Source organism: Corvus hawaiiensis, chromosome 21 (genome assembly GCF_020740725.1).
Source record: "Corvus hawaiiensis isolate bCorHaw1 chromosome 21, bCorHaw1.pri.cur, whole genome shotgun sequence".
NCBI lineage: Eukaryota > Metazoa > Chordata > Aves > Passeriformes > Corvidae > Corvus > Corvus hawaiiensis.
The window spans coordinates 4987414-5055263 of NC_063233.1; the positions used below are offsets into that span (position 1 = coordinate 4987414).

At 58.7% G+C, this 67850-nt stretch overlaps 3 protein-coding genes across 7 annotated transcripts in view; all 3 read right to left on the reverse strand.

The window, feature by feature from the left end:
* Nucleotides 1-5325: 5325 nt before the first annotated feature.
* On the reverse strand, nt 5326-31735 carry ASS1 (argininosuccinate synthase 1). 5 transcript variants are annotated; one of them, XM_048325844.1, is made up of 15 exons: nt 31676-31735; nt 29097-29208; nt 28574-28642; nt 28135-28323; nt 26177-26233; nt 25659-25733; nt 22647-22717; nt 22226-22256; nt 18553-18643; nt 16661-16745; nt 15587-15651; nt 11546-11677; nt 7734-7890; nt 6158-6223; nt 5326-5633 (listed from the first exon to the last, which is right to left on the reverse strand). In XM_048325844.1, the coding sequence occupies exons 2-15, from the start codon at nt 29202-29204 to the stop codon at nt 5579-5581; spliced, it is 1251 nt and encodes a 416-aa protein (XP_048181801.1). In that variant the 5' UTR covers nt 29205-29208; nt 31676-31735; the 3' UTR covers nt 5326-5578. The 5 variants fall into 5 exon arrangements, with proteins under 5 accessions (XP_048181801.1, XP_048181799.1, XP_048181800.1 ...); XM_048325842.1 differs by having other exon boundaries at nt 31672-31725; XM_048325843.1 differs by lacking the exon at nt 31676-31735 and adding an exon at nt 29826-30001.
* A 1008-nt stretch (nt 31736-32743) lies between these two features.
* On the reverse strand, nt 32744-65774 carry HMCN2 (hemicentin 2). Its single transcript, XM_048325888.1, has 79 exons — nt 65372-65774; nt 64394-64464; nt 63348-63506; nt 63010-63132; nt 62753-62924; nt 62332-62438; nt 62003-62123; nt 61636-61908; nt 61349-61493; nt 60947-61068; nt 60585-60857; nt 60340-60481; nt 59663-59790; nt 59389-59502; nt 59109-59258; nt 58267-58461; nt 57967-58062; nt 57490-57614; nt 57067-57211; nt 56829-56941; nt 56417-56573; nt 56081-56243; nt 54675-54802; nt 54441-54549; nt 53984-54153; nt 53331-53426; nt 53071-53247; nt 51908-52027; nt 51578-51739; nt 51088-51369; nt 50359-50526; nt 50083-50196; nt 49813-49899; nt 49121-49306; nt 48560-48727; nt 48065-48178; nt 47731-47873; nt 47427-47577; nt 47014-47232; nt 46658-46771; nt 46401-46588; nt 46131-46227; nt 45708-45869; nt 45215-45328; nt 44974-45105; nt 44342-44485; nt 44082-44241; nt 43630-43754; nt 43361-43544; nt 43100-43197; nt 42525-42797; nt 42236-42426; nt 42080-42161; nt 41693-41829; nt 41444-41576; nt 41092-41239; nt 40743-40870; nt 40473-40629; nt 40246-40367; nt 39847-40011; nt 39652-39759; nt 39440-39574; nt 39012-39146; nt 38710-38894; nt 38198-38411; nt 37901-38035; nt 37640-37830; nt 37471-37552; nt 37054-37323; nt 36141-36290; nt 35799-35936; nt 35538-35659; nt 35204-35441; nt 35018-35080; nt 34796-34924; nt 34377-34697; nt 34011-34130; nt 33646-33772; nt 32744-33526 (listed from the first exon to the last, which is right to left on the reverse strand). Exons 1-79 carry the CDS (start codon nt 65598-65600, stop codon nt 33184-33186), a joined length of 12177 nt encoding a protein of 4058 aa, XP_048181845.1. The 5' UTR covers nt 65601-65774; the 3' UTR covers nt 32744-33183.
* A 2055-nt stretch (nt 65775-67829) lies between these two features.
* Nucleotides 67830-67850, reverse strand: part of NCS1 (neuronal calcium sensor 1) — a 21832-nt gene continuing 21811 nt past the window's right edge. Inside the window, exon 8 of the mRNA XM_048325394.1 lies at nt 67830-67850. This exon is cut by the window's right edge and continues 4273 nt beyond it. The gene's annotated coding sequence lies outside the window, so the exon portion shown is untranslated.

Consider the following 67850-nt stretch of genomic DNA (forward strand, 5'->3'; position numbering starts at 1 on the left):
CGCTGCCCACAGGGTCCGGCTTTGCAGGACCAGGATGGGCAAGGGGGAACTGAGGGCCTTGGGAAGCTCCTTATGCCATGGAAGGGGCCAGGGCCAAAGTGCTTTAGCCAAGGGGAGGTAAAACAAATCGATGAGGGGCCACCGTGACACGCTGACCCTGGCGCTGAGCCGCGGTTTTAACGCGTGACAGTAAATCTGGGCGGGGGGCTCGGAGGCAGATGGCTGGAGGGGGAGGTGAGAGAGGGCTCTTACTGGTGGGACAAGGGAAGGGCAAGAGCTCCCAAACCGAGCAGAGGCCGGCAAAACCCCCAGGGGAGGAAGGGGAGAGGGGAGCTTGGACACTGACATGGGGATGGGCAACGCCTCTGCCATGACCAGGATGCCCCTCATAGCCGAGGATCACTCTCAGTGGTCCCTTCCTGCTGCTGCACCTGCCTGGTTCAGACTGGAGGGCTGTGGGGGTGCTGGCGCAGAGACACCTCGAGGTTTCCTCCAAACCCATTTCCATCCAGATGAGGGGAAGCATCCTTGCTGAATGGTGGTCTCAGTTTCCAGCCCTCTGCTCCTCACTCCCACCTCCCATCTCTCACCCCCCTGCCAAAGTCAAAGCAGAGGGCAGGAAGGCACCAACGGCTGCGGATCCTGTTACCTGCGGCCAACAAAACCTACCTGTCCCTTCCCAGCCACTCCCCCTGCCCCCTCTCTGGGGGCACAGAGCAGAAGGACCCCCCTGGCCCTCCCTGAGCATCGCTGGGTCGCTGCCTGCCATGATCGAGTGACCAGATGGACGGTGGGCTCACACCGCAGCCTCCTCTGTGGGTCCCTTGTCCCTCCCTGAGCCGGCTGAGCTTTGACGCTCTGTCCCCCCGGGGCAGCCTTTGTCAGGGGCGTGCAGAAGGGCCCCTGTGTCCCTCTGATCCCCGCCGGCCCCACGGCAGAGCGTCCCCGGCCGGAGCATAAAGCTGGCTTTCAGGGACCCGGCGTTGGGAAACTCCCGGGGAAGAAGCAAGGGAGCTTCTTGTTAAATGGGGAGACAAAGCCACCTTGTTAAGGGGTTTACAAAGGCGACCATCTCCCCCGTGCCTGGGAAGATCACGACCGGCAACTCCCAATCTCACCAGGGGGATGGCTTTCCCTTGGAAAGATGGGAACATTTAACAACTGTGCTGTGCTGCAGCCCTGTGACCTGTGCGCCGAGCCCAGAGAGCCTTCTGTGCTCCCATGAACCACTCAAAGCCACGTCTCCAAAGGAAAATGGGAACCAACTGCTCCTCATGGGGAATCCTGGGGTTTTCCCGAGAGTGCACCGTTGATACCAGTGTCCCTGCTGAGGGGATGTCATCCAGGGCTAGGGAACACCATCTGCACAAAATGACGTGATACTGGGTAGCACAAGAGGATTTTCTGTCCCTCCTTTGGGAGAAGTGGTCCAGGATCCCCTCCTGCACACCCCACAGATGGGAGATGGAGCCCCAGGAAGGGATGTGATATGGACACAATCCCACAGGGAATAACCACACAAGATCCCCCTGCTTCCCTCCTGCAAAACATCATGTTTTTTCCTTGCTTGGGCTCAGTGATCCATTTCTTTGCCCAACAAAATAAACTTTAAGCAAAAACCCAGCAGCCCCACAGCTGCTCTATCGCTGTGAGAATTTTCTCTTAAAACCCATCTATCCTTACCATCTTCTACAGGAAAAATCCCTGCCCCCAACAAGGTTAGCACAACCTTTGGCATGACTTTTGTGGAATCTGATGGTCACTCAGCCTCTGATGGGCCCCCACCAAGCCCTTGGGCTCCTCATTTTACAGCCCACATCGGGGGCTCCCCACACCATGGCCATGTCTGAGCCTCCAGGATATGCTGCCCACACCTGTGCATTGTTCTGAGCTGTTCTTGGCAATTCATGCTAAAATCCACATGCATATTAAACCTTAAACCTGGTAATTACCTCTGCCTCCAGAGAAAAACGGGAAAATGGATTATGCCATCGGGATGCAGCAGGATGTGGTAGCCAGGGCTGGCTGGTCAGCTTAAAAAAACAGGACCCCCTGGGCCCAGAGCCCATCTGGGTGTGACACAATGGGAAGGGGAGGGAAGACCCGGCTCTGCAGCAATCCTGAGGAATGGGCAAAACAGGACAAGCTCCAGGTGGGAAGTCCAAGCAAGCAGCAAGTGTGATGCCAGAGAAGCCAAATTAACAGCAAGAAGCTGCCACCCTTGCTTTTCCCTGCCTCTCTCCCATCTGTGCAGGTGGCATTTTGGGAATCCACAACCCTCCTGGCACCATCCCCACATCCTTCTCTTCCTCTCCTGGGGGAAATGCCACCTCTGCAGAACACATCAGCTTCTCTTCTTTTACCCAGCAAGTGTGAGCTACTGTGGCCGTGGTGACACACACGCAGCTGCTGTGCTGTGTGGTGACACCAGGATGCCAGTCCTTCACTGGGAAGCCCCAGACACGGCTCTGTGTCCCATGGGAGGCAGCTCTCCCTCCCCAGGACAGCAGTAAATTGGAGTGCTACAGCTTTAAAGAAGTGTGTCTGCTCCTTGGCAGAGCTGGTGGCAGCAGGGAGAGCCAGAGGACACCTGCGGAGATCCTGTACAGCTGGGGAAGATTAGCCTTTTCCACTAGACAAGGCCCATTACCATGTTCCAATATACCATCACTTCCGCTAGGAGAGCCTGCAGATGAGATATCGATTGCAGTGACCCTGGACAAGCCCTTCACGGGAGCCTGGGAGGGCGGCAGACCAGCCCCATGGCAGAACCTATGGTGCAAAGAGGGGGTGCAGTTTCCCAAAGGCATCCCCAGGGACCTGAGGGTGACAAGGGGCTGCCTCAGAGCTGGCTGAGCTGGAGTGATGTGTGATGCCGTGGGGGGATGCACAGAAGAGCTTCAAAGCCCAGCAGTGACCCAGGTCCCTTCCCAGGGTCCCTCTGGGCTCTTCCCAGTCCGGCTCTGCCCTGGGAATGGGGAGTCCCCAGCCCGTGTTCACTGCCCTCACATCCAGGTGGGTGTTTTGGAAACAAGCCTGCCACCTTGAAAGGCCAAAATAGTCCCCCCCAAAATGTCTCTGCTGGGGAGTTCCAGGTGGTTCAGGAGGTGCTCAGAGTGCTGCTCGCCCACTGCTTTTCTCTCCTGGCAGTCCCAGCCCCTGAAATATCTCCCTGAGACACAATGAGGTGGAAGGACACTGAGGAAACTGAAAAACCACCAGATCTTGGGAACTGGAAGGGCTGATGGCAATTAAGGTCACAAAGTGATTAAACATGTGGTGTCTGGCTCGCAGCACCCTATCACTGCAACGCCAAGGGGAAGCGCAGGCACTTCGGTGGGTCTCCTCTATCCTTTGATCCCATGATTTTTGAGAGGATTTTTCCTTCTCCAGGACTCCCACTGGGTTTGACTTGGCTTTTTGAATACACTGAGCTCTGCCTTACCAACACAATCCACTTGCAGCCCAGCTGGAAGCAGCAGCTGGAAGCTGACACACGATGCTCCTCCAAGGCTGATCTGTCATGTCCATCACCGCCTCTGAGAGCATTCCTGTGCTTCCTGGGGAGCTGGAGCTGCCATGGTAGAGCATCCTCTACCCTGAGCCAAAAACCTCACTGGACACTGCAGTGGGTGCAGAGAGACAGGGGCAGCCAGGACCCCCTGGGATCTGGGCTCCAAGGGCTGTGGTGTGAGTGCTGGAGGATATTCCGGGACAGGGAGTTAAATGGCCTTTTCCAGGTGATGATTTAAGCACCCAGCTGACCCAATGAGCCCTCACGGAGCTTTTCCAGCATTTCTCAAGCTTTGAGGCACACAAGAAGCTTCTGCTGAGACACTTTGTTTAGTTGTTGTTTTGTTTGGGTTTCCTCCCCAAATAAAAGACGTCAGCTCCTCATTGCACCAAGTTCTTTCAAATTCCACTTTTCCAATGGAGACATCTACCATAGTCAAGGATGGGCATGGGAGGGAACTCTCACAGCTTCCAGGGCTACTCGTTGTCCCGTGGGCCAGCACAGCATCCGTCCCTGGTGTGCGGGAGGGAAGCAGCTCTGTTCCCACTGTTTTGTGGATGATTCCCCAGGAGATGGCTCCTGATGAGGTTCCAAGCCCTTCCCCCCACCTGAGAATGGGCTGCTGTGGGATGAATAGGGCTGGCTCAACACTGGGCACCCATGCCAGAGTGGCTGGTCAGCACAACCTGCTGACCACTAGCCCCACTGCAGGGTTCCGTGTGCAGCTGCATTTGTACCATGGATTTGCTGCTGAAAGCAATGGGATGAAGGGAATGGGGTGGCCCTGCAGAGCATCCCCCCCTCCCCATAGCCCACAGGGGTTGGACAGGCTCCACCAGCCCAGAAGACCATTTCTCTCCCCTCTCCTGACAGCACTCCGCTGCTTTCTCCTCCCAAGATGGTCGCTGCCAGTAACAGCAGGGAAAGTCACATCCAAGCTGGGAAAATAACATGTTATTTTCCCAGCTGTGATGTCAGAGCTTGTCACACTTGCTGGCTTGGCAGCAGGGTGGGCAGGGCACGCCTGGACGTCCCCAAATGGCCACTTGGCCCGGCTGTCCCCTAAGGACTACTAAAATGCACCCCTTTTAGGTGGCAGCTCTGCTTTCGCTCCCCAAATGCGTGAGAAAGCAGAACATTCCTGCTGCTGGGATGGGGCTGCCCAGCTCCCTGCTGTCACTCTGGGTACCACAGGAAGCAGCGTGGTGGGTGCTCCCCAACTCCAGGGAGCATCTCTGGGGACACCCAATGTGGGGACATCCCAAACCATGTCCTTTCCCAGTCTCAGCAGTGCTGAGCACCAGCACATCCCGAGTGTTTGCACGGTTAGGAAATCCAGTCCTTTCCTCTCCTCTTTCCTTTCCCTCTGCTTCCACCACAGCTCCGGGTTTCCCTCGCTGAGCCACCCCTGCCTCCCAGCCAGGTGTGCAGCCTGAGCATCGGGAACAGAGGGTCCTGCACCCCTCCAGGCACGGTGGGAGACGGACGCGCTGCCCAGCCCGGAGTGAGCACTCCTCTCCTCCTGCAACACCACCAGGGAATATTTCCTGCATTTTTGTCTTTCCCGAGTCTCTCTCTTTTTTGTCTTTTTCGCTCTCTAAAACTCACCAGAACACCGCAGAGAGGATCAAACCCCATTAACCCCTAACCACCCAGCTCACCCCTGCAGCCCGGCGCCGACGTCCCTCGCTCCCCACCTTCCCCACAAGGTACCACCAACCCCCCACGTCCTTCGCAGCCACTTAATCCATTACCAACTTCACAAAGCCGGGCTGGGGGAAGCGCTGGGCCAGAGGAGCAAACAAACGAGGTAGGAATAAAGCCCGGCTCTCAATGCCGGACCCCGCGCGTGGCTGGGGGTTTATTTCTTTCCCCACTTCTCCGATGGACAAACCTTTTTCTTTCCCCTGATTGCATTTCACTTGCAGCCCCGTAACAAAGCCGTCACCTCCGCCGCCACTCCGCTCCAGGGAGACGAGTTACAACTGCAAATTGCCACCACAATTAGTGCTACTTCTTAGAGAAATTAGAAAAGGGAGCGGGAGGCTCGCGTGCGATTGATTGCTATTCATCCTGCTTTACGGTGACCTTGCTCTGGAGACGATGATATTCCTTCAGCCTGGAAACCGGGATTTAAAAAAAAAAAAATTAATTGTAAATTAACAGTAATAACACACATTTCCTTTCAATTAATTTAAGCAGAATGAGGGGGCGTGAAGAGCAGGCGTTTGTTAAGGCCTGTACAGTTTAATTATTTTTTTTTTTCCCCCACAAGATAATGTAATTAATTTATCTTAGAGGAGTCGGGGGGACATGGAAGATCGGGGAGAACAAAGCAGTTAACAGGCAATGGAAAAATTAAGAGCCCATTATGTAAATGCAGCGTGTTTTACAGCCCTGGAGTTGGGGAGGGGGGGGGGAAGGGGTCTGAGAAATAAGTAAAATAACGAGGCTGGCTGTGCTGGGGAAGGCTGCAATTAAGCAGGGCTGGTACTGGGGGGGCTGGTGGCACCCCACCGTTCAGGGGGAGCTTGTGCAGGGGGCTTGGTTCACCCCCAGAGCCCGAGTGAGGAAGGGGAAGAGCCCTGGGGTGCTGAGGGCTTTTGCCCCCCATCGGGGAGGGTCCCGCTCGACCGCACAGACCTCAGCGAGTTGATGTTGATGAAGCCAGTGGCATCGGCAGGCTCGTAGTCCCCTTGCACGTTCATGCTGCAGAGAGAAAGGCACTGTCACTGCGATGGGATTCCCGGGAGGAATTGGGGCTGCCCTTTGGGAAGGGAGAAGATGTGGGGGATCCCAGACCTGGCTGCTCTCAGCTGCTGCTGCCCCCTCATCCACTGGTGGCTGCAGGGGGCTCAGGTCAGGGTCCCTGCCAGCCCCCAGGGAAGGGCACATGGCTCAGGAGCAGCTGTCCCCAGGCTCCACAGGCCCTGCCAGAGACACAGCCCGAAATTTCCCTCCTTGGTCCCTCATGTGCATCAGCACCCTTCCTCCCCGTGCTCTGGCACCACATAGGGATGTTCACCCTGTTCCAGAGCAATCCTACAGGTATGGCTGTCCCAGAGCAGGCTCTAGAAAAGGGATGGGATCCTGGGCAGGAAACACTGCCCCAGGCATGAGCAGGACTCCAGGCAGGGACAGCCCCACACTGGTGTGGGGGTTTATGGACCTGGCAGCTGATTCCTCGGTGCAACACTGAGCACATTCCCTTCCCCAAGGCAGCAGCCACCCACTGAATCCCAACTCTGACAGTTTCCTACATCCCCAAAACACACGGCTCATTTCCCAGAAACCACAAACCTTAAAGGAGGAAGTGGAGGGAAATAAAGAAGAAAAGAAGAAAAAAAAAAAGAGTTTACAATGATTTTACCTCCCCTGACGAGCTACAGAAAAACCTCTGTGCTTTTATTTTTGCTCATTCGAGTGGTTCTGACCTGCTCTATAATTACGTTACTTTCTACCTACTGTGCAGAGGCATTTCCACACAGCTCTGCCTCTCACAGCTTTCTCTCGGGTTCCTGTGACGCCGTCACTCAAAGGCTTTCAAACCAGCGATGTAGAAATCAAAAAGAAAAGGAAAATGGTTGGAGATGCAGGGAGAATAAGTGCCCCTGTTTTTCTCTCCCTCTCTCTTTTTCCTCCGTCCCACCCCCCTCCCATCCTCCTTTTTTTTCTTCCCTCTTTTTTTTTTTTTTTTTTTTAATACTTTATTCATTTAATCTCTCCAAGTGAGAGTGCGAAGCATAATGAAGGGTTGGGACGGATTATTAGGAGCTGTTGATTTTGAGGGGGAGGGAAGGGAGGAAAAAAAGCCAGAGAAGAGAAAGAGAGAAGATAATTTGACATTTACTCTGACTGATCTAAACTCATTCGGGTGTATTTATGGCTTATAAAGTGTTTAGAGAGATTGAAAGGGGTTGAGGGAGGGCTGAGAGGGGAGCGAGCAAGCGAGAAAACAACACGAAAAAAAAGGGAAAAGCAAGAGGGGAAAAAACCAATATTGACTTGAAAACATGGCTCGTGCTTCGGCTGGGCCCGTGGTGTCACCTGTGCCACTGGGAACGGGATGGGATGGAGTGGGATGCAGTGCCACTGGGAATGGGATGGGATGGAGTGGGATGCAATGGGATGCAACAAGGTGGGATGGGATACTGCAGGGTGGGATGGGAGGCTCGCTGTCGCCCCTCCTGTCCACGCTGACCTCCCAAGCTGCACTCACCTCACTAGCTCCTCGTTGTAGAGTGACCGTGGGGACTCCCTGCCCAGGATGTAGACCTGGCCCTTGAAGACAGAGAGGCGGACGGTGCCCACCACCGACTCCTGCGAGCGTCCGATGCACTCCTGGAGGAACTCACACTCAGGGCTGTGCCAGAAGCCTGAGGACAGGAGATGGGGTCAGCAGGGGCTTGGGGAAGGCCAGAGGGGCCTGGGATCCCAGGTGGTACCCCGGGGCATCCTAGGGTGGTCCCCAGGCTAAGTCTTGCAAGGGTAATTTTCAAGGGAAGGGATACAGTTGCAGGACTGGGAGAGGAAATGAGATGCTCAGACACACAGGTTCAGCCATGAGGGATGGAGACCTCATGTGTTTCCCTTCTCCTTGGTGGCCCTCAGGATCTCACTGGGAGAAGAGGATGGAACAAACTAGAAATGGGCCGTGAGGCCATCGTTGTTCCAGCTCTGCTGGGCAGGGCTGATCATGGAAATGAAAAGATTCGTTAAGGAGGTATGAAATTACCCCTCAAAACTCACCACTTTGGGAAGGCCAGGTGGAGACAGACAGATGGACACAGAAATGGGGGGGGATCAGCTCCCAGCCCCCCAAGAAGGGGATGAGCCATTCTCCCCTGGGATGGACAGAGAAGGGATCTGTCCCAAAGGGCCAACCCCAGCCCATGGACTCTGCTCAGGGGGATGCAGCTCCACAGCAGTGCTTCACCCCCCAGCAGCTTTGGGGAGGGAAACCCACTCAGCAATGGGGGTCCCAGTGGGGCAGTCACCCCAGTGGTTCCCATTCCCTATCCCAGAGGGATGCAGAGCAGAGTGCTCCCCCCAGATCACACAGCCTGGGCTGACATGGGGGCCGCATCGGGCTGTGCTTTGGGGCACAGGTGTCTCGGCAGCCCCAAGTGGGCTCCCCACCTTCCCAGCCCCCCCAAAGTCAGTGAGGCTCAGCTTGTCCCTGCTGCTGCTTGTGGGGAAGTTTGACTTGTTCCCACTCTGGTCCCAGCATGAGGAGCTGGTGGGACACAGGGAACCAGTGCTGGCACCCCTGGAAAACACCATCTAACCCTGCTCCAGTGGGGATGGCAGCCCCTGGCAGCCCAAATCCCCTGAGCTGAAGCCCAGGCTGGGTGTTGGGGTGATGTGCAGTCATACCACGGCTCCCCAAAACACATCCTGGGGGAGCAGCTGTTGGTATTGCAGGTGCATGGCGGGGCTGTGGTCCTGCCTGCCGCCCCCATGCCCCCTCCAGTCCCTAAGCAGGGTTATTAGCCAGGGAGTCCTCGGAGACCGGGAATAAAGCCTGGGAGATGAAGAAGGAGATAGAGGTGGAGAAAGAAAGAGCCCATTCACTGCCCTCCGGTCATCCCCAGGTTTTATCTCTCCCATCTCGCACCGGTGCCCTCTCACCTTTCCCTTCCCAGCTGGGCTCTGGGGCCAAAGCCATTAAAGAAACAAACAATTTCTTTTGTTGTTTGGCCTCGCCAGCCCCTGAGCAGGGCCGTATCCTGCAGCCTTGTCCCCGGGGTCTATGTGGCCCTGCTCCAAGGCACAGCACCACAGCCCTGCAGCCCCTCACCACCAAATCCACCTCCCTGAACTGACCCCCCCCAGCTGCTCCACCATACTATGGCCGGGGGATTGGGGACCTCTTCCCAGGGGGTTCAGGGACCCCTGTCCTGAAATCAGCACTGCCATGCCAGTAGGAACCCCGGCTCCAGGCAAATACACTCCTTTTTTTGGTAACCACCCTCCAGGTACAACTCTTCAAATATCAGGATGGATGTAAAAATCCCTGTAAAAATAAACCCCAGACACATTAAAATAATAACCAGCTGCTTGAGTCCTGACTCTGACAGCTCCAGGTGGGAGAAAGCATCCCCCCCCCCCCGTCCCGACCCCCCACTGCAGACACTGGAAGCGATCCCCCCTTAATGACCTTCCCACCATCCTGCCCTAATCACGGCGCAGGCAGGGGGACAATGGCATTTCCGCACCTGGGAAGGACGGGAGCTGGCTTCAAAGCCACCCCTCCACAATGGGATCAATAGGAACAGGGGGAAGATAAACACTAATTCTCCTAAAAACTGGACGAGCTGCAATAATGAGGTGTTAAAGGAAGGTGAGCTTGAAAGCCTGGCCTCCGGCACGGGGGACCCAGGGGACCCCCGGGGTGCTTAGCGTTGGGGTTGTTCCTTGGATTCAGGATGGGCTGGCAGGGAAGTCTAGGACCAAGCTGGAAATCCCTGGGGATTCAACATGTGGAGCCAGGGAAACAGCAGCCTTTGCCTGGCAGAGGTGGGGAGGGAGAATTTAAACCATGCTTCCCTGAGTAGCTCTTTAACCTGGTGGCTGCACAACAAGTGAGTGGTTAGGAATAAACAAACAAACAAACAGGTTTATGCCTGAACAACAACAAAAAAAAATAGTCAAAATAAAGGCAGCCCAGGTCAAAGTCTAATAAAAATGGCCAGAGGCAAGAATGGTACCAGAGAATGAATGAGGGCAGGGGCTGTGATCCAAGAGGAAGGTGACAAAGACCTCTGTGGCCCCTGTCAGGCCCTAAAATGTGATTTAAGCAGCAAAGGGGCTCAGGCATTAAATGCCAGGTGCTCAGTCATTAAATGCCAGGTGCTGAGAAAGATACAAGAGGGAATGTCCTTGGAGGGGAAGGTGACAAGCACTGGCACCAGAAACTGCAGCGGAGAAAATAGCCTGACCTGGTCCTACTGGATCTGCTGCTGCCCAAAGCCTGAGCTCCCACAGTCAGGTTATTTCCAGGGTATCTTCCCATGGAAGATCCCATAGGAATCACGCCAGCCCTTGTGGTTAGAAACATCTGAAAGGTGATGGGAGGAGGAGCTGGGAGGCTGAGAAATCAGGGCCTGTAGACAACAAACGTTTGGCCATGAGGCAGGAATCTCCCTGGTGTGGGGCCTCCAGGATGACAGCTCTGAACCAAGGACCCAGCTGAGGGCAACAGGGTTTTGAGACCACTTAGGGCATTTTGGGCTAATCCTACTTCCTTCAATTTAGCACCAGGGACTGGGGTCAGGGTGGATCCATGGAGCAAACACTGAGCTGCGACCTCTCAAACTCAAGCCATGATCTGGAGCTGCAGCTGCTCCACAGGAGGAAGGACACAGGGCTTCACTGCTGTCCTTCACTGCCGGGGTGAGCCGGTATCCTCTCATCCCTTACAGCTCCCAGCCCTCTCCAGGCAGCGCTGTCCTGTCCCAGACCGGGAGCCCCAACCCGCAGTGCCCCTGTGTGGGCTGTGCACCACATAGCAGAGCCGGGACCCTCCGTCCCCCGGCACCTCGAGAGTCCCCTGTGCCACACTGCCAGGGCACAGGGACAGCTCTCCAGCTTCAAATCCTGTGGCAGGGTTTGAAGTTTAAAGTTTGGGTGCCCCATATCGCAGTGTGCACGAGGCAAAGGCAGAGGTGGAAGGGATTGGAGGGGAGAGCTGGGGAAAGGTGACACGAGAGGGGGCAAAAGAATGGTGAATTACATCTGAATGTGCTTGTTGGGATGAAGTGGTGGCATGGGGCTGGGAGAGATGCCATGAGCAAGCCCTCATGGAAGATGGCATTGCCTCCCAAAAGCAGGCATGGCACTCCCTTGGCAGGAAAGCATGCAGAGCGTGGGGTTTTGCTCAGCCCAAACACATCTTTCTCCCCAGGAGCAGCCTCAAAATCCACACCTGGACCTGAGTTTTACAACCAGTGGCACCTGCAACCTCCAGCAGCAACGAGGGAGGAGGAAGGCTGGGAGGCTGTTGCGGTGGCAGGACTGGACTGTACGTACCATTGTACACCAGCTCCGAGAATTTCAAGGAGAGCCCCTGCTTGATTTTCCGCACTTCCCGATCCATGGTGAAGGCCTCGATATCTAAATGCGCATGGTATAGGATCGTTCCTGCTGGGGTCTCATAGATACCTAGCCATTTTTCCAGGCAGGGGGAAAAGCAGAAAAAGAGAGAGAAACGAATGAGACCAAAACTGTCAGCAAATGACAAAAAATAATGACTTGGCTGACAGAAGGAGCCGTGGTCGAGCGCATTCAGTCTCAGCTCGCTGTAAAATGCATCTGTCATTATATTCATGCTGGGGCCAAGACAGTCCACTCCGCACCTTGCGGAGAAAATTTCTAGATTCCCCTCTTTGAAGAGGCACTCTGACGAGGCTAAATGACAGGGTTTGGGAACCGATCCCCCCACCCATCCGTGCCCAACGGTCTGCAGCTGAAAACCTGTAATTAACAGAACGAGCGGGGCACAGGCATGGGGAGCGCAGGGCCTGAAATACCCTCCTCTCCCCTCGGCTGGCGAGAAAGGGCCCCGCGCATCCGCTGGGAAGCAATGAGGCTACCTGGGGGCTGGGAGGGCAACCTCCTTTGGGGTTGGCAGGGGCCCCCCCCCAGTCCCTTTCTGCTGCCCCCCCCCATTGCACAAGGCCTGGGGATGGAAGATGCTTAATTATTTCAGCAAGCTGCTCCTTTGTTCCAGCCGTTCAGGGCTTGTTTTGTGCATGATGTGGTTGTTTGGTGTTTAAATACAAGTATGGACATCCAGTGCTCCCATCCGTGTTGGATGCAGGTGGAAATGCTGAGCTGGTTTGGCAGTGAATATGTGATGGGAAAAGCTGTAACCTGTCCACAGGCAGGGCTGCTCCACCAGCATATCCCCGTCCCCTGCCTGCCTACAGGGATGGTCCCTTCCCAGTGCTGGGCATCTGCTATGACACACTCATGGGAATGGCAAAGGGCACAAAGGAACCCTGTAGGAAATTGTACTCTCTGAAAGAGATGTGCCCCCAAACAGCCCCAGCCCCAAGAGAGGCTGAGGGGAGCCCACAGGGCTCAGCACTTCACCAGGCTCTGCTCTCTCAGTGCCCTGGAGAGTGGCACAGGCTCAGCATGTCCTGTCCCAGTGTGGCCACAGTCCCACGGACACAACGGGAGCCACAAGCGCAGCCGCCCAAGCCTCTTCCATCAGACCTCATCCCAAGCAGCGTCCATGATTTCAGTATCCTGCAGGCACATAACAGGATCCGACCGTCCCAAAGGAGAGCCAACCCCTCCTCCCCAGCCACCCCAGTGATGCTGCAGCCCAGTCCCTGGGGCAGCTCAGGTGCTCACCAAACATCCATTCCCTCAGGGCTGTGGGAGCAGACAGCCGAGTTAACACCAAACGCCAGCTGTCCCCATGGGCACGGCAGGGGCACAGAGAGCTGCTCTTTGTCCCCTCCAGCCCCTGACTGTGGAGCTGAGCCCACCACTAACACAACTAATATTCCCTCTCCTTCCCCTTAGGAGATGTTAAAGCCATTTTAGACTGAAGATTTGGGTACATGCCTTGACCCCCACCTCCTGCCCATCTGCGGGTGCTGGAGGACAGGACCAGAGAGTGTCAGCTGGGGCAGAGGGGAGGGCAGCTGACAGCCACTCTGCAGCCTCGCTGCTGCCGAGGAGACAAGAGACACCTTCAAAGTGACACTCGCAGCATCTCCAAGTGTCTATTTTCATCTCCCCATGTTTACAGGAAAAAGACAGAGGTGTCAGCACTGCAGCCCAACGATGCTTCAATCACCCCATAATTACTGCTGGGGAAGGGGGGACCGGAGCAGGGGGGATGTGGAGGGGGGCAGCCAAGGAGACAGCTGCCGCTACTTAAAATTTTCTAATTTGTAACCTCGGCTGTCACTTCACCTCCATCCGAGCAATTTTGCTGCGCTGAGTGCAGGCTGTCACTCCCGACGTCATCGTGGGACAGGAAGGGATGTGGTGCCTTCCCGAGGGCAGTGCTGTGCCCATGGGAAAATGCTGCCCAAATGTCTACCCCTGGTCCAGGTCCGGGGCTGAGCCTGGAGGCCGAGTTTGGCCTGGTGTGTGTTCATTGCAGGGAAGGGGTTTTCCACTTTCCTCCTCCATCAGCTCAGCGCATCCAGAGGAGGAAAAGGAGAAAGGAGGAGAAAGCCAAGGGGAGGAAAAGCCCCAGCCGACGGCAGCGCTCAGCTTTTGGCAGCGGCCGCCACCCCTCCTTCCCTCTTCCTCCCCACTGATTTCATTTACTCCACTTAATTAGCCCCCCTTCGGAGTTAAAAAGATAATTTGATAATGAGGATGTGAAAGGGAGGGAGAGGCAGGGCCGTGCTCCTGCAGCCCAGAGCCCCCGGCCCAGCCGTGCCCCCGGACCGGCTGGAGCGCCGCTCCTGGCACCCTGTAATTAGCCACCCTCCTCCCACTAAAACAAATATGGCAAAACCGAGTTAATGGGGCTTAAAAGGCTGGTGCGGGTGCGTTCCATGCGCCCCTCGCCCATTAGGCCTTAACGAAGTTCAATTAGGAGCTTAGTAAAAATCAATGCAAATGAATTTTTCTCTTCTCTGACTTCCTGGGACTGGAGGATGAGGGAGAGAAGGCACCTTCGCTGCCACCTCCATGACAGGGAAGGCTCTGGCCACGCTGCTGCCTGCCTGTGCCTCAGTTTCCCCTGCAGAACCCCAAATCTGTGGGGCCACTGCACACTGCTGGGATTTAAGGGATTGCCTCCTCCAAGCCCAGCTCCCATCTCCTGCACCATTGATCCTAAACCCATTTTGGGTCCAAAATGCTCCAGGCAGGGGTAGGGTCACCGGGGAGATGGTGCAAGTACCCACAGCACCCTCCTGTTCCGGCCTGCTCCCATCCCAGCTCTCCATCTCTCCCACAGAGCAGATTTCTGGGAGGTTTCTCTTAATCCCAAGAAGCCAACCAGGGGCAGGATCCTGCTCAAAGCAAGGGGGGAGACTACCCCAAGGTCTCATCCCCACGGGGAGCCCACCCCAAGGTCTCATCCCCGCAGTGCTGTCCCCAGAACCCCTGCTCCTCCCGCGTCCGCACAAACATGGCAGCGATCGCTCGGCGATGTCACGCAGGAGACAGACGTGACAGTTAAATGGGGTTTAGAGAAATTATTAAATGCTGGAAGGGTCACTAGAGCCTGTCAGTGGCTCTTAAAAAAATAAAATAGATTTTGACAAATTACTCAGCATCCTGCATGCAAATGCACAGGCTGGCGCGTGCAAGTTGGGGTTGGGGTTTTTCCTGCCTTCTTTTGGTGGTAATTTGATTATTCAAACCAAATCAAATGATTTGGGGATTTGTTTCTTGCCTTTTGCAGTGGATGCCGGTGCCCTGTGGTGGGGAGGAAGACCGCAGGCTTAGTCTTACCAAGATATTTGCTGTTGACCTGCGCAGAGGGCAAGTTTAAAGAAAGGAAGCATCTAATTAGGTATTAATGAGATTTAAGACAAAAGATTTGGAGTAAGGAGTTGGGAAATGATGCTGAGCCACCTCCTTAGTTTTGCACAGGGCAGCTCTCTGCCTCCAGAGGTTTCCAGTGAAACTGATCCCAATGGAAGATCAATATTAGGAGTCATGGCCTCAAAAATGTGTAGATAAATCAAATATTCGCTTTTTTACAAAAAACCAAACAGTAGCTTGCATCAGCTTCCTGTGGTTTGTACAGGTATTAGAGAGTCTGGCACCATCCAGGACCTTCCATGAGCATCTCTCCACACCAGCCCACAGCCTGGTGCGTTTCCCACTGGGGTCAGGTCTCACTGGAGGCACTGGGACCCAGGGCTGGTGCCAGCAGTGGCAGCGAGTGGGCAGCTACTGTCATTAGAGAACAACAGGAAGTCCCTGTCACAGGGAAATCTCTGCCAAAAACTGATGGGGAGGGAAAGGTTGAGGGCTGCTGGTGTGACCTGAACCAAAGCACCCCAGGATTACTGAGCACCCACCATATCCCACCAAAAAGTGGTTTTCCCATTTTTTTATCTTTTTAGGGCAGGGTGGACTCACCTCTGGACTTCATCCCAACGAAGCGATTCTCCACGATGTCGATGCGCCCGACCCCATGCTTGCCCCTGTGAGGAGAAGGGAGGTTGCAGCAGTCCCAGAGTGGGACACAGGTGGCTGTGAAAAGTGGGTCAGAAGGGTGGGCAATGGGGAAAAAACCCCAAATGACAGCGGGCCAGCCCCTGAGCAGCACTGCAGACCATCATTAGAGACCTCAGATAAGGCACGTGACAAGGAAATTGATTTTTCTCTCCACCAGTGCCACAGGCAGCTGTGGCACTCAGGCCACTGGAAAATAAACTGGGCAAGGAGACAGGACATGCCACAGCTATATTCCCAAAGTAATTTTAAAACCACTTAATAACCATTTAAAAAGTGAGCTACATGGAAAAGTTCATTCCCATTCACCACCAGGAGGATGAAGGCAGAGAGACAGAGGAGGCTGGCCAGGCACTGGGTGGTACTTAGGAGGAGTGGGTGCCCTCATGGGTGCTGCTGTATTTTTGGGAAAACTCCTGAGGATGGCTCTGTGCCAGCAGCAGCAGAAGCCAGGCATGGGGTGGCACAGGAAAGAAAACCCCAAAGAAGCTGCTGCTGTGGAGACAGGAGTAGAAAAGGGCAATGAACCTGGCCGGCAGGTCTCCATGGCCCAAAAAAGTCAACTCTCCACAAAAAAGGGACACTGAGCCCTCTCAGGGAGGCAGGGTGAGGCAAGATGTGAGAGCAGGGGGTCCAGGACTGAGCTGGGACAAGAAGTAAAGGGTGCCCTGCAGTGGGCAGGGCAACTGGGGCACACAGGCAGCCCAGAAAGTTTTCAGAGGGCTTCTTAATCCTCTTCATGCACACTGAGCAAAACCCTGGGGTATTTATACCCTCGTGCTCCTGGCCGTGGTGCCCAGCTCTGCTTCCTGGCATTTATGGTACAACTGGGACACAACTGGGACCATCCCATTGCTGACCACCATCCCTGGGCTCATCAGGACGTATCTTCTGCTAGCACCCTGCTTCCACCCCACCCTGGGTACCCTGGGGATGCTGCCCTTGTCCCCTCTGCCAGCCGGACAGGCTGGCACTCACGCGATGTCGTTCAGGTACACAAAGAGCTCCAGGGCTGAGGAACGAGTGGCTCCATCCCCAGTGTTGGTGACCTTCACTGGGACACCTGCAGAGGCAGGGAGAGAGGACGGGCAGGATCAGCCGGTGTCAGGATCCCCCCGGAACATCATTCCATGGGCGTTAAATAGATGTGACAGATATGAACTCTAAATAACTTCTTAAAAAAGCATATCCAAGCTGGTGCGAGGGGGAGGCGAGGGGAGGGGGACCCACCTCGGGAGAGGAGTGAAATAAATAAATAAGAAAGGCCATAAAAACGTCACCCCCCCTTTTCCTCTCTCTTCTCCCTCTCTTTTTTTTTAGGGCCTGTGAAATTGCAACCAGGCCCTTAACTAATTGAATTTCACGCTCCGCAATTGTCTTACAGCGCAGCACCTTCTGTCCCACCAGCCCTTGCCGGGGAGGGGGGACAGAGTGACAAATGTGTGCTCCCCCTCCTTCCCTCGCCAGCATGGGGGGTGTCTGGGGGGGACCCCCACACCGGGGCACGGCTGCTCGCACACGCACGCACACGCACCCCGCGGCGGGGTGCTCCCCGCCATGAATTAATTATTGCACCTTTTCTTTTCCCCCCCCCCCTTAAATTTTTTTTTAAGGGCGCCGGGCAGGAGCAAAGCAGAGCGGGGTGGTGGGGGGGATGCTGAATAGAAAGAGGCATTTTTCTTTAGCGGTGTGAAATGAGCAATAAATGTATTAGGAAGCTGACAAGGGGGCTGCGGGGCCCACAAAGAAAAGCGGTGCGGAGTTGGAGGCTAATCCCCCCTCCATCTGCCCTCCTCATTACCATTTAACGAACTATCAGTTGCCAATCAGCCTCAATGCCTCCCTTTCTAGTCTTTATTATATAGGCGCCTGCAAGAGCCCTGTCTAGTGATGGGGGCTGTCAGCTCCCCCCCACTGCCTCCCCCTTAAACCCCCTATTTTCCAGGGGTTTATAAACTCAGTTGTAAATTGCTATTAAATGTAAACTCGCGGCAATAATGAACCTTAAGCTGCTTCTCGGCGCAGGCCCCCCCACCCCGCGCCCTCCCCTCGCCCCAGCTCTTTCTCTCCGCATCCTCCACCGGGATATTGGCCGGGGTCCGCTCGGCGAAGAGCCGACGTTGTCGGGGCTGTTGTTGCTGAAAGCTGCTTAGCCTTTGAAATAGTTAATAATTAGATTAAAACTTCAAATAAATTAACTAGGGGCTGAATGGGCTGCCGGGAGGGGGGCTGCTCCTTGCAGGGGGATCATTATAATGGAGCAGGAAGGCTGGCAATGGGGAGGGGGTATCCCCTCCCAGCGGGGTCTCCCCCCAGCCTGTGCTAGGCTCGACACTGCTGCCAGGATGGATGGTGGCACGGGAATGGCCGTGGCTGGCAGAGGTGGAGATGCTGCTCAGTGTCCCCTCTTCAGTGATGGCTCCGGGGCTGTGCCCTGCCGTGTGTCCCCAGGGATGTAATGGGGCATCCCTGTCTCCTTTATGATAGCATCACTCCTGCTGGAGTGTCTCCCCAGCTGTTACACTGGCCAGCATCACCTGCATGTCCCCAGAGCCACCTGTGTGCCATCTGCAGGAGAGGGGACCCTGTGCCCACTGCACCTTGATGGTGGGTGAGGGGGCTCAGACCCCTTTCCGCTCTCAGGGGGGTCCCAGAAAGCCCCTGAGATCTAACCAGACCCTCTGCACACCTCAAAGAGCCCTGGTGTGCTGCAAGCACCATCCTCAGCCCCGATGTCACGAGTCAGGGCTCACCCATCTGCCCCCACCCTGGGGATGCTCCCAGCTGCCAGGGAACCCCAGTTCTGGCTGGGAAGTGGGGCTTGTCTTGGGGGCCCAGGGACGAGGGTCTGGCAGCAAGGAGGCTCTTACCCCGCTCAAACTTGATCTCCAGCACGTCTGGGGTGTCGGGGGAGTTGGCCGGATCACAGGTCTTCGTGTAGAGCCCGGGAGGAGCCTGGTTCTGCAGGGAGAGGGAGAGAAGAGGGACAGTCAGTGGCATTGCCATGGCCAACACTGCTGGCAGCCCCAACCCTGGAGCGCACGCCCCATCCCAAAGCACAGGACCAGCACAGCACAGCACCGGCGCTTACCGGGGGCCTTGGGAACAAAGGGGTTGGCAGAATCAGCCAATTTTTCCCCTCAACTTGATCTCATCTTTTCCTCCAACGCCCCCACAGCTGGAGGCGGGATGGCTGCAGAGAAGCAAGTCAGGCAGGGAAAAGCAGGACGCTGGCAGCGAGCGGCGGGGCGGGCGGGCACCCGCGTGTTCCCGCACCACGGCCGGGCTTATTCGGCGCTGACCGAAAAAACTAATGAGGAGGCCTGACCCCAGCAGGTGCTCCCGGCACACCGGCTCTTTCATGGTGTCCCCGGGGTTAATACACACGGGCGAAAATAGAGCAACAAAGCAAAAACCCATTTCAGAGCACATCAACCTTTATGTATATTTTTTTTTTCTGAGATTTATAGGGAAGAGGCATTTTATCTCCATCAGAGGCAGGCCAGCAGAGGCTCGGGTGCTGATGGTGAATTGCTGCAATTGAAATGCGTGCCAGAAGAAGCGAGGGGAAATATAATATAAAAAAGCTTTCCGTCCCGGAGAGCAAATGCTTTGCAATTTCACGTGGCCCCTCGGCACTCACCCATGATGCGACTGCACAGGCTGACCCCAAAATACTTTCAAATCTGTGTTTGCAAAGTCCTGTCTCCAGAGGGACTCCCCACCCAGCCACAGGTCCAGGAGGTGGAGGGGGAATGGAGGCACAGAGTGCCCAGGGCATGTGCAGCACCATGGAGAGTCAAGCAGCCTTTTAAAGGGTGGCAAACTGGTATTTCCCTGCCAAGCCCAGCTGGACAGAACTGGAGCTCTGGGCATCTCTGGGCAGTGGGGCCCTGCCTGCACCCACCCGCCCACTGCCTGGGCCATGCTCTCCCTGTTTTTCTTTTCCTTTTTAAAGCCCAGACTTCTGCTCACTTAATCAAATCATGGAATAATTTGGGATGGAAGGGACCTTTAAATGTCCCTTTTCCTCCCTTCTCTTGCTTTCCAGCAAGGAAAAAAATGATAAGGTATAAAGCAAGTTAGGAAAAAAAGCCCCGTAATAATCCAACCAAAAGTGATTGCTCTAAAAAAATATTTAAGCTTTTTAAAGGGAAAATTAATTTCTCTACAGAAGAAGTTTTCATCAAAAATGTTTCCAGACAGGCAATAAGAATTTTAGTGAAAACTTCCATTTATTTTGGTCCAAATGTATTTATATTTGCTGGATCACTGCCAGCACCTGAGGGAAGCCCACACAGCTGCAAGCACCCCATCCCACCCTCCACACTGTGGGGGGGGGGGGGGGGGGGTACCCCTTGCCTCACCCCAAACCCCGGAGCGCACATCCCAACACCAGCCACAGCCAAATCCTGGGAATACAGACATAGCTTCCCAAGCACTCACTGCAGCACCCCCCCCCTCAGTTCCCACTTTATGTCATTTTTGCCCCTTTCCCTCGTTTTAAGGGAGAGGCGCTGGCAGGCAGGCGCATCTCCCCTGTGCCCCCACGCACAGATTACACGGGCTGTGGATTTCAATTTTATATCGTCTGCCCTTTCCTAGCCCTGATCACACTTATTAACTAGATGAACCTGTGAGAGATGATGAAAAACTTTGAGTTCAAAAGGAAAAGATGGAGGGGGGTGGGAGAAAAAATACGGGAAAGTATTAAAAACTCTTTACTAAACATTGGAAGTCAAAGTCAGGTAGTTTCCAATTTTCCGAGCCAACTATGAAAACCCCTATTAAATAAAATAACTAAATAGAAATAAAAGTGACATTTGGCTTGCATTCCATCATTACGGTGCGAGCCTGTCCTCTTTTTATTCTCTCTCCTAAAAGCACAGTTCAAATGACAAATAGTTTGTTGCAGTGTATCAATGCCTTCTATTTATCCCTCCCCGCAGGGGGGCTAGTCCTGCGATGTCATCTTTAAAGGGGAGAGAGGAAAAAAAAAAAGGGGGGGAAAAAAAAAGGAAGAGTGTGTGGAAAGTGAGAGAGGGAGGGGGGAAGAAAGAAGCAAGAAAAACGGGGCAAGAAGAGAAGAAATTGGAAGCAAATGGTCCATGAAGTAAACCATGATGCAGAGCTATCGATGCCGCAAATGGTTTATTCATCCGGCTGATATTGTTGTGCCCGGGACTGAATGAACTCTTTCAGAGTGCCATATGAAGTTAAAGCAAGTAAATTTCTATCTTTCTCCACATTAGCTGCCTCATTGCCCTTCAATCGGGCCTCACAGAGGCAGAAAATAGCTCAACCATCTGCTTTCAAATCCCTGCGTTTGGCAGGTCCCGAGGGTTTGGGGAGGGGAGCCCGCCGTGCCTGGCACCCCGGATCTTGCCACGGCCACCTTGTGCCCAGCACCGCTTCCCGAGCCGGGGAAGGGGACAGCAGTGACAGAGACAGCAGTGACACCGCGCTCCAGGAAGCCACCTCCCAGCTCTGTCACAGGGTGAGGTGCCCGAGCAGAGGATGCTCAGGGATGGGGTCAGGGCACTGGTCAGCCCCATTTCCAAGCTGGTTTTGGGAAGGGAGCGGGCTTGGCAGAGCCTGGGTAGTGGGGATCTTCCCCGAGAGAAGAGGACAGGTGCTGGGTGCGGCAGGGTGGGTCAGGACGGGTGCGGGTCAGTCCGTGCTACCTTCAGCTAAAGACATGAACACCATCCCGGTGCCAACCACTCTCCGGGAGGCGAAGACCCCACGGGAACCCGGCTCTGCAAAGCCTGACCCACAGACACCCCTCTGGAGGACACCAGAGGAGGAGCGGGACCCCCTCCCCACCTTCCTCCTCCTCTCGGCCCCTCCGCGGGAGCCGGCTGCGGGCACGGGGCTCCAGCGGCTCCGCTCCCTCTCCGCCAGCCCTCCTTCCCCTCTTCGCCCCGGGCTGTCTAATTAGAGCTGATGGATAGTTTAAATAGCGGCCGGGCGCGGTGATCCGCTGGAGCATGAACAGCGCAGGCAGGGCCAGCAGGACCACGAGCGCAGCTCGGAGCGGCCGGAGATGCGGCGCTGTCACGGGCAGCGCCCGGCCGCAAGTCCCTGTTGGCAGCCAGAGCTGGTGGCGCCGTGGATGAATTGCTCCACACCACCCACCCAGCGGGAGGTTTCACCCCACACGCCCACGGATAGCGGGCTGGGAAAGCAAGGAGGGCTGGGCGAGCTGCAGGCACGGGCAGGGGACCCGAGCTGCAGGGGACACCCCGAACCTCTGCCACCCGCCACCAGCTCTGACTCTGCCGCCAGCACCGCGGCTGTCTAATTGCTCCTTTATTGCTGCCCCGCGACGTTGTCCCCTCCGATGTCACCCTGAACGGTCCCTTCCCCTCTTCACGCTGGCAGCAATTAACGCGCCGGGAGAGGCAGAGGGGCCGGGGCGGCGGCGGAGCCTCCTCGCACACACGGGCGGCCCTGCCGTGAAATTTCCAATTAGGCTGCAAAGACACGAGACGCCCCCGGCCCCGTGGCTGCCGTGCTGGCACGGTGGCCGTGATCGATTACCTTGGGGTTCTCCAGGATCCCGGCTTCGTAGCTACAGCAGGCAGGGAAGGAGAGAGAAGTCACTGCAGCACCTGCAACTTGCAACCCCAAAACCCACCCAGACGAGACCCCCGCTCCCACCCACCCCGTGAGGATGGGCATAAATACACGTTATGGGATTTCCAGGGCATTTTAGCAGCAAGCCTGCAAGGAGAGCCAGGCTTAGGAGAGCCCAGGAGATGGAAGCTGCCGCATGGAATGTGGACAACTGGATAGAAAAGGAGGATGGAGGATTTGGAGTTGCCCATGGTCAGCATACGGTGGGGCAGCCTGGGACAATGGATTGCAAAGGGCTGTTCTGGACATGTAGGATGGAGGGGACTTGGGCCCCAGACCCCGGGTCCTCACCTCGTAGGACCTCCTCACCTGCCCAGCTCCTCACCTGATATGCATTAGATTCTCATCCATGCTCCAGGGCGTCTGAGGTGTCACAGGCACTGGGATCCCATGTTTCTGCCGGGAAGAGAGTGGGGGTAAGACAGCCTGCAGGGAAAGCCAGCCCTCACTGACACTGGTTCCCAGCAGGAGCAGCCCCAAAACCACGAAGGCACAACCCATGGCCACCAGCAAGGCAGCACAGAGCAAGGTGGACTCCTGTGTTCCTGACCCTGAGCAGCAGCAGCTCCCACCACAAGGGCCACCTCAACAGGGACATCAGGGACACGGTGTGGCTGAGGGGACAACGGCTGCCCCAGCCCTGCCACAGGCTGAGAAGGGGCCCCAGAGCACCCCATGAATCCCAGAGATGGAGACACCAGCACAGACGTTGTCTACTTTTCCAAGGTCCAGGGCCAGGATGGTGTAATGCTCTCATGTATGTGGTGGGATGGTTGGGGTGTTCTTTGCAGGGCCAGGAGCTGAACTCAATGATCCTGTGGGTCCCTTCCAACTCAAGATGTTCCACAATTCTATGATTCCCCCAGCCAGGCTTCTCAGCAAGGGGAAGTGACACAGGGACACAAGTCCTCAAATCCACAGGATGCTCTAGAGCCTAAAGAGGGCTAATGCTCTGTCATGGGGGGAGAGCAATGCATCCCCGCAGCCTCATGCAAACACGTGGTGAAGCAGAGACACCCCAAGCAGGCGGCAGTGTCCCCCTGAGCCCGGGCACCTCGAGCACACCATGCCCAGGGATGTGTGGCCCCACACCGGCTGCCTCCCTGGCACGATGCAGCGCAGAGCCCGGCTCCCTAACAAGGTCACCAGTGTGCTCATTTATCCACTGACATTTCAGTGGGAGAAATTGCCTGTGAAGACGAGGTGAATTCGTGGGGGAATTAGCGGGAAAGGTGATGGCAGCAGGCTGACAACTGGAGCCAGTGGGGACATCGTCCACCCTGCTGAGACACTGAGCCACGATGGGCTGGCTGTGGGACAGCCACAGCAAGACAGGGATGGAGACAGCGGCTTCCACTGTGCCTTGATGTGTCTGTACAGCCTGGACATTGCTGGGCAGCTCTGGCATTTCAGTGTCACCACAGCAGGGACATCAGTCAGGGGCTCAGCCAGGAACAGAGGAGCAGGGGCTGAGCGGAGGTTTCTTGTTTGCCAGGAAGGGGGGAAGGAAATGCTTGTGGTTGTTACATCACAGCCCTCAAACCATCACCTGAGGTGGGAACAAGGTTCTGAGATCTCCTAATGTTGCAGGGGGACTGACTCAGCCCTGCTCCTGGGGGGACATGGCCTCAGGCTCTTGGGTTCTGATTTGCTGGTCCCCCACTATCATTCCAGTGTAGGGCCCACTGGAACCCCCCAATATCCAATCTAGACCTCCTCTGGCACAAGTTAAGGCCATTTCCTCTTGTCCTATCTTGTACTTGCGAGAAGAGACCCACCATTGGCACACTCATCTCACCTGGAGTGTACAAATCCATCTTTCAGACCTGAATACCCAGAGATCCTGAGCTGACTCGTGTCCTCTGCCAGCCTTCTCCTGCCTCTGCCTCCTCCTGGCAGCTGGGGAAGCCAGTGCTCCCCAACCCATCCTCACCCCATTTCAAAGAGCATCCTCCAAGTCCAGACCCAACATCTACTGAGCCTAGGCAGCCGTGGCTGGAGCCAAAGGTGCCAGGACCAAAGCGGGATTTTGTTCTCAGCATCTGTCTCACCTGGCTCTGTCTGTGGCAAGGCTAATCCTGGAGCAGCATCCGGGAGAGCTTGGCTGTTCTCATTAAGGTGTGTGAGGATGAAGCAGCCAGTGGCAGGGATTTGCTGCCAGAGCAAGGCTGGCTCCAGCGCCTGGGCAGCAAATCCATGGCAAGAGCTGTGCCACGGTAAAACAGATCCTCACTTTCCCTGGCACTAATGGAGCCCCAAACATCATCATTTTACAATCCCCCAGCACGAAGGTGAGCATATCCAGGTGCTCAAAGGACCTGGCCATGCATCTCCCTCTCCTAAGGATGAAAAAGAAGGGAAACCACCTTTTTTTGTAACAGATAACCAGAGACTGAGAAGTACTAAAAGCCTCACCCCACAACCTTTTGCTCTTGGAACGGGGCCCCCAATCCATTTCATTTCCCTTTCCCCCCCTTCCAAACAAACAAAACAATCCCCACAGCCAAACAAAACCCCCAAACCCAAAACACGTTCCATTTTCCATATAATAAAACCACAGTGCTCTTAATAATTCCCCTATTTGACAATTTGTTTGGCAACATATGGAAAGCTCTCGTAAACTCTCTCCTTCATAATACAACGGCAGATGGCAAACACAATCCTCAACACGCCGCTCTCTCCCAGCAGCCCTAAGGGGCTCAGAGGGCTCCTCACCCCATGCCACATCCCTCCAGCTCCACACCTCGCCTTCCCAGAGATTACCCAGGCAGCTTCGATGGCAGCTATTTAAAAACTGAAGCAATTTTCTGGTTTATGCACAGAGCTGACTTTTCCCTTTTGATTGATTGAGCCAAGTTGTCAAGCATTTCCATGAAGTCACTAAAAAAGAAAGGTACCCTGGTGGGCACATAAAAACCTGATGCAAAACTTCTAATGTGTTTTATTGTAACTTGTACTTCAAAAAGGAAGGGACAACAAAAGTGAATGTATTTGCTTTGTCTGTTATGCAAGTCAGGGAGTTGGGACCCGTTCCCTTGGAAAGCGGGTTACCATTAATAGCCAGGTAATTATGAGGCTTTTAGAAAGGAAAGAGAAAAAAAAAAAAATAGAGGAAAGGGGGGCAAAAACCCTGACCAGGAGGCTGCAAGGTGATGCTGCAAGGATGTTGTGCAGGATGTGCTGCTGTCACCCGCCAAGTCATGGTGAGCATCCTGCGGTCACCCTGAGCATCCCGTGGTCACTCCAAGAATCCCATGGCTACCCTGAGCTTTCACAGCCACTCTGAGCACCTTTTGCTGCCCTGGGAATCTTGTGGCTACCCCACACCAGCTCCTACCTTGGCATAATCCATCAGCTCACGGCGCCCAGGGAAGCGCTGGTAAAACTCGGGCAGCCTCCATGGCGCGACAACCTGGCAGGAGAGCAGGAGCATGAGATGAGAATCCCTCATCCCTCTTGTAGGCCCTGGGGCCCCTCTGCCCCCCTGCCAAGGAAGCCAAGACTCACAGGGTGTTGGTCCCCCAGCTGAAATTTAATCTCCCAGCACAAGGTGGGAATAAACCAAACCCCGACCCTAACCAGGCACTGGATGCAAGGGGGAAGCAGGCAGCATCGATTATCCAGCAGCTGCCTTAGTACTGTTTCCTCTGTGGCCTTGTGGTGTTTGGGGTAAAAATAGGTCAATTAAGGATCATTACAGCCCCCTGAAATGCCAAAACGTCGCTGCGTGCAGCTGGTGGCTTGTTAAAGTGAGGCAGGGCCATTTGCATCGGTGTTAAAACAGAATTCCCACCAGCTGGGGAGAGGCCAGGAGCCTGGCAGTGGGGAGGCGGGGGATGGTTTTGGGTGCCTTACCTTCATCTTGGGACACAGGGCGTAGCAGGTGAGCTCAAACCGAACCTGGTCATTGCCCTGAAACATGAATGGGAGGCACTGAGGGGTCACCCCAGCCCCGGGTGTGGCAACACACACACGCAGCCTCTGAGGAGCTGCTTGGCTCCACTCGCAGCTCTCCTGGTGATATTGGAAACCTTGGACACAGAGGGCAAGCATCCTCTGTCCCATGGGATCACTCCTGGTCCCTCTCCATGGCTGGTTTGAACCCCAAACCACCTTTCCTGTAGCTCCTGATAGCTGTGTGTTCAAACCAGATTTGGGTATTTTTCCCCCAAAGGCATCAAAGGACACAAAAAGGAAGAGGGCAAGGTGGGGGAACGACCGCAGCGAGCAGAGGGATGCAGCAGCTCATAATTAAATAGCACAGAACCTCCCTTTACCTTAATTGGCCCTTGCTGATTAGGTCCCACTAATGAGTCCAGGTAGATGGGAAGGGGCAAGGAGCAGGAGCAAGGCTGGGAATTACGAGCACTTCCAAGGGAACAGCACTCACTGAAGCCTATTTTCCACCTGCACCAAGGGGCGCAAGGACCCCCAGTTCCCTCCCATCGGCCTGGCCTGGAGGATACATTTACACCCGGGCTGGGATTCCCGAAGGACTACTGCACACAGGCAAGTACATCCAGCAGAGCACTCATTTCCCTTACAGGCCCAAAACACGTCCATCTGCTCCAGCAGCCGGGACACCCCAGATGGTCCCATTTAAGACTCCGCAGCCGGGTCGAGTTACCCGCAGTCAGTCCCTGCCTGTGCCCGCGGCTAATGGCTTGGGGAGGGCAGCCACCGAGGGTGCCCCTGCCAGCAGGGACGGCTGGTGGCACCTGGGAGCAGAGGGGACACCGCCGCACTGGGGATGTGTTACTCCAGGGCGCCTCTGAGCAGGGGCTTTCAAGAGAGGCCTGCTGGGGACGGACGAGATGGACGGAAAGGGGTGCAGGAACCCGACTGCAGCAGAAGAGAGAGTTATTGTAGTCATGTAGCCCCCCCCAGCTGCCCCTCTGCCCCATCTCCCGGGTGCCGGCATGTCCCTCGGCAGTCTCCTGGCTTGCATTTAACATCCCCCTTCTAGCAGAGTCCCCACCGTGGGGACCCCAAACCCGTTGCCATTCCCCCAGGAGGTCACCTCCCCTTACCCCTGGGCACGGGCTGTGGGACGAGGAGGGAGAGGCACCCGGCAGGTCCTGGGTTCACCCACTGAGCCCTCGCCTGCCCCAGCTGTCCCCGCCCCGGGCTGGGTAGCGGCTGCCGGTGCCAGGGGCGACCCACGGTCACGTCTCGCAGGTCCCACGCCCCCACCACGCTCCCCGTGGGGGATTCCCCCTGTCCAGGAAGGGGCTGGCACCGAGCATCCCCTTTCCGCGGTCTCTGGCTGCCTCTAGCGGCAAAGTGTCCTCCCTGCGGCCAGCGGGGCCAGCGGGGATGGGGACAGGGACCGGAACAACCGCGGTAGGGACCGGCACTGCCGGGATAGGGACAGGAATGGGGACAAGGACCGGGAGAGCGGGGGATGAGGACAGGGACCGGGACAGCCAGAACTGGGGACAGGAATAGGGACAGGGTCTGAGACAGTCGCACCTATCCCAGGATGCCCCTAACCATTCCGGGTTGTGCTGGCTCAATCTCAGCCGGCTCCTGGCCCGGGAAGCCGCAGCATTTTAAAATTACTGGCAGAAACAGAGCGTTCAGCTGTGACTGCAGCCTTCCCAACAGCGAGAAGGAACCGAAATTGGGCACAGAAATCCCAGAAGTGAGAAGGAAGTGTTGAAACACGGTTGAGTTTTGCACAGTCCCCAAAAAGCACCCACAAAACACCCCGTGCACCCCTCCTGGCACCCACAGCTTGGCCTGTACACTCACCAGCTCCCCCATCCAAGCACCTCGAGCTGTCCCTGCCTGGTGCCCGTGTGCCCCCTCACCTTGCCCGTGGCCCCATGGGCGACGTACTGGGCTCCCTCGCGCTGGGCGATCTCCACGAGCTTGCGGGCGATGCAGGGCCGTGCCAGGGCCGTGCCCAGCAGGTACCGATCCTCGTAGAGTGCGTTGGCCTGGACCGCCGGCCAGATGAACTCCTCCACGAACTCCCTGCTGATGTCCTCGATGTAAACCTGCCAGCACGATGGGACATTCCTGATGGGAGCGTTGCTAAGGGGGGAACCCACTCCTCTGGAGTTTTAGGAAACGTGCAGTGAAAAGTCTCTTTGTCTCCCTTTTCCTAAATGCTGCTAAAAGGCTTTGGGGCAAAACCTCTGGAGAAGGGATTTCTCACTGGCACAGTCCCCTCTCCAAAGGATTCACCCCCATGGTGGAGAGCAGGGAGAACTCGAAGCCCCCAGAAGCAGGGAGGGACACCGTTACCTTCTTGGCCCCCAGCGCCAGTGCTTTCTTTCGTGCTGCCTCAAAATCTTCCTTCTGCCCAATGTTGGCCTGGAAAGCAGGAAATCAGCAAGACTCAGTACGAAACAAGATCACAAAACCCAGTGCAAGCCCAGTTTCACACAGGGCATCAGGCAAGGCATGACAGAGCCCATGCTGGCTGGGCTTAAGGCTACCCAGGATGAGCAGGAAGGGAGTTCCACCCCCCGAGACGGATACCTCAGGGCCATGACCCCTTCTGCCAAGCCCCTTGGCTCTGTCCTGATTCCCTGCCTTCATTAGCAGAGGGTCATTAGCTGGCAGGGACAGGCTGTGCCACACAGGGCTGGCAGCTCAGCAGAGCAGCAGCGGGCTGGGCCATGGTTAACCAGAGCGAGCAGGGTCACCGCACACACTAGGACACGCCTTGCTCCCCCAAGCCCCCCCAGACCAACAGCCCAGCACACCCTCCACCCCCAGCCCCTGGGGACAGGGTTCCTGTGACAGGGCTCAGCTCAGAGCTCACCAGGTAGGCGACAACGTCGTAGCCCTGCTCCTTCAGCCACACCAGGATGCAGGAGGTGTCGAGCCCCCCACTGTAGGCAAGGACCACTGTGCCCTTGGACTGAGCCATGGTGCTGCCAAAGCAAAGGGAAAGGGGGTCATGATGCCACCAGCCACAGCATCAGGAAGGATCAGCTGAGCCAAGAGCCCTCCCAGGCTGCCAGGAGCCAGGGCAGGGCTGGGGGCAGGAGGAAAAGCCACAGCACCGGGACAGTGTCCAGGTTGTGGCTCTCAGCCAGGGACAACACCCTGTCTGTGCACCAACCTGTGAACCCGGTGGCGGCTGGGCGATGGAGGAGACCAGGGCAGCCACGAGGGCTGTTTTGCTCTTACCTTTTCTCTGTGCTGGCAGAGCACAGCCTGCCCCACGCTCTGCAAGTGCCCTGCAATGCTGGGGAGCCGGGGCTCAGGCGCAGGCGCCCGGCTGTGGCAGAGGCACAGCTCAATGCCTTGCTCTGGCACGACCCGGCACGTCCCGGCCGTCTGCAGAGAGCTGCCACCGGCTCAGCCCCCAGTGCCCATCAGCGCTGCCTGGCCTGCGCTGGCTGCAGGACTGCAGGGCTTGGCAGCATCACCTAGAGCCCAGCCCAGCCCCAAGTCTAATTAACGCTCACGGGGCATTTATTCTAATTGCGCTGCACGTGTTTTCTGCCAGCACAAAACACCTGCGTGGGGATTCAGTGCCCCTCACCCTCCAGCCAAGGATACCGAGGACTTCAGCCAACAACAGGAGATGGTGAAGGACGCAGCAGCCTGGATCTCAGGAGAGGGTTGGGGGTCCTGGGCAGGAAGGGGCTCCGGACTGTCCCTGCAGTCGCTGGGCCAGGCTATGAGTCCCAGGGCCCCACGAAGAGGCGATGCCAGCTGACCCTTGGCCGGGGGAGGCGGATGGCGGAGCCGGCCAAACCCCGTCCCGAGCAACTTTCACACTGCTGCTGCCAAGTCAGCACAATCCTGCTCCTGCAGGCCGGGAAGGCGCCGTGCCGGGCCGCTCCAGGCTGGCCCACCCAGCACCTCTCCCAGTGGGATGCGGTTATGCCGGGGTGTGCCGCAGCACCCCGGTCCTGCCAGCGAGGTGTGGAGCCAGCACCCCACGGGGCACGGCGTGCAGCCAGCCAGGGGCAGGCTCTGCCCCGCTGCTGCCAGGTTCTTGCTGAGGAACAAAGGGGTCTGGCGGGCCCGTAGCCTCCCTCCGGCTCCCCGAGCCTGCCCGTGCCCGTCAGGCTGCCACGCAGGCAGCGCCCGGTGCCCAGGCTTGTGCAAGCAGCATTTCCCTGCTCGTGGGGCCCTGTGGCTGTGCCAAACTGGGTCCCTGCCAAGCGAGGTTCAGCCGTCCCTTCCTCACCGGGGCATTTACAGGAAGGCAGTCGCAGTTCCCAAAAGGGCCCAGCCCAACCCTGACGCTGTGCCTGCGGCTCCTTTTGAGACAGCTTCCCTCCTTTACTTCTAAACTCTTCCCCGCCGTGGCCACCAGCATCGCTGTTGAGGTTGCCAGGCTGAGTAAGCGCCTCTGAGACCAGGCGCGCTCGCTCTACAAGTGGCCCAGCAGTGCGATAGGGAAATGCCTCCAGCTCCTGCCTGCTCAGACACGTCCCAGTGTCGCAATGCCCGAGGGGCCTGGGGGCACCTTGCCCTGGAGACGCATCCTGCATCCCAGAAAGGGGGTGGGGCCACCAGCATTCCCAGCTCTGGAAACAAGGCTCGTGCCAAGCCCGCCTGCCCAGGAAGGGAGAGCCCCGAAGTTTCAACGTTCGGCCGCAATAAATCAGAGCAAACAAAGCTCAGTGAAGAGGAACGCGGCGGGACTTTCTCAGCCCTTATTATTATTCCGTAGCAATTTCCGTGTGAGTCGGGGCAGGGATTTTACTGGAGAGACTGGAGCTGCCCTACACCAAAGGAACACCGTGCATTCGGTTTTAAACCCAAGAAATAGATATAAAGAGGGTGGGGAATAAAAAGACTGAAAGTTTGGTAAAGAGAAGAACTGTCTTCGCCAGCCGGGCTGGAAGAACAGGCGGGCTGCTGCCTGTGGGCTGCAATGAGGCAGCCAGGAAAGTCAGGGACGGGCAGGAGGGGCAAGGACAGGGGCAAAGGCAGGCAGGAGAGACAGGAACAGCCTTTCCAGGGATTCGTGCAGCAGAGGCATATGCTCACTGGTACTGGGGTTTTCCTCACCATCACTCCTCCAGCTCGTGGAGGTCCCATCCTGCCCTCCAAAATCCCCAGAGCAGAGCAGAGAGAGCACAAGGTGGTGCCGGCTGAGGTCTCAGTTCGCCTCCCTGAGGGCGGCCAAGGGGCCCCTCAAGGAAATGGGACTCTCTTGGAAGCCCCCCTCCCATCCCAAACTGAGCTAGGAAGGGCTTGACTGCAGTGTGCACAGCGCTGGGAAGGTGCTGGCACCCCACTGCCCTGCTCCAGCACCCAGGGGTGGGGGACACCCGTGGGTGGGTGGAAATGGGACAGACAGGGTGAGGGGACATCCCCCAAGGCAAAGGCCACTCTTTCCCCTCTCCCCCCCATGCCGTGCCCGCACTCACGCACTCCTGGTGTCCGGCTGCCCTCGGTGCTCTGGTCCGGTGCCTGGAGCATCCTCCCCCCTCCTCCTTCTCCTTTATAACCGGGCGTAGGCAGGCGGAGCCGCCGCAGGACAGTCCCCCCTTGGGCACGGTCCCCGGGAGAGGTCCTGCGCTCCTCCTGCCCGCGGGGTGCCCGGCAGAACGGGGGGAGAAGCTGCCCCCGGGCCGGGATGGAGCCAGTGCCCAGCCCCAGCATAGCTGCTCTGGGTGCTGCCACTGCTGTCCCCCCACTCCTGACCTCCTCAGCAATCTCCACAGAGCACCCAGGGGTGTCACTGGGGGGACTCCACAGAGTCAGCTGCCCCCAAGGAGTGGGACAATGGGGCCAGAGAAGAGACAGTGCTCTGCAGCACCTGATTTTCCTCCCTGGACCAGCAAGAAGGGGGAAGGTTGGATTTATTTGCACCTCCATCAGGAGGCGATGCAGGAGCCAGGGTGGGCAGGAGGGGACAGGGTAGAGGGTTGTCCATGGAGCCAAACTCCCCTTTCCCCCTCATACATGCCCAGAGCACCCCAGACCCACAGCAGACCTGGCTTTGGAGGACAGGAAGGCTCCATCCCAAAGGACAGAGATTTTTAGGGGAATCTCAGACAGGTGCAGCAAGAGCCAGCTCCAGCGACAGAATCTGACCACAGAAAGTTCATGGCCACCATCAGCCTCTATGGCCCAGCCCTGGTGACCGTGGGCTCATGTTTCCTGGGGCCAGCACCTCCCATCCCACACCATCAACTAGGACTGAGACAGTGCTTTGGGAGCAGTCTCCATGTTCACCATGTGCAGAGAGGCCACATCCTGCTCTTGCTGCTTGAGGGACTTGACACCAGGGCAGGATTGGAGCTTCAGGGGCTGGACATTGGCCTTCTGGCATTGCCACATCCAGACAACCTCCCTTTTATGGTCCAAGGCCAGGCAGGGAGGTGTCCAAAGCCCTGGAAATTCTCCCACACACTGAAGAAAGCATCTTCCTCAGGCACAGCTAATATTTAGCCACAAAACACCTTCATAAATCAGTAAGAGCGCACAGAAACCAAGTGGATTTTAAAAAACCAAAAAGACTATTTCAATTTAATAGATGGTTAGTGCTGGGGTGCCCCACATCCTCCCCAGCTCAGGGAACCCCTCCCTGCACCCCGGTGGGACCCTCACTGTCCACTGTCACCCAGTTCATCTTCCCACCCTCCACATTTGGGGGCTGATAGCGGCCAAGGCCATCCAGAGCTTTGTTTGTTCTGGGATCTGGGACCTCACTGCAAGAGGTTGGTGAGACATCTAATCCCCCCTGGGATCCTGACTCTCCTGCTGAGTCAGGGCCCAGCCCTGGGTGACGGGAACACAGCTCAGGGGCGAGGGGGTGTTTGGGAGGGAGAGAAGAGGTACAAACTCAGCACTCCCTGAGCCACGTGCCCTACCGATGGGGTGGGGAGGGACAGGAGAAGAAATGACCCTGCATCCCCTCCTGTCCCTCGGCTGTGTCAGTAAGGGTAGGGGGAGACGGAGATGAGGAGGAGGAAGATGCTGGGTGCTCGCTGCCCGTCTGGGACCAGCGCCTGCACCTTGAGCCGGTGGGTGCCGGGCTCCCGCAGCGGCCGCACGGTGGAGATGATGCCGTGGCCCCTCTCGGTGCGGAGGGCAAAGGGGCTGTCGGGGTCCTGCTCCAGCAGCCTGAAGACGGGCCGGTGGCGCGGGGCGGTGGCCGGGTTGAGGTGCACCACGTCCCGGCGGGCAGCGATGCCGAGGGGCAGGGGAAGCACCTGGTACTGCAGCGTGGGGGGACCGGCCGGGCCGCAGAGCGGGGGACAGCGACCCACGCACAGCCTGCATGAGAGATGGAGAATGTGGGATGTGGTGGGTGCCAGAGAGTGGACAGGACACTCGGGATCGTGGTGACATGAAGAGAGCGGGATGGGCACCCCCAGCCCCACAGCACGACTCACCCTGGGCGGGAGCCTCTCCGGTACCCGGCCGGGCACGGCACATCCATGCACCGGGCACCTCCACGGGTGTTGAAGCACATCTGGCTCGAGCCACACTGGATTGTGTCCTCCATGCACTCATCCACATCTGCAGGGAGAGAGGGGACAGGTCTGAGGGTGCTGGGGTGCCCATGGCTGAGATAGGGGTCCAATCCCCAGCTCCCCCACCCTCCCACGTCTGCCTGGACACAGAGACAGTGAGACATGAGCACTCAGACTGTGGAGTGCTGGCTCTGGGAACAACCTTCCCAAGAGAGGAGGAAGACTTGCAGCCCCCAAAAGATGACACCCAGGGCACCATGGGGACTGGGCACCCCTGCACTGACCATGGCAGGTCTTCCCATTGGGCAGCAGCCGGTAGCCGGGGGGGCAGAGGCAGTGGTAGCTGCCCGGGCTGTTCCTGCACTCGTGCTGGCACTGCTTCAGTGTCTGGCACTCATCGAGGTCTGCAGGGCAAGAAAGGGTGAAGGCAAGATGGGAAGGATCAGTCCCCTCTGGTGCCACTGCAGTGCACCAGTGCCTCTGGTGCTCCTCTGGGGCCAACCTGGCTCTCGCCCCCCCTTCCCAGCACAGCAAAGACCACAGGGCACAAACAAAGTGGTGGACAGGGCAGCAAGAAGGACACGAGGTACCTTTTGGGGACAAAGCAGTCTCTGAACTCCCTGCAACACCCTTCCCCAATGTACACTCACCAGTGCAGGTACCATTCCTCCTGATGTAGCCCATGGGGCAGGGGGGGCCCCGGGCACCCATCCCTGCATCCTTCGCCACGCGGCGCAGGGCGAGCTGAGTGTGGAAGGATCGTCCCCGTGGGCGGCTGCTCAGCCCCTGCCAGCGCACGGGGGTGTCCCGGGGCACGCTGCCCGTTGTGTCCCCTGCATCCGTCCCTGCTGTGCCACACTGTCCCCCTGGCAGCAGGGTCCTGCCAGCGGGGCACAGGCACTCGTAGGAGCCCCGCAGGTTGTGGCACTCAAAGGCACACGGTGGGGGAAACTGCAGGCACTCATTGACATCTGGAGGAGGAAAGAGGTGGGGAGCTGCAGACGGATGGGGGAAACTGAGGCTGGAGCAGGTCAGGGCTGACCATGGACCCTGAGAACCCAGCTCCTACCCAAGCATGGCCAGCCAACGCCCAGCGTGCGGTAGCCAGGAGGGCAGGAGCAGCGGTAGGACCCGGCGCTGTTCTGGCAGATCTGGTTGTACCGGCAGGCGTGGGACCTCTCGGTGCATTCATCAACATCTGGGGAGCAGAGAGAGGACAGGGTTGGGGGGACAGGGAAGTGGCACCAAGTGCCCCTTGCCATCCACATGCCCCCTCAGGAAGGGTCCGTACCAATGCAGTACCGCTGCCCAGGGTCCGGGATGAATCCCAGTGGGCACTGATCTCTATCAGCCCCTGTGAATTGAGCAGAGAGAATGAGAAGTGACATGTCACTGCAGGGACGTGGCCTTTGCACCCTCACAGACACCCAGAACTGGCAAATGGATCCACCCCCATCCTTGGGACTCGCCTGGTTACCTGCATCAAGTGAGGCACGGAGCTGGAAGCGGAGCTCCTCTTTGGCTGGGTCATAAGAAGCTGTGATGGCTCGGGCCCGGAGGTGCTGCACCCGGGGGGGCTGTGGCCCCACGGGGGGGTCGAACACGATGGTGTGATTGCAGTGGGCACGGACGAGGCGTCCATCCCGCAGGAAGCTCTGCACCGAGCCCCCGGAGAGCTGCCCCGCGCCTGTCTGCACGTAGCGCTCGCTGAAGTCCTGGGGAGAGGCAGGGAGGGGGGTCAGGCCGTGGATCCCCCCATGCTCCCGGCGCAGCAGTCGTGGTCCCACGGGGATAATGGGCAGTGCCAGCACCTGCAGCAGCACCACGGCATCGCCGAAGCTCTCCGGCACGGAGCCGCTGATGACACTGTCCAGCCGCAGAGCGCCAGTGCCATCCGCACCCCGGGCGAGGTGGGTGACCCGCAGGAGCTCCCCTGCCGGGGGGAACGGTGAGCAACAGCCCACAGCACCTCCCCACACAGCTCCATTCCTGGATAAGGGATGGTGCATGGGGGAGATGGAGTCTGAGCTTCCTCAGGAGCTAACCGGGCTCTCTTATCAGAGACCCCTCACCTGTGGCAAACTGCAGCAGAGACTCGTGCTGGAAGGTGCCCTGGGTGAGCAGGAACCCGCTGCGGGCTGCCCCACTGGCGTGTGCCAAGGACCAGTAAATGGGGGCAATGATGGTCACCAGCACCTGCATCAGTGGCCCTGGGAATGGGGAAGAAAGGGTGTCACCGTGGAGCCAGCACTCTCCTAAGGGGGCACTCAGCCTGCCCCATGCCTCCTTGCCCACAGGGCGCAGATGTGGGGGCTGCTTTTGGGGAAAAAAAGAAATAAAAACCTTTCCCCCAAGATCTACATCTGACGGACATCAAAACCCTTACACGGGTGAGGGTAGAAATGTCCACCCACCTATGGCAGGTGGAATGCTCCCAATGCTGCTCCGGAGGGCGGTGGTGCCGGACTGAGAGTCACCCAGCACGCTGGCATCAAGGGTGGAGACACCGAGCTCGTGGCCATTGATGACACCGACCAGGCTGCCCCGCACCTGGTGCGGCTCCCCTGGGGCAGTGAGGATGGGGGTCAGGCAGCAGCACGGGGACTGCACACCCATGGGAGAGCAGGGCGCTTCCCTGACTCCCCTCTCGCTAATTTGCATGTCAAGAAAATCTTGTTTTCCGGAGGTGAAGGCAGCCAGAGCAAGGCAGGCAGTGTCCCTGCCTGGCTGCAGCACAGTCCCCAGGGACCCCACGGCTCCAGGCACGGTGCCATGTTGACAAGGGAAGTTGTGAGCGTGGCCCTGTGCCTTGTCACACCGACAGGCACTGACACCCCCAAACCCTGCTCTGTATCAACCTCAAGGTCCCGGCATAGCCCCAAGCTTTTATTTGCTTCTCCAGCATGCCTGGCAGCAAAATGCCACCAGCCACACAAGGGCACATAGGGCACCTGGCACTTCCTCCAGCCTGGCTCTCTGCTCCCGAGGGGCAGCAGGAAAGGATGTGTCTGTGCATTTAGCAGAGCCCCTGGGAGACGGGAATTTAATCATGGGCAACTAAGGCAGGAAGGCTGAGGAGAGGCCAGTGAGGGCTGGCACGCAGTGGCTGCTTGGGCAAGGGTCTGCTCGGGCTCAAGCCTTCAGGTGAGCAGTGGGAGAGAGGACAGGACAAACCAGAGTATGAATCACAGGCTGGAATAAGCAAGGAAAGGCAATATCCCCCCAAACCACCGTCCTGGAGCTCTCACCCCAGGGTGTAACAGCACTGCAGGCAGCACCAGCCCTCGAGCCAGCCAAGGCCCCCCAGGGCCAGGGGCAGACACCCACCTTGGACATCCAGGGAGGCGTGGGCGGCAGCAGAGCCCAGGGCATTGCGGGCGAGGCAGGAGTAGCTGCCGGCGTCGTGGTGGGTGACAGAGGGCAGGAGCAGGGTGGCATTGGGCACGACATGGGCGTGGGGACCCTCGGGGAGTGGCTCGCCATCCCGTTGCCACTCCACGGAGGGGGTGGGCTCCCCTGACACGACACAGTGCAGCAGCACCCGCTGCCCAGCATGGACTGTCACCGCTCCTGGTGTCACTGTCACCACGGGGGTGCCTGGGCAGGGAAAGGGATGCAGGTAGTGATGCGGCATTCCAGCGGTTCTGGGAGCATTCCCCATGGATCAGGGGTGGTTGGAGGGGCTGAGAGGTGACATGGTTTGCAGTCCCTTAAAAGAAGGGTGAGGAGGTGGGCAGCACTCACTCTGCAGAGCCAGGGTGACAACTTTTGCTGCTGTGCCCGCATCGTTCTCCGCCACACACTGGTACTGCCCCACATCGGTGCTCTAGCAGGACCAACAGCATCAGCACAGCGTTTTGCTTTGCCAGAAAAGCACCCTGAAATGTGCTAGCACCCCCCGGGCCCCGCTCACCCGCACAGCACGGATGACCAGGGAGCCATTCTGCAGCTGGTGCAGGCGCCCATGGGCCACCACCGGCACCCCGTCCTTGCTCCAGCGGATGAGGGGCTCAGGGTGACCCTGGGCATCGCAGTCGAGGAGGGCATCGCCTCCGGAGCGCTCCGCCTGGTAGGTGCTGGCGTCTCCCTGTATGACGGGTGCCTCTGGGAACGGGAAAGGGGTGGCAGAGAAGGGGGGCTGGACGGGCACCCCAATTCCCCTGCCAGCACCTACCTCTGACAGAGACGAAGGCAGTGGCCCTGATGGCACCGGCGCTGTTCTCGGCGTGGCAGACGTAGGTCCCGCTGTCCGTGGGTGTGGCTGCCTCCCGCCGCAGGATGCTCCGCCCGCTCTGCCCCGACGCACCATCTGCGGGGTGCAAACCCCCAAAAGTGTGGTTGGGGATCATCTGGTTACAACCCCGCACAGCCAGACGTGCTGGCACGCCGGGGACCCTGAAAGGTGGGACAAGGGTGGCACCAGGATCGCTTTCTCCCCCAAGTTCAGCATCCTCTGCCCCTGCCCAGGTACCAGTGACGAGCTGCCCGTTGGCCATCCAGGAGACGCGGGGCGGGGGGCTGCCCACGGCGGCACACACCAGCTCCAGCCTCTCGCCCCGGCTCACGGTGGTGTCTGTGGGCAGGTGGGTGAAGGTGGGCAGGGTGTGGATGGAGAGGGAGAGCCGGCGGACGGCCCTCCCAGCAGAGTTCACCGCGGTGCAGGAGTAGCTCCCAGCATCCCCTTCCTGCATGAGGATGAGAGGGAGTCGTCTTGAAGCTGGGGTCCAGCTGCAGCCCTGGCTCGCTGAGCTACAGCTCTGCTGGTTGTTGTGCATCTCAAAAGTCACAGTTTGGACAGAACCACTTTCTCCAGCCCACATTAGCAATCTCACACTGCCCCAACCCTCCAGCCTGTAGTACAGGACTGCATGGTGCTCTCCCTCTGCCAGATATTTTCACAAGCAGCCAAATGCTCTTCAGCAGCAAAAGACACTTGTTGCTCAGCACTCCAGCCTTACAGCGGCCCCAGGGGACAGTGCTCACCCGGACATCCCGGAGCAGCAGCTCCCCGGAGGGCAGCACGGTGGCCTTCCTGCCCCGCACCAGGGCTCCATCCCGGCTCCAGGACACGCGAGGCTCGGGAACACCGTGGGCAGCGCAGGGCAGCAGCACCTCCAGCCCCTCCAGGACCACCAGCTCCAGCGGGCCGGCAGCGATGATGGGGGGCACTGGATGGGGCAGAAGGGCAGGGACTTTCTCACACCTTGGAAGCCACGTTTTGCTGTGAGGCGCTGGGAAGGGGCTGAGCAGAGGGGCGAGCGCTGGCGCTCTGATCGCTGCTGTACCTTGCACAATGAGCCTGGTCTTCCCCGCAGCCGTGCCCGAGGGGTTGCGAGCCATGCACAGGTAGGTGCCTGCATCCTCCGGGGCTGCTCGGAGGAGACGGAGCTGCCCGTTGGGGAACACCTTCCGCCCAGACCCTGGCAGAAACGAAGGACAGGATGGGGAAACACAGCTGAGCCAAGGCGCAGATGGATGATGTGCAGGGACTGCTTCCCCCACAGAAGTGCCTCTTCCCGAGGAGTCTCCATGGAACAGATCCAGAGGCCACCACACCCACCTTGGAAAGCAGCCGGGAGCCAGGAGGACTCATGCACAGTGACACCCCACACCCTGCCGGGATGCCTACAAACCCCTGGCACCTAAGTCTTCCCCCAAGTAGAGGCTGGCAGGCAATGCGGGCTCTGCCAGCCCCCAGCACACTCCTGCTCACCTCCAGTGATGCCAACACCATCCTTTTGCCAGGTCACCTCCGGCCGGGGGACGCCTGTGGCCTCACAGGACAGCACCGCGCTGGTGTTGACCATCACCATCACCATGCCAGGCAGGGGCTTCAAGGCAGGGGGCTCTGTGAAGGGCAGGGAAGTGCTATCCTGGGAAGAGGGTGTGGGACCCTCAGCAGCACGACCCTGGTGCCGTGCATACCGTGCACCGTGAGCCAGAGGTGCTTCCGGGCCATGCCCGCGGTGCTCCGAGCAGTGCAGGTGTAGCGGCCGGTGTGTGCAGGCAGCGCCTGCCTGATCTCCAGGGCTCCTGGAAAACAGCGGGCAGAGGGGAGGCAGTGGCAGGGCTGGCAGGGACCCCCTGTCCCGGCCGGGGCTGTGCTGCCCCGTGCTGTACCTCTGGGCAGGACGCGGTAGCCCCCTCCTCTGCTGCCCAGCTGAGCCCCCTCCTTGCTCCATGACACCGTGGGTGGGGGCACGCCCGAGGCGTAGCAGGTGAGGACTGCGGGGGACAGCCGGGTGACAACCACATCTGTAAGGTCATCAGCGATGGTGGGGGGCACTGGAGAAAGAAGGGAGGGAAGTGAGCAGGGCTGTATGGCAGAAGTTGAAGAGGATTCTGTCCCTGTTCACATGGGCATGGATATTTCTTTTCCACTCTTGTCCACCCCCGAGCCCAGTCCTTGAGAGGGGACCCAACCCCATGTGGGGCTGGAGCACACCCACATCACCCTCGAGGTGGTGACAGATCCTGGGAAAGCCACTCTCAGCAAGACCCCCAGCCCCAGGAGCTCACCGTGGACAGACACGAGGAAGACCTTCCGTGCCTCTCCGGCAGCATTGGTGGCGATGCACTCAAAGCGCCCCTCATCCCGGGGGCCAGGGCTGGAGATGAGCAGTGACCCTAAGGACTGCAAACTGTGCGGGCAGAGCACACATCAGGATCACCCCTGTCCCATGGGGGGCAAACCCCACCCTACAGGGGAACCCTTTGGTGTACAAGGTGGCGGGTCCTGCGGGTACCTGTAGGCGCCAGATGAGAGGTGCAGGTTCAGGGGACGGCCATCCTTCTCCCACCTGATGTGGGGCTCAGGGGACCCCTGGGTGTCACAGCCCAGCATAGCCGGCTGCTGAGCCAACAGGGTGAGGTTGGAGGGCCCGGGGGCGATGGCAGGAGGGACTGTGGGAGGGCATGGCAGCGATGAGCAGAGAACAGTAGCACATCGTTGCACTGATGAGAGCAGCCCAGCCACGGTGGGTTGCAGGAAGGATCCATCTGGCTCTCCTGCTTACCCAGGACATGGAGGTCCAGGCCTCGCCGGTCAGAGCCAGCAGGGCTGGATGCCATGCAGAGGTAATGGCCCAAATCCTGGACGTGGACGGGGTCAATTTGCAGGGAGCCTCCTGGCAGGAACTGGAGCCTGGGGAGGGAGAACAAATGAACCTGCGGGTTCAGGGTTGGGAATGTTGGAAGGGTGACAAGTGCCATTGCAGCCACATGCAGCACGTGCCCACTGAGCTGGTGTGAGGACAGAACACAGCTCCCCACAGGGTGACTGGCACACTAAATCACCTGTGGCTGTGGAGGGTGGCACGGTCTAAGTGCCAGTCCTTGGTGTCCCCAACCCTCAGAGCCTCGTACCTGTTGCTCCCAGGCAGGGGCAGGAGCTGGCCATCCTTCCACCACGTCACCCGGGGCACGGGCCACCCCTCTGCCCGGCATGGCAGCACGGCCGAGGTGTTCAGCAGCACCTTCACCTCCTCAGGGCCCGGCTGGATCTCTGGGGCCACTGTGGCAGCACCCAGAGACACCACCAAGAGTGTGGAATAAGGCTCAGGGGTGGAGGACACCAGCCCAGAGCAGCACTGGGGGGTGGGCGTAGTCTAGCCCTGCCATCCCATCTCCCGACCCTATGACACCCTATAATACCCCACATCCTGGATTTAACCGGGAAGGAGCCGGTACTCCGGGGCCAGGGCAGGGCAGCACTCACCGTGAACCTGCACCCGGACGCGTGGGCCGGTGTCCCCGGGGGCCCTGCAGCTGTACTCGCCGCCGTCCGCAGCAGCCACCGCCCGCAGCCGCAGGAAACGCCCCTGGGCCAGGACCTGCCTGCGGCCATCCTCCTAAAACCCCCGGGACCCCCATCAGCAGCCACCCAGCATCACCCCCAGCACCAGCCCGATGGTGCCGGTGCATCCCAGTCCCTGACCGTGACCGTCCCTGGTCCAGCCGCAGGTACCTGCAGCGGGGAGCCCTCCCGGTGCCACTCGATGTTGGGGTGGGGCTCAGCACCCTCTGGGCACTCCAGGAGGAGCTGCCCCCCTGCCACAGCCGTGATGATGGAGATCTCCCCAGTGCTCGCGATGCTGGGTGGTGCTGTGGGACACGGGCCAGGAGGGTCAGGGTGTGCCACGTGGGTTGGGCACCCGCACACCTATCCCTGCAAGTCATGCATAGGCCCCCACTCTGCAGGACATCACTGTGCTCCAGACCCCTCTTTTGGAGCCCACACCAATCCCAAAGAAGGATGCAGGGATGCTCTGGCTCTCTGGTCCCCCAAAGCTTGGGCCATCCTGCAGCACCCCCTGCTAGCCCCCTCCTCGCTGCACTGCTGGGGCCACACTACCTTGGATGCTGACATGGAAGCTCCTGCTGTCCTCCCCTGCAGGGCTAGTGGCCAGGCAGGTGTACAAGCCAGCATCAGCTACCTGCACAGCCAGGAGCAGAAAAATTGAGGCACAAAAAGAAAACCGAGGTAGGGAGAAAAAAGCGGAGCTCCTACCTCAATGCTCTCAATGTGGAGGGTGCTCTCATTCCCTGACACGAGCAAGGGCCCTGCCAGCAGCCATCCATCCTTCTCCCAGGTGACAGTGGGCATGGGGACACCTGTCACCACACACGTCAGCTCTAGAGGGGTGCCCACAGCGATGGATATCTCAGTGGGGTGGGACGCAGCCTCGACGTGGGGTGGCTCTGCAAGGCACGCAGCAAGGCAGGAGGGCTCATCCCCTCATTGCTCCCAAAAAATTGGCTAAGCTGCCCTTCCCAAATCCCAGAAGGATGATACGCACCCATCACCAGGAGGTGGAAGGCTTTGCTGACCTCCCCTACTTCATTCACCACCAGGCACGAGTAAATGCCTGCATCAGACGGCCCCACGGCCACCAGGCTCAGCTGCGGGCCACCAGGCACCTGGTCACTCTGCTGCCCCAGGGGCTCTCCATCCTTCAGCCAGGTCACTGATGGTGCTGGGGACCCGGTGGCTTTGCAGGTGAAAGTGACGTCAGAGCCCTCAGCCACCATCTGCTCCTCACTGCTCTCCGGGCTCTCCAGGACAGGGGGCACTGGGGAGGGAAGGATTCCCTTTAAGGGACAAAAGTCAGGTCCCCAGGCACTGGGGGTGGGTTTGGCCATTCCCTAGTGTCCTGCGAGCAGCCAGAGGTGGCTCAGCCTTCTTGCAGGATGCTCTGGGGCTGCTCTCAGGTTGGTCCTGCTTTGCTCCATCCCTTCCAAGCCCACCCCAGCAGTCGAAGGATGGCTCATGACCCTGCTTGGGAATGGGCTGCAATGCACCACGTGTGCTCTGCCAACAAAATCAGTCTCCAGACACCCCCCGCTCTGCCCCCCCTAAGCCCCTGCCCCATACCCTGTATCTGCAGGACGAAGCTGCGATCGGCCACCCCTGCCCGGCTGGACACAATGCAGGTGTAGAGTCCGGCATCGGAGACCTGTGCCTGGGAGATCCTAACCCATGGGATGGGGAGGAGACATCAGCTCGGGGTGACTCCCTGCTCCCCCAAGGTGACACTCAGCCACTTCAGGGTGCAGCAGCGGCTGTTCCCTCATGTAGACCTGGGTACCAGCCCCAAAGCCTGTGGCTGACCATTGCTCCAGGGTCCCTTCTCACCGGAGGATGTGCCCAGCTGAGAGCAGGGTGACATGAGGGGACAGGCGGAGGGGCAGCCCATCCTTCAGCCAGCTCACGTGTAGCGGAAGGGACCCTCGTGCCCAGCACTCCAGCGTCACCACGGCGGACAGGACTCCGCGGACCACCCCCGAGTCATCAGCACCTCTCTCGATGGCGGGAGGGACTGGGCGAGGGGACAGAGGGGCTGATGGGGCTGTCGGGGGTGGGGGTGGCCCCGGCGCTGCCCCGCAGGTCCCAGCCCTGCTCACCCAGCACGTTCAGCGTGTGCAGCCGCGTGTCCTCGCCCAGGCTGTTCCGGGCCAGGCACGTGTAAGCTCCGGAGTCGGCAGCTCGGAGCCCCTCGAGGAGCAGGGAGCTGCCATCCGGGGACACCCTGCGTGGGGAGGATGGGACAGTGACCTGTGTGCTCATCCCCAACGTGCCCGCGGGGCAGAAGTGCTCTGTGCTCAGTTTACAGCCACCGATGAGGGTTTTGGGGCACACTGCAAGGTCAGGGCATCAAGTGGAACCCTGCCAGGGTGACAGCGACCATTCCAGTCTCCAGGGCTTAACCCAGGATGATATTTTCTCAGCAGAGAGATGGCATGAGTGCATCCCAGAACAAACAACAGGAAGAAGCAGAAGAACTCGGCCTGTCTTGCCTAGCAATATTGCACGTGGGGACACTGTGCCCCTGGGGTGTCCTCCCCCCCAGACTCACCGGGCACGTGAGGGGGGCTGCAGCCCCAGGGGCTGCCCGTCCTTCAGCCAGGAGATGTGGGGGGTGGGCTGCCCCTCTGCCCGGCACTCCAGCCTCACCCTGCCGCCCTCCAGCACGCTGTGTTCACTGGGGTCCCCTGCACTGCTGATCTGGGGGGCCACTGCACCCAGGAGAGAAGGAGGCTGAGGGAGAGGAGGGGGAGGAAGGCTCACCTCCGAGGGAGAGCCCGCAGGGACCAGGCTGCCTCGGGGAAGCCCTACCTCGCACCAGCACCATGAAGTCCTTGCGTGCCTCGGCTGCCGGGCCCTGTGCCAGGCAGGTGTATCGGCCCTGGTGGAAGGGCTGGAGGGGGTTGAGCTGGAGCTGGGCCCCCCCGGACACCAGACCCTGCTCTGGGCTCATCTCTGCAAGGAGACAGGGTGAAGGGGGCTGAGCAGTGCTCCTCCTCTGAGCCCTCCCCAGGCTCATTGTGCTTCCCCCCACTTCCCACCCCTGAGACCCAGGTTTGGGGATGCTGTTAGAGCAAAGCAGGGTTTTTGCAGAGTTCACTGCTGAAGCTTTACAAGAAAAAAGAGCCACCGGTTTGGGGGCAAACCCCTGTCGCAGCAAGCACCCCAAGGGCTGGTACCCAGAGAGCTCATCCCCCCCCCTATCCCTCCATCACATCCTGTGCCCACATCCCATTGCTTCGAGTCTCAGGAATGAACGTGAGGTCTCTTAAAAGCACGCAGGGAAAAGGCCAGCCCCTCCATGCTCTGTTCCCTCCCTGTGCAGCCCTGAGGGTCTCTTGCAGCAGGATTAGAAGTTGGGAAACTGAGGCAGGACTGCTTGGAGGGGAACAGCAACGAGGCTGGGGGTGGCAGCCTGGCACAGCGTTCCCCTGCACACACACCCAGCGGGCTCCCGTCCTTCAGCCAGGTGACAGCAGGCACGGCCACACCAGTGACTTGACAGGTCAGGACAAGGGATGTCCCCATGGCAGCTTCAAGTGTCTCCTGCTGTGAGTCCTGGATGCCTGGGGGTTCTGAGGAGGGTGAGCAGGGGCAGGGGGTGTGAGACAGACCGGGGTTCACTGTCGGCTCCTCAGCGCGTGCTCAGGGGACAGAGCTCCTGGCTGAGCCCTCACCACGTACCATGGATGGTGAGGATGAAGCTCTTCTCAGCCTGGCTGGCCATGTTCTGTGCCATGCACGTGTATGTGCCTGAGCTGGAAAGCTGCAGGTGAGGGAGCTGCAGCACCCGAGAGCCTGGAAGAAGCAGAGAGCAGGGAATCAGGACAGCCTGGAGCAGGACCAGGTCTGGGCCACCGTGGCAGCAAGCTGACTGATCCCCCAGCACCCAGCCAAGCTCCGTGCAAAAGGAGTCTGGCCATGGAGTCTCTCTTTGAGGTCCAAAGCCTTGTTCTGCCCAGCAGGAAGGGGCACTGAGCTCCCAGGAAGCAGCAGCATGGAGTGCTGCAGGATTGCAGCCCTTGGTCCTCTCCAGAGGGGATCACTCAGCATCGTGTTATTAGTGTGTCATACAACCCAAAAGCTGAGCTCAAGTCCCACATGTGCCATCCCAAAAGGGGGGTTAGGGGACCTAGAGCCAGGGCACAGGCAACCATCCTGGCTCATCCCAACGTACCTGGGGTGACGGTCACCTCCTCACCGAGCCGCAGGACGTGGCCATCCTTGTACCAGGTGATCTCTGCAGCCGGGTGGGATTGGATGTCGCACACGAGTGAGACGCTGCCATTGACAATGCCATCGACGTTTTCGGGGTTTGTACCCACACTCCAGGGAGCTTCTGCTCCAGTGCACCCAAAAGAGAGTGGCAAAGGGGAGCCATCACTGTGGAGGTCGATGCCTCCCCAGGAGGAAGCACGCACCCGAGCCTCTCGCCTGCTCGGAGCGTGTGGCACCTTCGACCTCCTCGTGCAGGGCGAGCGTGACCAGCACGAGGGGACAGAGGCAGCCATGCAGTTCCAGAGCCACAGGAGACACCAGCTGGTGGAGAAAGAGGAGGAGGGGAGTAAATCAGTGACCCAGGGAAGGGGAGATGCCTTACCCTGCACGGCGAGGGCAAAGTGCTTCTCAGCTGACCCGGCCGCGTTCTCAGCCATGCACGTGTAGCTCCCAGTGTCACCCGCCTCCACCATCACCACCTGCAGAGGGGGAGCACAGCACCACTGAGGGCTGCCCCGAGCTGGGGAGCTGTTGGGACTCCCACGGGGACCTTGGTGGGACCAGGGCAGCCTCCTTTGGGAGGAAAGAGTGCTCCATCCACTCTCTCCTGTGTCCCTCCCCGACACAGCCACCTGCTTAGGAGGACACCAACCTGCAGGACTGTGCCACCCTCCAGGAGCTGGTGCCGTGGGCCATCCTCTATGGGGAGATCATTCCAGAGCCAGGACACTGTGGGTTCTGGGTGCCCAGTAGCTTCACACCCGAAGCGGATGGTGCCATTGATGGTGGCTGTCACCTCCTCCACCAGGTCCTCCGTGCCACCACGGATGGCCGGGGCAGCTGGAAGCAGGCGGTTATGGGGCTGCCATAATGTGCCCCAATCCAATGTGCCCCTGGCCCCATACTCACTCAGCACCTCCAGCTCGTAGTGCAGGCGGTCCTGTCCCACAGCATTGGCGGCCTCGCAGGTGTACCTGCCGCTGTCCTCCTCCTGCACCACCTGCAGCTGCAGCACCCGGCCCCCTGTGACACGGGACAGGGTTGGGGGCAGGGCACAGGGAAGGGTCTGTGGGATTTCCCCCCCAGCCACACCCTGCACAGAGCCCTGCGCCGCCCCTGTGACTTCAGAGGTCCCACGGGTGCTGTGTGTGTTGGCAGGAGGAAGGATCCAACCTCCTCCACGCTATGGATGCTCTCAACCCACAGAGCTGCTGCAGGACCACCCCCAAGCCCCACAGTGGGGGTTCACACCTATTACCCATTACCTTGCAGCATCAGCACCCCTGGGCCAGGGGAGAGGGGCTCCCCATCCTTGTACCAGGTGAGCTGGGGGGGTGGGATGGCACTGGTGTCGCAGTAGAGCGCGGTGGGCTGGCCAAGGACAGCCTGTCGGTGCTCTGTCACCTCCCCATCCTGATCTTCCTCCCGGTAGAAGATCTCAAGAGCTTCTTTGGGGCTTGTTTGCTGCTGGAAGATGGGGGGCACTGCGGGGACAGGCTGTCGTCAGCTGTGGGGAATGGGGACATCAACCCCCCGGTGCAACCACAGCTGGAGCTATGTTGTTTTCCAGCAGGCTTAAACTTTTTTCCTGCTCACCCTTCTCTCCTCCCACAAGTGACCCCTGAGGGCCCCTGCCCTTGCTGAGAAACCCCCTGCTCTGGGTGCTGGCTGGGCTCACCTTGGACGTGCACGATGAAGTCCCTGTCATCTTCACCCACAGCATTGGTGGCCACGCAGGTGTAGTGCCCCGAATCTGAGACACTGGCTGGGTGGATCTGAAGGACCTGCCCTTCACTGAGGATCTGGAGGTGTTCAGAGCTTGCCAGGAGCTGCAGAGAAGAAACAGAAGGGCAGGAGGAGTATTACACACCCAGGAGTGGGGCAGAGCCCAGCCAGCTGTATAAAGGGTATCTTCCCACTCCATCCAGCTGCCACAGTCCCCAAACCCAGCAGCTTCTCCCTGGTCACAGCTGGGACCTCACCTGCTTGTCCTTGTACCACTGGATGGTCGGCTCGGGCACAGCCCAGGTCTCACACTCCAGCACCACTGTGCTGTTGACCCTGGTTTTCACCTCTTTCACGGCAAATTCCCCCAAAGAGTCCTCTCTGGCAATCCAAGGAGGAACTGGGGGGAAAGACAAAAGGGAGCAAAAGGGAGCAAAAGGGAGCAAAAGGGAGCAAAAGGGAGCAAAAGGGAGCAAAAGGGAGCAAAAGGGAGCAAAAGGGAGCAAAAGGGAGCAAAAGGGAGCAGCAGTGGCCTGGTTACAGTGGTGAGGTCACTGCAGGAGTTAGGAAGGACATGGGGAGCCCCCTCACCCAGGACCTTCACAGCGTAGTTCTTCACAGCCTCCCCATCTTCGCTGGCCACGACGCAGCTGTAGGTGCCCGTGTCCTCCTCCTGGGCATTCAGGATCTGCAGCCCGTGGCCACCTGGGCAAAGGGGGTCTCCTGAGAGGGTCGCTGCTCACAGCCACAGCTCTCTCTCCCCATGCAGCACCTGAAGGCATCTCAAGGGACCTGCTGAGCACCTGCAAGCCGGGCTCGAGGGGGCCTAATGCTCTTCTAGAGCCCAGCCCCAGGCTTATAAAAACCAGCACAGAGGAGATTCTAGTTATTATCAGAGGATGCAGCACTTGGAAGAGCATCCAGCTGATGGCCAGAGCCCTCATGTCCTGCAGGATGATGACTTCTCACCATCCCACTGTGCTGGACCCCAGCCAGACCAAGAAAAGATCCTGCTCCCACTCCCCAAGGCATACACAGCAAGGGGCCACCACAGTCATGCAGAGCCAGTGGACAGCAGCACGGTACCAGGGAGCAGGAGGACATTTCTAGATGCTTTGAGAGGAACCTCGTCCTTGAGCCAGGTGATGTTGGGAGATGGGTATGGCAGAGCCTCGCAGACCAGGGAGATGGGGTTGTTGATGATCACTGTCACTTCTTCTGTGGCAGCATCATCTCGAGCAAAGGTAGGGCTGGCTGCAGAGACGTGGTTGTGTGTTAGATCAGCACTAGCACCCACTTAGGCTTCCCAGCACTTCACGCCCCACCAGAGAGCATGATCCAAGCTCAGGGAGTTGGACTTGATGCATGTGCCACCTTCAGACTCTGCCCTGTCCTGCTGCCCTCCAAAAACACAGAGACCCAGAAGACACATTCCCCCTTCCCACAAGCCACCATCAGAGATGGATCCTGCACTAAACAGGTGCTTTCTGCTCCTCCAAGAGGTCTCACAAGGGCTTTGGGACAGGTCCATGCCATGCTTTGGCTACAGAACTTAGAGATCCTCCTCACCTACCTGGGGCAGGCCATTAAAACCCTCTAAGTCTACTCACACCTGAGACCCTGCCTCCATCCAAAGGCAGCTCATACCCAAAACATCCAGCAGGTAGTGCTTGGTCTGATTTGCCACAGAGCTGGAGGCCAGACAGGAGTAGCGACCAGCGTCGGCCAGGGAGGCTCGGGGGATGTGGAACAAGGAGCCATCGGGGGAGATGGAGAAGGTGCCAGGGAGAGGGTGGTTGTCTTTCAGCCAGGTAATCTTAGGTTGTGGGTTGCCTGTGAGGGATGGAAAACAGGTTTTGGCCTTTGTGTGAAGTTTTTCCATGTGTGAGCACAGCCTGGCTGGGGTCACTGTCGGAACTTTTCTGGAAAGCAGGGACATCATCCCAAATCAGAATTATCATGATCTGGATCTGGATTTTAGAGGCTGCTGGATGAGCCAGCAAGAAGAAAGAGAACTGTCCTGCGTGGGAGGTGATTAATTATTCCCATCACTAAAGGAAAAAAGAGATTAGAGGAATTTTAGCTCCATTTGGGAAAAATTGGAGCTTACATTGTAGAACAGGCTCCCCATGTGGGCGTCCCCTCCCCAGTGCTTCCCGGACAGCACAACTGCAAAGCCAGGAACCATCCCAAGAAAAGCTCTGCAGCCGATTTCAGCTGTTTTCATCTCTCTGCCTGGAGACATCCATTTGCTCCACACCCCAAAGTGAGACTCAGGTCTGCCCTGAGCCCCATCTCCCACTTGCTCATGCCACCTCCTTTCCCCACTTGATGCTCACCTGAAGCCAGGCAGGACCAGGTGACAGGGTGACCCTCGGGCACTTTGAAGGTGTCTTCTTCACCCGCGTTCTCGATGTGGGGAGGAACTAGAAACACAAGCCCCCAGTGACTTCAGCAGCTGGCCAGCTTGGCCTCTGAGCTCACATCCTAAGGCACGAAGGACTCCAGCACACCCAGCATGTCCAGTCTTAACTCATGTCTATTCCTGCAAGGGTGGAGCTCTGAAACCCCACCAGGAATCCTGCAGCAGACAGAAGACCCCTCCTTACCTAGGACTTCCACGTGGAAATGCCTCCTGGCCTCCCCAGCTACGTTGCTGGCCAGGCAGGAATAGTGACCACCATCCTGGGCTTGTGCATGGGTGAGCCTCAGCAGCCAGCCCCCTGGAAGCACGGAGCAGAGGTCTCAGAGCCCTGATCCAGGTACCAGCACATCCCAGCGGCGCTGCTGTGGGGCTGTAGCTCCACCATGAGTTTGAACTCATCAGTGTTGGGGCAAAACATGTTCCCAAAGCGCTCATCTCTCGCAGCACCCAGACCTCTGACCTGAAAGCACGTGTGTGTGCTCGCTGGGGGTGACAGGAGAGCCATCCCAGAACCAGGTGACAGTGGGCTCGGGAATGCCGGTGGCCTCGCAGGTCAGCATCAGGGATCCTTGCAGGGAAACGCTGACATTGGTTGTCAGTCCTGATCCTCGAATAAACTCAGGGGGAACTGGGGATGCAGAAAAAGATGGACATCCACTTGCAAAGCAGCAAAGGAGCAAAGTGAAGAGGGGAAAACTGGGTGAAGCTGGCTTTTCCCACCTTCCTGCTTTGTACAGCTTCAGGACACAAGCCCAGGACCATGAGCATCACCTGGAGATGGTGACTTTGAAGGTGTTATGGGACAGGTGACCCACAGCGAGTGTGTGCCACTTACCTGCACACCTGAACCCCGGCTTACAGGTGTCACACCGAGCTGGCCACACGGCCTGAGCCACCTCAGACCTTCTATAGCTCAAGTGACCTTGACCCATGAGGTTTCCTCAAGTCTTTGGGTAGTAGAGGACTTTGTATGTGATGGCTCTGGAAAGAAACTCCCGCCTGAGGGACCCAGTTCTGCAGCTGATGGGCCCAGTTCTGCAGCTGTTCCTGAAGCATAACCCTGCTGACCCTGAGACCTTCTACACACTGGATTGTCCAACATCTACTCCACGTCAGGTTGCTCCACATCACCACCCTCCTGGTCCTGCCTGCATCCACCCCAGCCACCAGCCCCATCCCACATCCTTACCATGCACCAAAACATCAAACTCCCTCTGCTCCTGCCCCTCTGCGTTGGCCACCAGGCAAGTGTAATGTCCTGCGTGGGCCACCTCTGCCCTGGGGATGTGCAGCCGCCTCCCTTGCTCTGTAAGCAGGAGCCCGTCCCCACTGGCCACGGGCTGCCCATCCTTCACCCACGTCACCCAGGGTGGTGGTGTCCCCATGGCCTCGCACTGCAGGACTGTCTCGCCACCCTTGATGACAGAAACCTTCCTCGGGGCTTTGCTGCTGCCCTGGACCCTTGGCAGTGCTGTGGGCAGAGGGACACAGGGTGAAAGGGATGTGCAGCAACTTCCTCAGCCGTGCACAAGTGGGGGGCAAAGCTGGCCCAGGTAGCAGCACCCCTTCCAAGATACCCAAGGCACCAGGCAACGGCTTCGGGTCCATCTGGACCTTGCACTGAGAGAGGTCACAACACCTCCACCCACCCCCACAGGTCTCTGGTCCCCCACACTCACCATGCACCTCCAAGTGATGCTCCTTGCTGCTGCTGCCAGCAGCGTTCTTGCACTCGCAGGTGTACGTCCCCTTGTCCAGCAGCTGTACCTTCTCCATGTACACCGTGTTCCCTCCTGGGGACACCAGCTTTGGGCTCCCTGGCTGGGTGGAGAGGGGCTCACCTGCCCAGGGAAGGGGAGAGCAGCTTCCCCTTAGGCTCCCAGCAGGACAAATTCCCACCCAGAAGCTGGATACTGCTCAACAAAATGTGCTCCTTGCTCCAAGGAGACCAAGAGCTGGGTCAACACAAGTGATGAGGGGAGAAATGGGGCTGAGGAACAGGGCCCTACCGTCCTTCCACCAGCTCAGGGTGGGCAGGGGGATCCCATGGCACTCGCAGGCCAGCTGGACAGATTGTCCCTCCAGCACAGACATGGCCTCGGGCTCTGCCGAGGAGAAGGATGGAGGCACTGCAGGGATGAGAGGAGCAGCTCAGAGGATGACATCAGACAAGAGAAGAAGGGGAGCTCCTCACTGGAGCTCCATCCTGCTGGATAACACCCCCTGCAGCCCTGCTGGCTGCCACAAAAGAAAACACTGACCCTCCCCTGCCCTGGCTTCACATGGAAACAATAATCTTGTCTCTCCAGCCAAGCGAGGGATGCTTTTAATTGCACGTGGCCAACAGCAGAGGATGACCAAGCATCCCACAAGCAGGCCAAGGTCAGGTTGGCCAGACAGAGCTTATTCGGCAGCCCTGCCCACTGAGAAGGTTACCCAACTCTTTCCATTATCAGATGCTGTTCTCAGCTGCTCATAAATACAGCTGGCTGGAAAATGGTAACTCCTTCCCATGAGGGATACCAATTTGGAGAAGAAACACCCCAACACCCAGAAACCCTTGAAAAACAAAAACAGAAGAACCCAAACAATCCACCCGAGCCAGGACAGCAGACGTGCAAACATTTCCCTGGGAAGAGATTGCAGGAACAAGCCCAGACCAGGAGAACTGGATCTTTTCCACTCCCTGGCCACCTGCCTGCAGGACTTCCACCAAATGGCCCAGAGCATCCCTGAGAAAAGCCAGACCCTGGCTCAGCCCCCGGTGCTGTGGACATGCTGAATGGTTTGGGAAGCTGCAGGCATGCTTGGATTAAGTGAGAAAAAGTGTCCAGTGCCTGTCTTGGCAGCAGCCCAGGAGTCACCACTGACTCCACTGAGTCCAGGGGGACAGAAATGTCACCAGACACACAGAGTGCGAAAGGGACAGGGTGGGTAGGTGATCCCATAATGAGGACCTGGCACTACCCATCCATGGGGCCACAGCTTTCCAGGACATCATTTGGGATGAACACAGGGGATTTCATGACTGGAATTGCAAATGGGATAGAGGACAGGGGTCTGCTAGAGCCATCTTCCAGGATGTGTCCTGAGGGCTGGGACAGCCCCACTGGTCCCACGCTCACACAAGATATTCCAGAGGGGAAGCCCCCACCTCTCAGGCTGCACTCACCAGTGACCTGCAGGCTGTACCAGAGCTCAGCCACGCCGGCCACGCTGGAGGCCACGCAGCGGTAGCTGCCTGCATCAGAGAGTCGGGCACGTGGGATCTCCAGGCGCTTCCCATCCCTGGACAGGGTCACTCCTGCTCCGGCCGAGAGCTGCTCGTGCCCCTTGTACCAGGTGATGCCTAGAGGGAAGCAGAGAGCTGAGCTGTGAGGAGCGATGCTGCTGGGATTCACGAGCAAGAGCTGAGCGGCAGGACTGACTCACCGGGAGCAGGCAGCCCCGAGGCCAGGCATTCCAGGGATGCCGTGCCATTCTCCGGGATGGCCAGATCCACCGCGCTGGGTTCGATGTTTGGGGGCACTGCAACCCAGCACCCACTGTCACGGGCTCTGTGTGACCCGGGCTGCCTGCAGCCACCACGGCGCAGGGCCCTGGGGCACAGCCAGGCTCACCGGTGGCTCTCGGCACGCACCGAGTCCTGGCAGAGCAGCAGCCGAGGGCCACAGCTCGGTCTCTGCTCTGGGAGGGGACCACATCACCCCGTGGTGCCACCACTGCTCCCCAAGCCAGCCAGAGGTTTGTTCCCTGCCCCAATGAGACATTCATCCTTTCCAGGTAGGAATTTCCCCTCCCTGCCTGGTTTCTCACCCGGCACTTTCAGAGTCACTTCCTGCTGGTGGAGGGGAAATGGGGCTGGGCGAGGACCCTCCACCAGGAAACAGCAGTCAAGGATTTGCTGTGGTGCCAGTGGCCATCAGCTCTCAGCCTCATCAACAAAGGACAAGATCCCAAGAGATCAAGCCAGTGACCCTGTACCTACCAAAAATTCGGGCCAAGAACTCCCACCCCTTTGGCCAACCACGTTCTTCCCAACACATGGGCTGGATAGCGGGTCTCACCCCAGATGCTGCTCTCACCATGCACTGAAACCTGCACCTCTGCCTGGGCCAGCCCTGCCCAGCTGCTGCCCTGGCAGACGTAGAGCCCTTCATGACCAAGCCCCACTCGGGTGACCAGCAGAGTCCCACCATCCTCGGACACCACCACACCATCCTGCCCATCCAGTGGGTGCCCATCCTTCAGCCACCTGTGAGGAAGGGGACAGGCAGCAAGTCCTTGGTCTGTCCTGCCACCACCCACCCCTGCCACTTTAATGTGCCACTACACATTAAAGGGGTGAACTTGGGTGCTGGCAGCAAGGTCTGTCCCCTTGTCACCTGGAATGGGGCTGACAGTGCCCAGGTTGTTGAGCAGAGGGCATCACAGACAAGGAGAAGGAATGGATGCCTCCCACCCTAAGGAACACCCCATGCCAGAGGCTCCTACCACCCATCCTGGGAACACAGGCAGCACCCACCCCTCGGCAGCACTCACTGGATCTGGGGTGGGGGGATGCCCATGGCATGACAGTGAATCCTCAGGGAGGTGTTGGCAACAGCCGTCAGGTGGCTTTCCCCATGTCCAATCCACAGCTGGGGGGGTGCTGGGGGGACAGGGGACCTCAGGCTGGGACCATCCTCAGACCCTGGCACAGGGATGTGCGAGCAGCCAGGGACTTGGAGGTGCAGGACCCCAGCAGTACAGGAAGCCCTGGAGGGGTGTTTGAACCTTGGACGTGCAGGCTGTAGCTGAGCGAGGTGCTCCCCGCGGCGTTCGTGGCCGTGCAGGTGTAGAGGCCGGCGTCTGTCACCTGGGGCTCGGCCAGGTGGAGGGATCCTGAAGGGAGGACACTGTACCTTGGGGGAGAAGAAACAGAAAAGCTGGATGGGAAGAACAGCCATGTCATCCATCACCTAACCCTGAGCAGGAGCTAAGGGCTGAGAGATCACTGTCGCCTTGGGACAGCCAAGAAAAGGTCACCAGAGCCACCTCTCACTCAAAGAGGGAGGCAGAGCTGCCCAGGGGGGCAAATCCCCTTTGCTCAGCCCCTGCACAAGCTCAGCACGAGGCAGCACATGAGCCCAGGGGGGTGAAGGAAGACAAGGGTCCCCCAGAGCACAGTCCCTGCAGCTGGAGCTGGCCACACTCTCATTCCCAGCCTCATCTGTGCTCCACAGACATAACATCATCTCAGCCCACGGCTGCAGATTCCTCCTCATGTGCTCCCATAAATCACCCAGCATGGACAAGCCAGCTGAGATGTGGGGAGCAGCACAGGTCAGCGAGGAAGAGCCATGGCAAACTAGACATGAACAACAAGGCAGCACATCCCCCAAGAAGAGCAAAACCAAGATGCCTCCCTGCTTCCTACAGCAATCCTCAGGTACAGGGAAAGAAGTGCTTAACCCCAAGACTGGGGCCTGGGGTTTTAGCACTCTGCTGGAAGGGAATCCCTAATGTGCTGAGAAAGCATTGGAAGACCAAGACACCGGATAACCTGGAGAATTGCTGGATATGTGTTTATCTTCTCCCATCAAATCACATTAAATGACTGTCTCGTGGCTGCCATCAGCTTCAACACCAGCAACAAACTGATTTGTCCCTCCAGAAGGCACTCACTGGAACAAATCTGGCCTAAAACCCCACATTCCAGTGCAGACAAAGCCACTGCCGGACTAAAAGCTGCATTTGTGCCAGACCTCATCCCAGCATCAAGCCCTGGTCCAACACTTCCCACAGGGATCCACCATCCCCAGGCACATCCTTGACCTTATGACAGCACAAGGCAGGAATGTGCACGAAGGCAGATGGACAGCAGGGTGAGGAGCTGCACTGGAGCTGCCTTTACTTCCCAACCCCAGCCCTGTGTCCCGGGTAGGCACATGAAGGGTTGGAAGCAGCTGTTTGGTCCCAGCAGATGTTTGGAAGATGGAAAAAAGCCTGGTGCTCTCCAAGGAGAGCAGAGCTAATGCTGTACTGCTTGGCTGCCTCAGCTCCTGCATTGAGCATTGGCCACGGGGTGACAGGGGTGCCCTTCACATCTCCCTGCCAAGCAGCTGAGTCCTTTCATGGACCTGACATCCCTCTGAAAATGCCAGGAGATTGTGGCCCCCAGCACCCACAACCCTCCTTACCTCGTGGTGGCGAGAGGCAGTGGCTGCTGCTCCCGGCTCCACACCACCAGGGGAGGGGGATTTCCTTGAACCTCGCAGGGCAGCGTGGTCTCCTGCCCCAGCACAGCCAGGATGGTGACAGGGTCTGATTCCTGTGATCCGTTCACACTGATCCTGGGCTTTGCTGGATGGAGAGGGAGCACAGCTGGTGCAGGGACCCTTCAGGTGCCCCACAGCCTTCATCACTTCTCTTCCCATCCTGCAAACCCATCTGGACAGGTGCTTCAAGGAAGCCAGGAGTGTTCCCAGGTCATGCTCTCCCTGCCAGTCCCCTCTGGAGCTGTCCTGAGCACTCACTGCTGACGGAGAGCTGCATCTCCCGGCTGGAGAACCCTGCTGCATTGGTGGCTGTGCAGAAGTAGGTGCCAGCATCCCCAGGGGATGGTGAAGGGATCAGGAGGGTCCCATTGGGGTCAAGGTGGTAGTGTGGGCTCAGTGAAATGGGCTCCGTGCCCTACAGAAGAAAGGGAAGGGAGGAAGGCAGAGATTCTCCCACGAGCTGAGCATCCCAAAGGCAAGAAGAGGGCTCGGGACCATCAGAGCAAGCCATGCCCTGGTCCCAGCTTCCCAGGGCACTTGGTGCCACCTGCCGAGGCAGCCACGGCCACACTGGGGAGCTACACTCGCTTCAAACACGTTACCCTGGACCCGGGGGTGGCCCCAGCCTGGCTGGCAGGGGCACAGCAGTCGGCCTGTCCCTGTCACCTACCTTTGCCCAGGTGACAGCAGGGGGGGGCACGCCGGTGGCATTGCACCGCAGGGTGACAGCTGCTCCCTCGGTGGCAGTGACGAGGACAGGGCCAGGCTCAATGCCGGGAGGAACTGGGAAGGAAGAGAAGCCCCTCATCCTGCATGACCAGGGCCATGTCCACCGCAGAGAGCAGAGCAGAGAGAGCACCTGCCCCATGTCACTGCTGAGCGGGGACACGCAGCTCCCCGACACTCACCGTGGATGACCAGGGACACGTCCTGCCTGTGTGAGCCGAGGGCGTTGGTCACCTCACAGGTGAAGGTCCCTGCATCCCCCTGCGATGCCTGGTCCACGTGCAGGCTCCCGTCAGCCCGGATGGAGTAGTGGTCACCTGGGGCCACCTGGACACGGGCAGAGAGCAGAAAGCAGGACAGATGGGGGGTCAAACAACAACATATCCGTGTCTTTGGGGCACATCCAGAAATGAATCTTTGAGCAACAGGAACATCCGGATGTGGAGATAAACCCATGTTGCCCTCCCAACACAAATGCTGCCTTGGATTCTTTCACCAGCAGCTTTGGCCCCACAGGTTGGGGGATCCATCCTGCAGCGAAGCCCTCACCACAGGGTAGGTATCCCTCCACACACCCACCATCCCAGCGGGCATGGAAATCTCACCATCTGCCCATCCTTCAGCCAGCGGCGAGCTGGGAACGGGCTCCCAGCCAGGATCACACAGGGCAGCGACACGGGCTGGCCTGGGAGCACACGGACCACGGGGGATGCAAGAGCTATTTCTGGGGCTGCTTGAAAGAGGGGAAAGGGAACCAGTATTAATCAGTGATAAACTGGTCAGGAACACTCAGGAGAACAGATCTAGATCATCTTTCTTCTGGGATCCGGATCCTGGCTTGGCAGAAGCCAGCTCAGATACTCCACTCCCCCAGGAATTTGGGGATATTGGCTGCAGTTTGGGTCCATGTCAGCGTATGAAGCCAAAGAGGGCTGGGAAGGGCATTGCCCAAACCCTGCCCTGGGGTTGCAGAGCATTCACTGTGGCCAGCTCAGGACCAGAGACAGCTGCTCGGGTCTGCCACTCACTCACTGCCAGAACAGCTGGGATCGATTCACCAACCAAAGCACAGAAAAACAAACCCTGTCCGGTGACTGTGAGCTTGACCTCTGCGTGGATTTTCCCAAACTCATTCTGGGCTTCACAGATGTAGGTGCCTTGGTCATCCAGCGAGGCACCTGGAGCACAGTGGGGAGAAGCCTCAGCCTGGTGGGGCTGGAGAGCCTGGAGCAAGCTCCAGGACAGGGACCACCCTCCCCTGCCCCACCACCATCTCCATTGGGGACAGACCCCGCAGCGCTGGAGGCTTGCAGGCTGTTACAGCACAGCTAAGCTTGCACAAGCTAAAAGCACAAATAAATGCGTGCACACTCAGCTCTTACTGTCGATGAGGAGCTGGGCAGCCTCCAACTGGCTGGAAACACCCCATGGTCCCTGCCAGCCCACCATGGGCTTCCCGTCCTGCCGGGACCAGGTGACGTGTGGCAGGGGAGATCCCTCGGCATGGCACAGCAGGCTCACGCTTTCCCCAACCTTGACCTCCGTGTCACCCAGGGGCTCAGGAAAGTGAGGGGCAGCTGGAGGAGAGAGCAGCAGAGAAGGGGCTCAGGCAGGTTCAGTATCCTAGCTTCCCCACAGCTGAGCCTGGAGAAGGAATGGGCTGCAAAACCAATGAGCCAGGTGCCCTGACAAGTTACGAGACTGACTTGAAGCATTTGGTGCTTTTCCAAAGCTATCAGAGCCGTCGCAGTTTCCATCCCTTCCAGTTACACTCATCACCCTCTGGGTCAGCGAAATCTCTTGCACTTTTCTATCTTTAACTGCTTTAAACCCTGGTGCCCTCAACACAGAGCCTTCCCTCCTCCTCCTCATGCTCTTTCATTCCTTCTGCCTCCAGCAGAAAGCCCCGAGCACCTGGATTTTCAGGCCCACAGAAGTCAGCCCACACCTCTGCCTAATCCCACTGATTGCGCTTTGCATCCCCAGTTGCATCCCAAGCCCTCATGTCCCCATGCAATAACTGCCTTATCTTTTGCCACTTGTTGAGCCTCCTGCATCTTCCCAAAGCTTGGAAACCCTGCCAGGCTTCCTCCTGTTTGTACCAAGCACCAACACCTCCCTGCTGGGTAGCCCGGGAGACTTGGGAAGCAGCAAGTGGGAGCTGAGCCAGAAAGGAGAGCTGTGGAACAGGCTCGAGCACTCAGTAGGACCCAACAGGACTTACACCCCACGTGCAGCACGGTGCTGTCGAGGGCGACGCCGGCCTCGCCGAGGGCCTCGCAGTCGTAGCGCCCCGCGTCCTCCTGGCGCACCGCCTGCAGCCGCAGCACCGCGCGCTGCGTGCCCGCTGGGAACGCCGCCATCGCCTGCTCCCCTGCCCCGAGACCCCCACATCAGCACCCCACGTGCCTCTGTGGGCCCCTCCTGATGGCACAGCAGGGGACACCACGTGTGATGGCCCTGCGGGGCAGCGGTGGGGTGCCAGTGCGTGCTGCCAGTCTCACCTTTGTACCACACGATGCGGGGTGGGGGTGCCCCTGAAACCCAGCACTCCAGGGTCACATCTTCTCCCACCAGCACCTTCAGGCTGGGTGTCACTGCCAGGATGGCAGGAGGTTCTGTGTCACAGGGAGAGAGGTCTTTGGTCACTCTCTGCTGCGCTGGGTGTGGTGCCATCCAGCCCGAGGGGACCCCAGAGCCCTGGGAGCTGTCCCACCCCACCCTTTATCACACACAGCCCCATTTCCAGTGCGCTGCCAGCGAGCAGGGAGCAGGTACCAGTGAACTCCAGGGTGATCACTTGCTCATCCCAGCCCAGTGTGCTGCCGGCGTAGCAGCTGTAATTCCCTGCATCCTCTGGGACAGCAGACCTGATGTGCAGGGTACCCTCAGCATCTCTGAAAACCCTGCAGCAAATGGGAGAGAAAGGGAGAAATGAGGCCTGCGAAAACAGGGGTGATGGAAAATGTGTTGATATAAATGAGCAGGCTTCAGGCCATGCTGGGCACGTGGTGGATGTGGGTCAGCACTTAGAGCAAGCTGCTGCAGGGCAGGACTTTGCTTTGAACCAGGGAAAAGCACTGAGAATTGGACTTTTTCATCTTGAAAGTCAACTCTGGCACTCACAGCCTGACACAGGCAGGAGTTAAAAGGCAAAAAGCAGAAGAAATTAAGGGGAAGTACAAGGAGTATTTTGAGACTTGAGCTCACACCAGGTGTGCAAAGCGGGAACGGTGACCTGGATAAGGCAGGACTGCTTAAAAATAAATACAGACAATGAAGGCCGGCAGCATGCCAAGCATCTCAGGAGCCTGGGCTGGGATACTGCAATGCTTCCCTCTCTCCAGAGCTATGGCAGCCCCAAGCCTCCCTCCTTCAGCCTGTACATCCCTGTGAGGGGAGCACCATCCCTGCGAGACAGGCAGGATGGAGGCTCCCGGGTCCCCAGGGGTTACCTCTCATCCTGCTGCAGTGCCCAACCCCAGCGCTTCCAGGTGGTGTGGGGCGGGGGGTAGCCCCCGGCCGTGCAGTTCAGCCGCAGCTCCTGGCCCCTGCTGAAACGCTGGGGACTGGGGTCCACCTTCACCCACGGCGCCTCTGCACGGGGTTGGAGCAGGGCTCAGCCCCCACGTGCCATTCACCACCCGCCCACAGGGCAAAATATCCCCAGGCCAGGGTCCCACACGGGAGCAAAGCCTACCCTGGATGAAGAGCCACAGCGAGGCGGTGGCAGTGCCATGGGCACTCTGTGCCACACACTCGTACAGGCCCCCGTCCCCCGGCTGCACGTGGCTGATCTCCAGAGAGTGGTTCTGCAGCAGCCGGGTCCGGCCGTCCCCTGGCTGTGCCGCCTTCCCGTCCCAGCTCCACGTCAAGTTGTAGGGCACATCCCCCAGAACCATGCAGGACATGACCACATCTTGGCCCGGTGAAGCCGTGATGTTGCCTGGGGCGATGAGACGCGGTGGTGGCTCTACAAACACGGGATGCCTGGGTGAGAGGAGCCTGTGCCCAGGCACGGGCATGGAAAGGCCTCTAAGGCTTGGCACGAGCAGCCCCCACCTGAGACAGAGACATAGGCACGAGCCCGTGTCATTCCGACCTTGCTCGTGGCCGTGCACTCGTAAAACCCTTCATCACTCTCGGACACTGCAGGGATCAACCAGCTGATGTTCCCTGAAATCCTGCAAAAAGGGAGAGATGAAACTATGGATCACTCCCACCTTGGGTCTGCCATGCCACCATCCTAATCCTACTCCCTGGGACCTTTTTTTCATCTGAGTCAGGCAAAAAGGTGCATCCCCACTTGCTGCAGACCTGTCCCTTGGAATTTTCCTTTTGAAATGCTCAGAACCTGAAGGCACCCAGCCAGCACACAGCATCCCCCTGGCTGGCACAGCTCAGGGGCTGTTGCTGCCCACATGGGTCCCTCCTGGGGCTAATTGGGCCATACCAGAGGCTCACCTGAAGAGCTGCTCTTCCCTGAGCTTCATCCCGCCGCGGCTGAGCTGCAGGCGGAAAGGGACCTCACTCCATGCAGAGCAGGAGATGAGCTGTGGCTCACGGTTGTAAGCATGGATCTTGCTGGAGATATTCACTTTAGGCAGACCTGGAAGGATGTGCAGATGTATAAACACTCCTTGGAAGCTCACTGGGAGCTGCACTGGGAAGCAGGATGACCAAGGAGAAACCAAAGCAGAGGCAGTGCTGGAGCCTCTGGTCCCTGCTCAGCACCCGCAGGTTCCACTCACCGGGCACCACGCTGGTGTAGGTGACCCCTGAGAGGCGGTGCAGGGGGTGGCCCTGGGCATCTTCACCCTTCACCTTCAGTAGGAAGTCACCCGGGGGGACCCAGAGCGGTGAACCCACCCAGAGCTGCGGGGTGGAGCTGGAGGAGGAGTTGGAGAGGGGACGCGCGGGCAGTGAGAGGAGGACGTGGCCCGAGGTGTTGAAGAGCTCAATCTCCTGCAGGCGCCCAGGCGGCCTCAGACCGGTGCAGTTCACCAGCACGGAGATGGGCAGACCTGGAAAGCGGGGAGAGAAAAAACCACCAGGAACATTCCTGGCTGCAAAACGCCCAGGTGCAGCACCCAGCCCCGTGGGCAGCACCACCCTCACCCTGCACCGGCCGCTCTCTGGGCTGGCTGGTGTCAAACTCTGGCTGAGTGGAGAAGCTGGCTTGAAAATTAACATCGCTGATGCCCGTGATCCTCAGCGAGTGGCGGCCACTGCTCCGGGTCTGGAAGCAGATTGAGAGGCAAGTGCTGAGGGCAGGGGAAGGGAGAGGAGGTGGGAAGGGAGGAGGTTGCAGCCAGCCCCTTCCAGCCTGCTCACACATCCTCTGCCTGGCTGGAGATGGATGGGGAAAGCCCACACCTGGAAAAGCCTGGCAAGCTAAATATCCATCAGGGAAAGGCAGAGGATGTGCAGGTCTGCCACCAGCCTACCGTGACCAGCCACGTCCCTGGCTCGTAGGGCTCCACGGCCACCACCATGGCTGAGTTGGGGATGCTGAGCAGCTCCTTCAGACCTCGGCCTTTCTCCAGGACCTTTCCTGTAACAGTAAGTGAATGTCCCAGATGGGAAACCCAGGTCTATCCCCTGGTTCCTGCAACAGCTCAGGGCAGAGCAGAACGCATCACAGCTCACAGCCAAGGCAGCAGGGAAAACCCTCAAAGCCAGAGGCAAAGCCAAACTGGGAGGGGAGCAGGGAGATGTGCTGTTGTTTACTGAGGGCTTTGTAGCTCCACCTTTTCATTTGAGTTTTAGGGCAGGGTTTGGTGAACCCCTTCCTGCTTGTCCTCACCTGAGGTCTTTCTGAGAGGCACATCACCCCCCTCCTGTTGTCCCTCTCCCCTGGGCTCCTACCTGCTGGATCCTGGACCTTGATCCTTGGGGCAGGGCCGCTCAAGGAGATGGTGACCTCCTTCAGGCTGGGGTCAAAGGGGACCTGCCACGTGTTCTCCCCACCATCTTCGTGGTCTGTGGACAGCAGGTGGACCTTGGAAGCCTGGATGGCCTCTTCCACCCACTTCAGCACCTGGAGGTGAGGATTAAACCTGGATCTCCCCTCACTGACAAGCACGGCCTCACTTCAGCACAAGGGGCCAGGTCTCCCCACTTACCTCTGTCACCTGCTGCTTGTCCAGGTGGAAGATCTGCCCGGAGCTGGTGGCAGCGATGCGCTCGTACACGCGGTACCCGGGATGGCTCCTGTCCCCGCAGTCCCCCGTCAGCACAAACACCACCTGCCACAGCCACGGCCCCGTGACACCCCACACAGCCACGGGAGGGGACACAGCCGGCATCCACCAGCATCCCAGTACATCGGATCGGCCCGGGGGATGCAACTGCCCCCAGCCCAGGGGTTTTATCGCTGCACCTCACTGATGCGCTGCTGCTGCTGCAGCATCCCCCGAGCCGCTGTCGCAGGAGCCCTGCGGGCAGCGCCAGGGCCGCTCACCTGGCTCTGCTTGTGCTGCAGCAGCCGCAGCAGCTCCTCCTGCTGCTCGTAGTCCTTGGCCCGAGCATCCGAGAAGACGTAAACGAAGGAGCCGGGATGCGAGATCTCCACGGCCACCCTGATGGCTCCCACGCTCATCTCCGGGCAGTCCCCCCCACCCTGAGGGACACAGCCAGGGACGTGGCACGGGCACCGAGCCACCCAGTGCTCAGCTCCCGGCAGGATTCCACCCAGGGGGTGCTCACAGGGAGGAAATACCCCATTTTGCTGGAGTCAGGCCAGAGCAGCGGGATGAATCTGCAGGGACACTCAGGACAGACCCGGCCCTGTCTCACTAACAATGATAATTAAACCACCCCTTTGGGGATCCATGCTCACAGAAGCCACTGGTTTCCCACAAATACCTTTAGTGGGCACATTTGTGCCCGCCCCTGTGGCTGAAGAACCAGCCAGCCCAGGGAAGCCACAGAAAGGACCAGCTCCCACTTTCCCAGGGCTTGGCACCCCAAAGGGCTGGGAAACCATTTGCAGCCTCGGCGTTACACCTCCTGCCAAAACAGCTGCATTGAAGGGAAACGCCACAGGGATTTAGCAATTCACTGGAGGCAGGGCAAGAGTGGGGATGGATAAAGCAGGATTAAGCTCCCAGGGAACATTTTGGCTGGCAGAAAACAGATGAAATAATTAAAAAAAAAAAATTTCAAAACTCAATTATCAAGCACTGCTTCTAGAAGGGGAGATTTTTGGTTTCATGGAGAGTCTTTGCAAAATCTCCTGGGAGCAGTATCTCTCCTAGGGACAAGAGCTGTGGACTGAGAATTCTCTGCCCTGTTGCAGGACTCGGGGACACTGTTGCAGCAGCATTACCCATCCTCTCCACTCCCACCCCCTGCGCAGCCCCCAGCCAGTCTGGCTCAGCCTGAACCCCCACCACACTGCTGGGGGATGCAGGGATTGCACCATGCAGTGCCAGGCTGTCCCCCAGGTGCCATGGGCCAGGCACCAAGGCAGGCCTGGCAGAGCGCCATGGGGCTGAGGATGCCTACCTGGACATGGAGCTCCCGCAGGCGCTGCTGGAAGAGCTGGGGATCCGTGGTGAGGGTGACAGGTCCCACCTCTGCAAGCACACAGACACCACCACCTCAGCCCCCTGACCCAGCACCAGCTTCCTTCGGTGCCACCCACGCTGCCTGCCTCAAACACCTGAGACTCGGAGTCCAGCATCTACCCTGGCTTGGCACCAGGAGAGAATTGGGTTTGGGCACACCACCCCCCTGTGCCCGTACTGTGAGCACTTGGGCAAACCATTCCTATGCCCAGGAATTTCTCCCGACACACTGGGTGGTCCCAGCCAGGGCGAGCTGCAAACCCAGTGCTGTTTTCTACTGGGGGAGGCTCCCAGCAAAGGGATGCAGGAGTCGATTCACTGCCTCTGCCTCCTTCCCTGCCTGGCTCCAAAGGTTTTCATTCAACCCAGTGTTTCTGCTGAAAATAAAGCTTGGGTCCCGCTGTCCTTGTAGGAGGCCAGGGCTCTTTTGGGGAACAGCTGCCCTTGTATGGGTGTGCACAAAAGGAAGACAAAGACAGGGCAGAAATAAATTATTCTAGTATCACAGAGAGTTACCAAAGCCTCTACCAAGTGGAGCTTTTATTGAGGTGACCTGGAAGCACATTGTGGACTTGTACAGAAATACCCACCGTGAGCACTCCGGGGAGATTAGAACGGGATGGAAGGGGAAGAGCCACCCACAATGAAGTGTCAGCACCCCTGGGATTAATACGGTAGAAATAGCCCACCCTGTGCCCACAGAGCGCCTTGGGGACAGGAGCCCCAGCCCAGCTCCCAGCTCTTGAAGTGCCATCCCCATCCCAGCAGCCACCAGGGCATTAAAAACAGGGAGAAGGGGCAGTGCAAGCACTTATGGAGTGCGTGTTTCAGACCCAGACCGGACTGGAACTGCAGCCCAGCTCCCCACAGCCCCACCCCTGCCAGGACACATGTCCTCACCCTGTCCCAGACGTACCTGGGTCATGGAAGGGCACCAGAGCGTAGTTGCTGATGGGCTTCGTGCTCCTGCTGAGCGTCCGCTCCAGGATGCGCGAGGCCCCGTCCATCACCTGCACCAGGTCGTCGTACATGGAGCCGGTGACATCGAAGACAAAGGCAAGAGTGGCCCACCCTGGAGGGCTCTCGGCCAGACTGGGGGCCAGCAGCATCCAGAGACCCACAAACACCCCTCCGTGGGGTGGCATCGTGGGGGAGGCTCTCGGGTGCCAGGAACACCCCTTGTGTCCTTGTCCTGGCCCTTCCCCCGGGCACCGTCCCCACACCAGGGAGGGACACGGTGTGCAAGCGGCCACTCGCGGCGGGGACGGAGAAGGGACCCCGGGCAGGGAACGCCCAGCCCTCCGCAGCTGCGGACCTGCTCCTCCAGCGTTCAACTTCTGGGAGGGCGGGAGGAAAAACCGGACTTTTGGAGCCAGCGACGCGGCAGGGATGTGGGTGGGAGTTGGAGGAGATCGGGATGGAGATACAGGGATTGGGAAGCAGATCCTGCAGCCCACGGGATTGTCAGAAGCACTGCCCAGGCCCCTCCCCAGCCCCGACCCCCTGGCTCAGAGAGACCCTGCTCTGCTGGGGGGAGCAGGGGGTTAGGGGAGGACACGGGGGTCACAGCTGAGCACCTGTGAGGAAACCCTGCCAAACCCCAGCGGGGGGAGAGACAGCTGCCAAAAGGACCCCAAGGAAGCAAACTCCCCCTCTGCTAGGCAAAGGGCCCCTGGAATCGGGGTCTGCAATGGGGCTTGGAGGTCAGGGGGCTCTGTGGGGGTCTCGGGTGGGCTCACCCACGCAGCCACCCCACGAACAGGGAGCAAACAGCCACGCAGAGCACAGACAAAGCCGGAGCCAGGACATGGGCTGGGACAGGCAGCCCTTGGCCGGGACAGGCAGCCCTTGGCAGGGAGAGCTGGCTGGGGGTGCGGAGCTTTTCCTGGCTCCCCTGGAAGCGGAGTGCTGAGCTCATGGCTGCTCCACAGGGATGCTCTGCTCTTGCTCAACTCCCCCGCAGCGGGACCCAGGGCTCAGCCACGGCCAAGTGCCGGCGCCAGGTGAAACTGTGCACCGAGGGCTGGGCACCTCCTGCACCCCCAGCACCAGCCCTGCTCCTCCCGAGATTACCCATCTCATGGCCCACACACACAGGACAGTGTGTGTGGGTCATGAAATGGGCATCCTGTGCATTCCTTTATCCTTGCAAGCGTGGGCTCAGCCTAGCCCAACCTCAGAGTGAGCAAGGACATCCCCCTTACAGCAGGGCAAGGACACTTCTGCCCCCGGGGCTGTGCCAGTGGCCTGTCCCCCTCCTGTCCCACAACCAGGGCTTGCACTCCCAGCCTCACAGAGCTGAGGGGAGTCCCCAACCCCACAGTGCCACAAAACCTACCTTAGAGCATCCCCAGTCACCAACCTGCATCCCAGCTCCATCCTGCACACTGGCAGGGAGCTGGGCACAAAGAAACCCCAACAGCTTCACCTCATCACCAAATTAATTCCAGCCAGCCCTTCCCACACTCACCAGTCCCAGGAGCACATGTGCTAGTTGGGCTTTAACCCCTTCCTGGCTGGGGGTTAAGGCACAGCCTCTGGGTAACCACCGTGGTTTGGAGCCTGTGCCTGTCCTTGCCCACTCCATGGCACAGGGGAGAAATCCCTGGGAGCTTCCACCATGCGCTGGCACAAAGCACCTCTGGACAAAACCCCCGCACAAACACAGCCTCCTTGTTTGGACCATTACGGCATCTCCTCTGGCCTCCTGAAAATAATTAGTCAGCCTCGTTAGGAGAGCAAACAAAACAGAGATGGGCTGGCAGGGAGGCCTGGCAGTGCTCGTTTCCAGAAGAGTTGGCAGTGCAGAATGGCCAACAGACCCCGCTGCACGTGAAAAGCCCAGTGCTGGCTTTGAGCCCCCCGTGAGCCCTGCCAGGGGTGGGGGGAGCTGCCGAGGGGCACCTCCAGTCTGGGCAGTGGGACACAATTATGGAATACTCATATCAGGATTCCTCTGCACGCACTGTGTGACAAAAGTGACCCAACAGCTCCCACCCAATGGAGCTCGGAGGGAACAGGGACAGTGCCAATAGGCACAGGGCTGTGAGTGTCTTCACTGTGAAAGGAAAAAGGGATGCAGGCACTGTGGCAGGATGGGACCTGGCAGAGGGAAAGACGTGTCTGGGTAAAAACAGGTGGGAAGAGTGGTGTTCTAGGGGTGAAGGGGCCCTGGGATGCCTGGAGCTGAGACCTGACAGCTCATCACAGGTGTGGGCACAGTGCCAGCCCACAGAGCCCAGAGCATCCCTATTTACACCCGGGCTAGTGCCACCACAGCCCCCAGCCCAGCTCCCAGCCCCGCTGGGTGCCAGGACAGCTTTGGGGGCCCTGTGACCACCCACCCCAGCACATCATAGACCACTGCTGCTTCGTTACTGTCATTAAGCTTTTAT

Bases quoted from the DNA above. Each gene is read 5' to 3' on its own strand.
- ASS1 (XM_048325844.1), bottom strand. From the start codon at position 29,204: ATGGCTCAGTCCAAGGGCACAGTGGTCCTTGCCTACAGTGGGGGGCTC. The intron at 22,257-22,646 runs GTGAGGAGCTGG...TGCCTGCTGTAG, and splicing joins GAGAATCTAATGCATATCAG to CTACGAAGCCGGGATCCTGG. The intron at 6,224-7,733 runs GTGAGTGCAGCT...TTCTCTCTGCAG, and splicing joins TACAACGAGGAGCTAGTGAG to CATGAACGTGCAAGGGGACT.
- HMCN2 (XM_048325888.1), bottom strand. From the start codon at position 65,600: ATGCCACCCCACGGAGGGGTGTTTGTGGGTCTCTGGATGCTGCTGGCC. The intron at 53,248-53,330 runs GTGAGTCAGTCC...GCTTCCCTCTAG, and splicing joins CTCGGGGCTGCCTGCTCCCG to GCATCACCTGGTACAAGGGG. The intron at 45,329-45,707 runs GTACGTTGGGAT...TGCTTCTTCCAG, and splicing joins GGAGGTGACCGTCACCCCAG to GCTCTCGGGTGCTGCAGCTC.